The 71,211-nt window shown below is 47.8% G+C and overlaps 1 protein-coding gene and 2 long non-coding RNA genes across 3 annotated transcripts; 2 read left to right on the plus strand and 1 right to left on the minus strand.

Moving 5' to 3' along the window:
* Positions 1 to 3,569: 3,569 nt before the first annotated feature.
* MSX2 (msh homeobox 2) lies at positions 3,570 to 9,719 on the minus strand. Its single transcript, XM_008526547.2, has 2 exons — positions 9,205 to 9,719; positions 3,570 to 5,291 (listed from the first exon to the last, which is right to left on the minus strand). The coding sequence occupies exons 1-2, from the start codon at positions 9,581 to 9,583 to the stop codon at positions 4,867 to 4,869; spliced, it is 804 nt and encodes a 267-aa protein (XP_008524769.2). The 5' UTR covers positions 9,584 to 9,719; the 3' UTR covers positions 3,570 to 4,866.
* An 11,601-nt stretch (positions 9,720 to 21,320) lies between these two features.
* LOC139075382 (uncharacterized) lies at positions 21,321 to 21,801 on the plus strand. Its single transcript, XR_011525757.1, has 2 exons — positions 21,321 to 21,449; positions 21,699 to 21,801. It is a non-coding gene; the product is annotated as an uncharacterized lncRNA (long non-coding RNA).
* A 23,218-nt stretch (positions 21,802 to 45,019) lies between these two features.
* On the plus strand, positions 45,020 to 58,259 carry LOC139075026 (uncharacterized). The gene is made up of 5 exons (XR_011525039.1): positions 45,020 to 45,297; positions 45,826 to 46,011; positions 47,519 to 47,736; positions 53,551 to 53,687; positions 57,990 to 58,259. It is a non-coding gene; the product is annotated as an uncharacterized lncRNA (long non-coding RNA).
* The last annotated feature ends 12,952 nt before the right edge of the window (positions 58,260 to 71,211 follow it).

Below are 71,211 nucleotides of genomic sequence, written 5' to 3' on the forward strand. Positions count from 1 at the left end.
CAGACACTGTATTAATTAGTGCAACCACCCATGAAAAGTTAGGTTTGGAGCGGCATTCTTTGCCCTGTGTGAAAAACCAAGTCTAATAAACAATTGTTAAGTTGGCCTGTTGCCGCTGGTAAATTACATAGCATTAAAAAAATAATGCTTTTCATATTAGGCACTAATTAAAGGTTGGGACAGCTTTAAAACAAGAGAGGGAGGGGGGAAATCAAAGAAAATATAAAAATGTTCTTTCAAGAGTTATGGAGGTTAATAAAGTATGTCTGCCAGAGTGAGTGTACTTTGCCCCCAGCTACAGCCAAACTGGAGCCACCACAATTGGGTCTCAATAAGATAATGATATTCCTTTCTCTGCTATTAAAAGCCTCCCAGTGCAAACTTAAAATGATTTATTTAATTTAGGAAATTATGAGGTGTAACTTCAAAGCCCGAGCCGTTAGTAATGGAAAATACCAGGTTGTTTAAAATTATAATAATAATTGTTTGGAGGACTCAGGACATCAAAGTGTTTTCATCAACAAATGCAGAGGGGTCCGGAGGAGCCTGGAAAGAGTCAGAGGAGGTGGATGGAGTTTGGATTTGATTATTACGAGCCTTATCAGGGCAGGATTCAGGATTCCCGCAGCCTGGTACTCTGTTGGGCTTTGAAGCAGGCTATTTCGGAAAGTAATTTTACTGCTTTTTATTTAGTTCCTAGCAGGGAGGAGGTGAGAGGGGTAGGGGGGGTTGGAGTGGGTGAAGGGGTCCAGAAGTTGACAGCCGACTTTCCTCCTTGCTCTCTGACCAATTGCATTAGCGAGGCCCGCAGCATCACCAATCTGGAAAAAATTGTTTGACTTATGTTGAAGGGGAAAACGGGCACAATCAATTCCACCACCCGGGCCTGCGATTTCAGAGAGGGGGGGGTGTGTGTGTGACGTGGGTTCTTTTATAAATGAGGTTTATGTTTATTCCAAACCCAGCAGTGGAGAGGGAGTGGGGGTGGGGGAATGGCCTCTCCAACCCGTGGCAAATGAGCAGCTTTTATAGCAAAGAATGGCCGTGGGAGTTTTCCTTCGGTCAGACAAGGTTCCGCTCAAAGGCAGGATACTCTTTTCAGTGGGGTCAGGCAGACGTCTTGCCAGTGCCCGCTCTCAGCCAGGCCTTCTCTGCCTACCTCCTGCCGGCCCTGCCCAAGCCTCGCCTCCCCAGGGCCACAGAGGGGAGAGCCGCCAGGCTGAGCCCCATGCCCGGGTGAAGGAGAAACTGGGCCCTCAGGTGGGAAGCCCCTGAGAGCAATGAGGGGTGGTGACAGGGCTGCAGAGAGGCCCCAGAGCTGGGCTCTCAGGGTTGGGGGTCTGGAGAGCTCGACAGGCCCCGGGTCGTGTCTGAGGCAGGTCCTGCACAGCCTGCCTTTGCCAGCATCTCATGCCCACCGCCAGGCTCACACCTAGGCCCGAATTCTGCTGCTGCCACTTACTGGCTCTGTGACTAGTAGGTAGTCAGCCACCTCTCTGAGCCTCAGTTTCCTCAACTCTAAGATGGCATCAATAATACCTCCCCAGGGGTGTGCAACGACTAAATGAGACGTGAGAAAATGCCTCATTCGGCACTTAGCAGGATCTCAATTAGTGTCATTTCCTCTCCTTTCTTCCCCTCCTTCTGAAAGCAGAGCTGTCTTTCTGGAAAGTTTGGGATGAAGGCCTTGACAAGTGTGGGAGGCGGCGAACCTGTGCGCCAGGCTCCGTGCGCCCCGGCGAGCATGTCTAAAGCCGGCACACTGGCGTCTTGGGCTTTAATTCCAAGGCGAGGCCGCGCGGGTTCTTGGTGACTCAGGGTCCTTCTGCCGCCGCAGGTCGTTAGTCTGATCTCTGAAAGGCCTGGCGTACCGAACCTGACCAAGGCGGGGACAGGGGCCGAACCGAACGCGGGGCAGCAGGTTCCGACGGAGCCCCGGAGCCGAGCGCCCGCCGGACGCGGACCTCAGGCGGTGGTCTGGGCCCCGCAACCGGCCCCGTCCTCAACTCGGCCACCCCATCCACCTAGCAGCGCTGCGGTGCGGATGTCCGAGCATAAGCAACTCTTTTTCGCTCTCCGGGCCTCAGTCTTCCTTTGGAGTTTGGGGCGATTGGGGTAACGCGCAGTCGCCCAGACGGTTTCCAATCCACCCTGCTGGCCACGCAGGACGCTGCCCTGTTCTCCGAATCGGACTCCGGTTCCCGACCCCTTCCTCCCCGGGGTGAGCTGAGTCTTCACCCGGAGCCGCGTCTCCGGATCCCCCACCGGGCTGAGATGGCCCGAGGCTGCGGGGTCCGCGCGGCGCCGGGAAGGAAGCTCAGTGGACAGGCTAATTAGGGACCCAGCTTGGCGGCTGATGACGACACGAAACCGGGAAGGGCTTTGGCCTTTGGAAAACGTCTCTCATAAAGGGAGATGGCTGGATGCCGCGCTGGGACTAGGAGTTCGGGCGCACGCTTGGGGCGCTTTGGGATGCTCCTGCGGCTCACTCCAGCTCGGGAGGGCAGCGGCCGAGCTGGGCGATATCGGTCCCCAGCTTCGGAGACCCCGTGGGTTGGGAGCACCGTCCGCACCGGAGCTGAGACCGCAGGCTGTCGCCCGACCCCTGGGAGCCTCCGCCCGCCCGCAAGACAGTTTCCGGCGCCCACTTTCAAACAGGCTGTCGGCCCAGAGGGAACGTGGGACGAAAGCACTAGTCCTGGTAGGTGCCAGGTGCCGGTCTCCCCACCACGCAGCTTTGCGTCAGAGTTCTCCATCCCCTTCGGCCTGGTTCCCAGGGTCACCGGAGCTTCTCATCCGATAACCGACCCCGGAAAGGTGTCGTCAGTGGCTGCTTATTCGTGCGGCAGAGAGCGGAGGTTAAGCTCCTTCTCCGCCCCCCTCACCCATTACCAATTTATTTTAATGGCGATCCCTCAAACCCAAAGCCCGACCCCTGTTCTGTACCCAGTGGAAAGGGAGGCTGCAAAGCAAAAGGGACTTGAATGAACCACCTTCCGCCTTCAAACCGAAAAGAGCATTTGTTCGGGGTCCATCTCCTTGGAAGGGGATAGGAATGGGAAAGGGAATGCGATTTGACACAGTCCTCAAAGGGCAGCAGACACGCATCCCCCACCCCAGCGAATGCATCTCGTTACCATCTCTACTTGCAAAGAGCTATGGGTCGCTCTCCCTCCGCTTTAAGTTTGTTGTTGTTTTGGTAGCTGGGAGATTTCAAGTTCAAGATTTTTCCCTTGATCATCTACAAACCACTCGGATTCTGGCCCATCCCCCGGCTCCACCACTTCTTCTAAGCTCATCTTTCACTGGAGTTTGAAAATCTAAAAGCAATTCTGCTTCTTTTCCATGAGTAACACAAGCTGCCAGAGGAAACATTTCAAAGGATTTCCCTATTTTCAATCGACTCCCTCACCCCACGCTGAATCTGGCCACAACTCTTGATTGCTTCACATTAAAATCATAATACAATTCACCATCCCCCCTCCCCAAATCTGAGTGGCATTTTCGAGCTAAACTCAGCTAAGAACGGAGAGCAGCACCTCTTAAAATAATTTTGAGTTTGGACAAACTTTACTGCAATAAAACAAACGTTTAATTTAATTCAGAATAAGAGATAAGAAATAACTCTTCAATAAAATATATAAAATTATACAAGGCACCCTTTCAAAGGGATGGAAGTATACTGATGGGGGGTTGGGGGAGGGGAGAGATGGATGGGAAGATGAAATACCAAGGAGCTAAATGGGCTGTCTGACAACACCATTTTTAGCAAGTCACAACATGGCTTTACCCTCTGCCCCCAACATGTTACAAAGTATATAAATTTTTCTAATAAGTTTAACACATACAATAGGTACACACAGAGAAAGCATGATTTTTTTTTTCTTTCTGGATCTATTCATTGTTCAAGAATATTTAGCATATAGGTAATGGCTACAAGATAATTCATTTTTTTTTAAGCAGAGAACTATCCCCCCCCCCCAAAAAAAATCACCTTTGCAACGTGTGAGGATTGACGTACCTAGTATTTCACAGAAACCATCAATTCCTCCCGGCATGCTTTAACTTTGCACTCTCCAATTATCTGAAAGAGAGTTAAGCAACAGCCTCGAGAGGAATTAGGAAGAACTTCCATTTTCCACCTTACCCCAGGCACTCTCAGGATTCTTCTCATCCCCCTTTTATTGATCTTACAAAAAAAAAAGGAAAAGGTAAAACTTTAGCAATGTGTAGAGGGGAAAAAAATAGGGCCAAATATAGTAATATCTAATGAGTTTTTTAAAGCATGTAAAAATGCAAAACATGTGTCCCCGTCACTTGAAGGAATCTCTCCATAACCACCGTCTATGCATATGGTGTCTAATTCTAGTATTTGTTTTCCATAAGCAAAAGTCAATTATCCTGACAAGATCACCAAATTTCAGCAATTTTAGCAAATAATTTGTCTCCCACTATAAGAAAAGACAACAAATAGATTTAAGCAGTCTCTTTTAGGAAGATGATATATAGAAAAGAGGATATATATGTATACAAATTTTGCCTTTCAAAATAATTCAAATTTTTATGTATGCTGTATAAAAATGTTATATTTTATTATATATATATATTTATATATAAAAACCATCAGAGCCAATCTGTGTGGAAGGAGTAGGGGACATCTGGAAGATTACACCAAGAAAACAGGGGTTGGTGTCTCCAGTCTAAAGAACAAGTTCGAACTCTACCTGCGGCCCTGCCAGCCTGGTCGCTTAGGGTGGTGTAAGCAAGGTTTCCAGGACGGGAGCACTGGCCTGGGACCGCTTTCTTGGAGAGAGAGAGGGAACGCGTTTAAACAAACATCCAACATGGAGTCTATTGAGCTGGTCCTTAGGATAGATGGTACATGCCGTACCCCACTGGAGTCGCGTAGAGTCCGACGGGCGGGATGGGGAGCACAGGTCTATGAAAAGGATAGGATGCTCCGTAGATGGATGCTGCTTGCAGGGGCGAGTTGATGGGGAAAGGGAGGCTGAAGCCAGAGGGCAGCATAGGTTTTGCAGCCATTTTCAGCTTTTCCAGTTCTGCCTCCTGCAGTCTTTTCGCCTTGGCCCTGCGGTTCTGGAACCAGATTTTGACCTGGGTCTCTGTGAGGTTCAGAGAGCTGGAGAACTCTGCACGCTCTGCGATGGAGAGGTACTGTTTCTGGCGGAACTTTCGCTCCAGGGCGAGGAGCTGGGACGTGGTGAAGGGTGTGCGTGGCTTCCGATTGGTCTTGTGTTTCCGCAGGGTGCAGGTGGTGGGGCTCATATGTCCTAGAGAACAGAGAGGGGTGAATTAGCAAAAGAAAGTGGCTTTCTCTCCAGGTGTGTCTGTGCAGGCCTCTCCTCTTCATCTTTCAGAAAGGTCCTCCTCTCAAAACTCTGTGTGTGTGGTGGTATCTTTTTGAGGGGGAAGTAAAAGACCATATTTAAACGGCTAAACTGCTTTATTAAAAAATTTGAGTCTTTTTACAAAAAAAATTGGAAATTTAATGATGGAACAGAACTTTCTATATGGGAAACAAACATCATTAGAGATAATGGAAATATGTCATCAGCTGAGTGTTCTGAGAAACAAAACCCCTTCTCTTCTGAGCTTAATTTCTCATCTTTAAAATGAGGCGTTAGGTTCATGATAATCCTCATTTCCCTAAGATGATGAGATAATCACAAATGAGAAGAAAAATGAGAAGTGTCTTATAAACTGGGTTGGTCCCTTCTCTGCACCAGGAAAAGTTGGATTGCATCAGCGTTACTTATGAAGGATAACTGTGCAGATAAGGTCTGTAGTAAATTAATAGCATCTTTGGATTTGGGAGCAGCCGCATGCAATAAACAACCACACAGCTGTCATTCTATCCAGTCCACAGATTATAAAACCTGAACATCATTTGACAGATCTGGATGTGGGCTAAGTTTCTTGGCTGGGTGCTTCTGTAATATAAACTTTACTAAGAAGGAGGGAAAAATTAGCTCGCCCATAAATGTAAATGTCAGGGGAAATAATGCTGCCTCTGAATTAAGAGCATGTGATGACATCTTAGTCATCTCCTCTACCCATTCTATGGTTTAGAGCAAATGTGTAAACGATTAGTTTGTCTCGGGAATTCACAAAGAGGGAAATAACAAGCAAAATAAAGGTATGCCAACAGCATCCAGGCTCCATACTGAAAATTGATTCAACTCTAGGAAGTCACAGGACTGAGCATCCTCGTGCTTCCACAGCTAACTTGGGGCTTCTTTTCCTCAAGGGGAGGCGGGGGAGGAGTGTGGAGTTGTGGGACAGAATACTAAACAATTAATTTTCTGCATTTGGCTTTTATGAGCTATGCTAATTTTCCAAATGTAGTAACTCCAAAGCACTCACGGGGAGAATGTCGCATTTCTTGTTTAGTAACTTTGGTGGCCCAAGGAAGAGTTTACACTTCACAGTTGAGGGTGACACAGCACAAGTCCCAACCCGGCCTCCATTTCCAACAAGAAATGGATTTGTCCTAATGTGACATTATTCACCATCACTTTAGTGATGAAAAAGAAGGAGATAGTTCGTTCTGCAACCCATGAAAAAAACAGAAATCTGGGAGAAGGACGGGTAGGAAATTACCACAGAAGTCTAGACTTTTACATATGCTAATCCCTAAAGAGGCCAGGGAACTGGGGTGCCTAATTCTTACTTTACAAATAAACTAACCACACCGTCTGAGACTCAGAGACCTGTGGAATGCTCACCCTTCACAAACCCGGCCGGGTTCTCAAGAGGACCCAGCTGTTTCTGCTCAGATACCAAGCTCCTAGCGTCTACCCAATCCTCCTCTATGTTTGGAAGCAACTCCGTGCCTGGGAACGGGCATTGCAGCTGCTCCTAGAGGCTGCATTTGAATTATGAAATCCAGGCGACAGGGATCGCATATGTGTATCAAAGTCACAGAGCTACGGGGCTTCCTCCCAGCACACCACTCCTCCCCCAACCCCCACCCCATTTTAAACCAGCCAGAGGAAGGATGCGATTATACAAAGCAAAACAGCATTTATCCTACTTCCTCCAAATAACAAAACCAGGCCCGGGCGGGTGGCTCCCTCTCGCCCCAGGCTCCGTCGCTAGGCACTCCCTGGACCCACTACTCCAACCACAGGGCTCCTGCTGCCATCTCCAGGCCCCAAGAACCTAAGACCCGCTTTTTGTTTTAAAATAAAATTTTCTCAGAATCTCCGATTTTTCTCACGGGAAGGTCGTATCCAGGCCCAAGGCTGCCTGACCGAGCAGATCACTCCAGGACACTGTGGCAGGGATGTTTACAGAGCAAGTTGGGAATTGCCATCCCAGAACCTCGAGGCCTAAGGAAGTGGAGATTTCTGACCTCGGGACATCACTACCTGTAAGGTCTCCATCCTTGATATGCCCCTGGGCATTGACCCAGGCCTAGGAGTACATGGGCACTCAAAATTTGTCAAACAAATTAAGTCCCTTGAGGTTTCTGAGCCTCTATTTCACCAGCAATAAAATGGGTAAATATAGATCTGGCAGTGTGGTTCAGAGAGCTAAAGTTTAGAAAGCCCACAGCCCTATCTGCCATCAGGCAGGTGATCATCAAACGTCCCCAAGGTTTTTCTGTCAAGCCTGAACTCGGTGTGTGCTGATTCCTCTGAACTCTGCAGAAATGTCCTCATCTGTTACCAGGAGGCCGGCTGCTGCCACACACAAATCAGATAAGATAATCCGGGGGGGAAAAGTGCTGTAAAACACTGTGCAAACTTGAGTTTAAATTCCTTGAGTCCTTAATCTCCACGCCCTTTGAATCTTTTGGAGTTTCTAACAGGGTGGAGAGAGATGCCAGAGGGGATAGCCACTGACGCCGGGGTGGATGGCCTTGTTTTGTTCACAAAATACTGTGGGGCTTGAATCTTGAGGGCTTACTGGAGAAAGGTAGAAAGATATGGTTCTCCTGGGTGTGGAAAAAGTTGCCGCACAGGCCCCTCTTTCTCACCTTTCCCAGAGGTACAGTGCAGGTAGAGAAATCTTAAAGGCCAGGAAACAGAAGGAAAAGGAGCTATAGGGAATGACTTCTCCAAATTGCAAAAGGACCCACGGCCCAAAAATGGACGCTAAAGCTGGAGGCGCAAACAGCTCTTACGGGCCTCTCTGCCCTCCTGCCTCATTGGCAGGAAACAGGTACAGGTGTGAGGACTTCTGCTTGGTCTCTCGGGGGCAAGGGATCAAAGGTTGCTAGGGCACCATACAGAGGAGCAGGGCTTGGACACCAGGCCCCTTGGCCAACCCAGCCATGGTTGGTGACCTGGCTCAAGCAAGTTCAGGCCTCTTAAAGTGTGGGCATCTGAAAATCTGGAGAACCACAGGTCACGTGCCTTTGCCCACACTTTGGGGTTCCAGCGATGATCTGGATCAGGTGAACTAATGAGCATCACTCTGTAAACTGTCAAGCGCTGCTGGAATGCTGTTAATTATTATTGTGAGCCAAAAGGAGCCCGCGCGCTTCTGACCCCAGCCCGCTCCCGGCGAAGCTTAGAACCTCGCCAGCGAGGTGCTGGCAGCGGCGACGACCGGGCGACATTTCCTCGCCGCATCAGTCTCTGCCACCACCCTTCGTGGGATCCTGCTACGACACCCCAGGGACCCACGGGAGACAATGATTTCTACCCAATGTCGGGTTGGATTTCAGTTAGCTCGTCGTTAAAATGAGGGCGCACCGCGCAGAGTTGTGAACTTTGAAAGGAGGTAAGACCCCCCGCCTCTGCCTGGCACATATTCCAGCGCTCAGTAAACGTGGACCCCCTTCACTCTCCAGAGACCCCAGCGGACACAGAAGCAAAAATAAGCGAAGGGGCCGGAGCGCAGCGCTCTGGGCTAAAGAAACCGATGAGCAAGCGACCCCGCAAACCGAGCCGGGGGTCGCCCTTCAGAGATCAGGGAGCCCGCAATCGTGTCGAACACCCTGTACCGCTGCGGGATTCCGAACAGGCGCTGCGCGGGTATTAGCCAGAGGGTGTCTCGGATGCAGCCGGGGCGCTGCCTCTGGGGATAGCGAGGCGTCAAGCACTACGATGCTTGTTTCCGGGGTCACAGTGCAGAGAGGTCTGCGTACCCGCAGCCTGGAATACCGGCCCCCAGTTCCCTCCAGTACCCCCACGCACCGGTCTACCCCTCGCCCCGGCCCGGGCGCGCACTCACTTGGCGGCGGCGAGTATCTGCCTGGCTCCTGCATCCACGCCGCTCCGTCTTCTGAATTTTCCGACTTGACCGAGGCGGTCTCGAAGGGCTTGACCAGGGACCCGGGGCTGTGCGCTTCCCGGGCGCCGTGTCCCGGCAGCAGCAGTGGCCGCAGAGTGGCCCCGGCGGAGGCGCTTTCGGCCGGCAGCGGGGACGCCTCCTTGGGCGGCTTCTTGTCCGACATGAGCGCCTCCACGCTGAAGGGCAGGCTGGAGACCTTGACGCGGCGCTCCTCGGCGGCCCCCTCGGCGCCCCCAGGCCCCGGGCCGGGCCCGGCCACCATCGCCGGGCCCTCCTCATCAGAAGAAAACAGGTCATTGCCTTTGGACGGAGAAGCCATGACTTCTCTGCCCTACGTAGCTCCCGGCGCGCGACTCCGCTGGCAACCCGGCCGCGGCGACTCAAACTTTTTTGGGGGGAGACGGGAGGGGCGCGCCGGGAGCCGTGCCTTGCCTCCAAGGGGAAGTGGGAGCCTCGGCCCAGCCAATCCGCGCCGGGCCTGGCGCTGACGCCACAGACGCTCGCCTCCGATTGGCTCTCCTGGAAGAGGCTGGGACCTTTTTTTTTTTTTCCTGTTTGAAATAAATTAGGAGTTAATTACAGGAGCAGTCAGCAGAGTGGTTATTAGGCGATCCCTCAAGGGTTATAATCACGCCAAAACTGAAAAGTCCAAGGCGTAATTAAGGCCGATTATTTAAAGAGGAAGTTCGCCTAGTTCCATTTCTTCTGTCTTTTGACCCCTCTTTTTAAAAGGTACCCCGCACCTCTACCACTCCCACCCGCCCGCCAGAACACCTTTAAAATCTGCAACTGACATTGCAGAAACATTTACGAAGCTCCTACTATGTGCCGAGACTAGGCTAACTTTACAACTTTAAGAGTCAGCCCTGAAACACACGGGCCAGTATCCCTGCTAAAGGAAGTAATCCGTGCACAGCGCTTAGAAGAGTATTTCGCTGTTAGCAAGTGCCCAACAGCGTCCGCTATTACTGTAACTCCGCCGAAAGAACAGGGGCTGGAGGGAGCCCGAGAGGTGGTCAGGGCATTGCCCACTCCCAAATAGTGCCGACTAGACAATGTAAACCAGTCGTCCCCATCTCTTCCACTCAAAAACAAAACCAGCGCCCTCCTAGAGACCTGGAATCCGCGTGTTTTCTTTTGCCTGAATCTCCTTTCTGGGCGACATCCGGATCCGACCTTTTTCTCAAGACTGCGTGCATTGTGTGTTCGTGCGTTTGTTTGAGCCCATGTTTGTCATGTGTGCATGGGTGCCAGTGTTTACCTTTAAGGAGGAGGAAGAGAGAGGAAAAGGCACCGATAAAATCTAGTGCTTCCCTCCCCCTTGCAAATCTCAGAAATACCGGGTTCCAAGTTTGCACACCCGAGGCCTGGGCACCTTTTCGGGAAGCACATTTTTATTCATTGCACCTGGTTTAAAAAAAAAAGATATCTCCACCCTATCCCAAATTATACCTTAAGTAATTACATCTCAAAGGCTTAGCGATGACTGTCTTAGTCCAGAGAAGAGGAGAGCGAGCTTCCAGCGCGCAGAGGCCTCGGATCTCTCCTTAGGCCGCGGGGCCAAGAGCGACTGCTTCAAATGACTCTCTCCAGGCTGCAACTGCTTTTTCTCTACCTGCCCGATTATCCTGTGAGTGATGAGGCAAACAGAAGTCCCCTGGTTCGGGGCCTTGCACAGAGCAGATGCTTGCTAAACAGTCCCCGGAGCCTTGGAAGGAGGGGGCATTGTTTTCATTACTGAAATGACCACGGCTTGGAGAATGCCTCCCAGCTCAAGAGGCAGAAACTGGACTCCCAGACCCACTTCCAGACCACCTTTCTGAGGCTCTGTTTCCTTCACCCCAAACCTCTGCCTGGAATGAAACTGTGCTGGCCCAGGGCAACCAGAATAGGCATTATCTGAATCTTAGAGGTTAAAAACAGTCTGCACTGGCCAGTGAATTCAGTTTGATTAGAAATGGTCCTGAAAAAGTTAAAAAGTAAAGCAGTCCTAACCACAGTCTTCTAAAACCTCTGGGTCCCTCTCCCACCACTAGGGACAAACACATTCATTTTATTTTTCCCCATAAAGTGGAAGCTCAGAGAAAGTTTAAAAGGAAGAGAAAAAAAAAAAAAACCAGCAACTATGAAAGCTATCTGGAGATGTATGCATTTTCCCCTTGAGTCATTCTTGATGATAGTCAGCTTGATATGCATCTCAAATACAGTACAGGTAAATCCAGGTTCAGTTCTGTGCCTTCTGGACCCAGCTAGGTGCAGGCTATATATTTTGGAAGCAAACCTGAAATTCGTTCAGCCTTCAGCTGCCAAAGTGTACAAAAGGGTTCGGCTTTCAGTTGGGCTGTCCCCAGCCACTGTTTTATAACTGCTCCTGAAAATTCCTTGTTAATATTGGTTAGTTTAGAGGCACACGGGCTCACTCCTGGGAAATTAAAGAAATCAATACTACTTGAGTTCTTTTATTTTGATGAAATTTCTGGGAGAGGAGAAGCCAGGTTCCCCTCACTACTCTCGGGTCCTGATGTTCAGGTAAAGAAATAAATATAATGAAGCCAGAAATAGGAAAATAGTTGAGATAAAAAATAAACGACTAGTGTTCAAAGTCAGGGTGCCAAGCTCAGCTAAGAGCACCAGAGGTGCCCAGGGGGCGACCAGCCTGCCCACCTTGTCTTCTGCTAGCTCCCTGCCGGGGAGGAGACAATTCAGGAAAGGGTCTCACTTCTGCTGGGAAAAGAGCGGGAGTTCCACACAACTCTAACCCTTTATGGAAAGTCCCATCTATGCATTTGCTCCTCCAGTTGGCTGCATTTTCAGAATATTTTCTTCACCTCTTCCTGGCCGCGTGACCTTGGGCTCCTTACTTGCCTTCCTCAGCCCACTTCTTATCTCTAAAATGAGAGATAATAAGCCCTACCTAGGATGGCTCTTGTGGTAATCAAATTCAGTAAGCTACATAAAGTAACCAGAAGGTGTAGGGGATCAATAAAAAAATATCAAAATAAAAATACTCATTTCTTAAAGCAGTAGCAAGTATCGAATGCTTTCTCTCTGCCACGTATCCCACAGGAGGCGCATTGCCCACCTTCACGGAGTTCACGGTAGGTAGGTTGTTTGCAAAATCTTGGGGGCTGAGAATTTGGCTGGGCCTGAAAAGTGTGTAGTCCTTTAGCGAGTACTGGCTTTGGCACTTAGGGTCATTCCATAAAGGTTAGTTCCCGGTGCCTATTCGCACGCAGAAAAGTGGGGTTCCAATCGGAACTCAGTCACCACTAAGCGTCAACTCTGCATGATGCTTCAGTACCTGGACCTGTCCTCCAGGATCTCATTTGTTTCTTCCAACACGCCGCTCCGGGCGGAGATTATTTTCCGTATTTTACAGATGAAAAGCCTAAGGCTAGGAAGCGCTAAGTGTGCTGCCCAAGGTCACGCAGGTAGGAAGTGGAGGACCCGGGGATCCCCCCACGCGTCGCACAGGCCCCGGCGCGCGGCCACGCAGCCGTTCAGGTTCCCGCGCTCCCCGAGGCATTTCGCACGCGCCCGGGCCCTAAGTGGAGCGGCCGCGCACGCGCACCGCAAATCCCAGGGCGAAGACACTCCTTGCAAACTGTGGAGGACTGAGCGCGGACAGCAACGATTGCAACCCCCAAGACCGATCGCTGGATCCTGGCATTTAGGAGGAGGCGGGGGAGGGGCGGGGGAGGGGGCTGTAGACGGGCCAGGGTTGCGGGCAGGCGCCAGGCGCGGGGAGATGAAAGGCGGGCTCCAGGGGAAGGGGCTGCGCCGGGTGACCGACTCCAGCCGCGCCGGGCGCTCCGCCCCCGCCCCGCCCCGCCCCCGCTGCCCGGGGCAGAGGCGGCTGCCCGCGCCGGAGCCGCGTTAATTGCTCTCGGCCCCGGCACTCAGCCTGCGCGGAGCCGGGACAACCTCGCTCCAGGAGGAATGACAATTCGCCCTAATGGGACAACCTCGCTCCCAGAGGAGTGACAATTCCTCCTAATGGGCCGCTCGTTAGCGGCCTATTTTGCCGAACCCGGGTATCAGAAGCGGGCAGACAAGCGGGCGCCAGTGTCCGCCTGGAATTCCACAACACCGCTCCCCCGTCTCCCCCAACCCCCCAAGTCTTTCGCTGTGTGACCTGGGGCAAAAGACTGCTCCTCTCTGAGCTCAGTCTTCTTACCTGTGCAGTGCGGAGTAGGAAAGAGACCGATCAGACTTCCGTGGGGCGGGCGTATTTCCAGACATTGGAGAGATCACTCCCGGGCTACCGAATGGGAAAGGGGTAGATGGGCATTCAGGGGTGCTGCTTGAGGTTCTTGGGGGCAGGGGGCACAAATCCCTTGCTTGTGAGATTCCGGACCCCCAAACCAGCTTTTTATGGCCTCCACCCACTGAGGTCAGGACCCATCCGAGCTGGGACTGGAGAGAAGGGGCCTTGGCCAAGCGCTGGGCAGACCGCGCGGCTGCCTGAGGCCCGCTCTTTCACTGGCTCCCCATTCTCACTTCATCCCCGGTTTACGGATGAGGAAGTCGAGGCACACACAGGAGGGACGCTGGCCTGAGACCTGATGTGGGCCAAGCCTAATTCGACACAGTCCCCCTGAAGAAGCCTACGACAAGGACACCCTCGGGGGAGAGAAGGAATGGGACAGACGCTGTGCCTCTCCGCGGGCCGCCGCCTGGAGAGGGATAGTTCCTCGTCACAGCAGATGTGGCGGTTGGGAAAGGGGACCAAGCCCCTCACTCCTGCAGTTCTCTATTCAAATCCAGGCCCCGCTTCTTACCATCCGCCTCCATCCGGTGCCGGGCCTCCTCACCTCTTTCAGAGCGTGGGCATGGCAGCCTGCGGGTTGCTGGCGAGGACTAGATGGGAACCCTTACGAAACAAGTAGCGCAGAGTGTGGCTGCAGCCGGCGCCCACAGCTCCTGAGTGGCTGCGCCGCCCTGCCTCCAGCCTCTCGGAGCTGCCTGGCTTCAAACAGGGCTGAGCCACTCATCTCCTGCTGCACTCTAAGTCACTTCACCTCTGCGCCTCGGTTTCCTCATCTGTAATAGGGGAGTGTCTGGCATTCAGGAAATGCTGGATATTATCATTTCTGAAATCATTATTGATACTTGTTACCTCCCCTTTCACACCTGGATGATTTGAGGCACAACACTGCAACTTTTTTGACCCCTTTCCCCCTTGTTCTCTGTAAAACGTGAGTAAGTCCCCACCTCTTGAGAAGGAGGCAGATTGGCCACTCTGTGCAGTGGGGTGGAGATTAAGGGAAGAAGATGTGGTTTAGACAGAGAGCAGGAGTAGCGCTGTTTCCCAGCCCCTGGGCACAGCTTGCTGGCCCCCTCCCAGCCCTAGCCTGCACTCCGTCAGGTTTCCAGGAGCAGGCCCAGGTCTGATCTGTCTGCACAGAAGGACCCAAAGGGCTCCCAGCAAGAGGTGGTTCCAGGAAGCTGGGTGGCCGCAGTCCTGTGGAACCAGCCAGCCGTCCAGGACAGCACCGAGGGGCTCTTGCCCTGCCATTCACAAATCTCTGCCTGCCCCTTCTCAGTTTGCCCATCTGTAAAACCAGAAAAACCACCCATTCTGGTTTGGGCTGAGATGAGTTTAAACAGGGTTCAGTAACTGTCAGCTCCCCTATTCCTCAAGCAGCCCTGTGATGCAGGGGCCATAACTCCTCCTTCAGGAGAAAATTGAAGCTTAAGGCTTGATAAGAGTTTTTCACAACTAGTAAATACCTGGCAGAGATGCAAATCAGGGTTTGGCTGATTCTAGAATTTATGTATTTTGCCAGAGGCAGAAGTTGCTGTGAAGGTGGGAGGAGAGGCATCTGGGATAGCTCACAGCAATAAAGTATGAACTATTTCCATTTTCTTCCAACTTGACAGATGGGACTGTGGAGTCTGGCGCGGGCTACATGGCTAGTGAGGGCACCGTGCAGTATGGATTTCCAAATAGTTGGGCAGGAATCTGAAATCTCTCTTACTTGGCAGCCTCCAAATTGTTGCAGTTTCAAAACACAGCCGACTGGGCATAGGGAGGAGGGAAAAAGGAAATTTGGGGAGTTACTTAATGGACATAATTATATTTTTTACTTAAGGAAAACAGAATCTCTTCCAGTTGCTCCACTCTCAGCTGCCTGGTGAGGCAAGGTTTGCTTTACCTGGTGGATGAAGACAGTTAGAAGCAATTATTCCGAGTTTTGTTAGTCGTTTCTAGGAGAGAGGCTGGGGCCTTGGAGCTGAACACCAGGCTTAGGTCAGCCTTGGGAGGCAGCTGCCCATCCCTGTGGACAGGAAGACCCCTTCCCCATCCCGTCCCTCACGGTCAGCTTGAGCTTTAGGCAGTGCAAAGTGATCTCACTCCGAGACTACACCTGGCTGCTCAGCATCGCCCAGCGGCGCGGAGATTCCCGCTCTCTCCTACTCCCTCTCAGGGCCCCCGCCCCTTCTTGTCCATCACCCTATTTCACCTAAGAAGTAACAGCAACTCAGAGAGGCATGGCCGCTTGCCCAAGGTCACAAGGGGAGTCGGGCAGGATGGCGCTTCGGCTCAGGTCCCGGAGCCGCCCTGCCCCTTCCAGTCTCAGGGACCCTCTGATGCGGAGATCTGGCATCCCCCGGGGTCTGGATCCCCGGACGTCTGATCTCCGGGTCCCTGGGATTTGTCATGAGCCCATGAGAACTGTGTCCGATGCCTGGAAGAGCCTCTGGCACAGAGAGGGGCTCAATAAATATTGGCTGAGTAAAGGACTAAATCCAGGAACGGACATAGTGGCACAGAATGAAGGGGCTGCTCGCTGGCTCTGAAGGTCACCTTCCCCAGTGGCTTGGACTGAATGTTGAGCTGTGAGGGGTGGTCTCCCTGTCTTTACAACTGGAACTGATACGGGATTCTTGGGGGAGGAGACAGATCTTTAAATTGTCCACCAGGAAAAGTTGAGCATCCCAGACCCCCAGCTCACCAGCCTTTCATTTAATCTTCACGTGGCCCCATAAATAGTTACTCTTTCACAGATGGAGAAGGAGAAAGGACTGGGGAGGTTGTCACCTGCCCAAGGTCATGCAGCAACTAAGTGACCCAGTCAAATCTGACCCCAGATGAATCTGACTCCAAACCCCAAGCCGCTTTCCGCTTGTCATCCTCTGGATCACATTTCTCTCCTCTCTGGCATGAAGCACCCAGAGAAATTCAGCATCGCACTGTTTCTCTTCCCCCGATCACTTTGGAAATATCTTGATTTTGCTGCATTTCTCAGATTTTCTAAAACAAGAGTGTGTGTTTATAGAATAGGAAAAAAAGATCTAAATGCATTTAGAAAAATCTAAACGTTCCCTAATAATAGCAGGCAATGCTTATTAACTACTTACTGTGTACCAGACCTGCCGTGTACCAACTCATTTAATCCTCCTGAAGACCCTATTTAGTAGATGCTGTTATTACATTCATTGTACTGCAGGGGACTCTGATTCTCAGACATGGAAAATCGCAACAAATAGAACCTCTTTTTAATTGTGCATTTGCAAAGACGTCATTCTCTCCCCTCCTCTACCCATCCTCCAACCCTGGAAAATAATAGTCACTACCATTTAAATAGGAAAAAAATTTTTATTCTATCCACAGACTTTAAATATAGTTAGACCTTCCTTGTAATGATAACTTTAGTAGCCCGTATGTATAGTAGCTTGATAAAATTGATATTTTTCCCTTTTCCACCTTTCCACAGCTCTGGGCTTTTTGCAAATGGATTTGCAGTCTTGTGGGGAGGGTGGTAGAATGAAGGGAAAGGACCTGGACCCCTGCCAAGAAGCAAGCGTTCTGAGCCCCATGTCGCTCCCTTGCTAGGTGACTTTGAGCAGGTCCCTCCCCTCTCAGGGTCCTTCTGTCCCCTCACTGGCAAAATGAAGGAGGATGGGGTTGCATTTCCTGTCTCTTCTGGTTCTGTGATAAAGCAGTGAGTGAGTGAGTGAGTGAGTGAAAACTTCATTCTGCTCCTGGTTCTGTCCCCCACTAGGCCGACAGAGGTCCCCTGGAAGGTGGGGGTTAGACTGGAAAGATCACAGCTAGTAGGCGGGGCTGGTGGGAACCCCAGTTTTATGCTGGATCAGCTGTGTGTCCTGGGGCAAGTTCTCCCCTTCTCTGAGCCGGGCCTCACCCCATCAGAAAATTGGAGCTAACCATCCCTATTTCTGGGTGTTAGGAGGATTAAATGGTCTTATGGATGTAAAACTCACTAGAGGAGCAGTTAGTCCCCTCCTGTCCTCTGGTGCTGGTCTCCTGTGTGAGAAAGGAGGCAAGTCTCTGACTCAGCAGACGAGAGGCCTGGGAGGGAACCTTGTGGATAATTGTTAATGCTACAATTAGAGCTAACACTGTTGGTGTGGACAATTGCAAAGAGGCTTGTGAAAATTATGTTTGCTAAAAATCCTGGGGGCCTTTGGGCAGCACAAGGAAGCTTTGCCCAAGTGGTGACACAGCCCTTCTCGGAGAAATGACTTCAGAGAGGCCCTGGGCCAGGCTCAGAGGGACATCTAGGCACATGACAAGAAAGTTATTCCATTTTCACTGATCTGTTAATCCTCCCCTTATACTCAGGAGACTGTCTGGTACAACTTTAACACCTTGACAATGACTGCTAATGTCCTGTGGAGAGAGCGCCAGCCTGCCAGTTCCAGGAGGCGACAGCCTGTAGCATGAAAATAACAACACAGCCTTGATTCCATTCTACTTATTTTCAAGAGTTAGCCCATCTATGGTTGATAAATATACTGTGACATAAGTTTCTCCTTACAAATAATTTTTTTTTGTTGTTTTAGAATGAGAGTTTATTTAAAGTTAAATATTAATGAAATAATGCCACTCCTGGTGCTGGGATAAGGCCAAATCATTACGATTGTTCTTCAAGAAGGGAACAATCATGTAGGTGGATGCCCGAAATTCAGGTTAGCACTGATTTACAGGAGAGGACACTGCCTATCCAATGGCACCAGATCTGGCTGGAATCCTGCTGGAGCCCCTCTTAGCTGAGTGGCCTTGGGCAAGTTACTTCCCCATTTTGGACCTTGGATTCCTTATCTGTCAAGCTAGATGGATAGTGATCATTCCAATCTTCTAAGTTTGCAGGAAGAATCTACTACAGAGATAATAGATAGAAGACCACACCACATTGGATGCATGGGTTGTTAGCATTATTAGTAAACAATGAGCAGAGGATTTGGTCAAAACACAAGCTTATTTACCCTGGACCTGGTTATCTACTGGCTTAGTAGTAATTGTAAAAGAGGGAAGAATTCTTTGAAAGCTGAGTTCTGCTTAAAAATCACCTACTCTTGTTTGACAAGATCATCTTCTGTGTCTGACAGGCAGACTGTCGTTTCCCAGAGGACACTTTCCGAATATTCACAGAACTCCGCTCTACTCTGTAGGCAAAGTTCAGATGCGGGTAAGTGGCAAATGAGACTCGTCCTTTCCAGAGATGATTAAATGCATTGCCTGATCTGTCCTTTTCTCCTCTCTTTCATCCTCCCTCCCTGAACCCCTCCATCCTCCCTCCATTTCTCCCTCTTTTCCTCAGGCAGCTGTGTGCTGGGTTAGTGCTACACCCACCCAGGCAAGTCCTACCCTCTGGAGGCTCCCACTCTGTCGGAAGAGCCGGGTTACCCCACACAAACTTGAGAGGGACAGCCCTGAGCCACGCTTACCTCCCAGAGTCCTTTTCTTTCACTCTCACGGTGTTGGCCTGGAGATAGTTGGTTAAACATCTGAATAAGTGGCCAACATTTAAAAATCAGGAGGCTTTCCATAGAAACCTGGCATTCTGGCTTCTCCGCATCAACCTGTAGGTCAGTGGCCCCAGGCGTGTTCTCAAGGGTGGGCTTCCTTTAGATGGGACGTGCCTTCTCCAGGCCCCACCAGTGTGATATAATGGGATGTGGTTCCCAAAGGTACAGGAAATGTGTGGGGTAGCCCAGAGGGGGACCCACCAACTCAGCCTTGGGTGGCTAGGGAAGGCCGCTGGAGGAGGGGGCCTTTGGACTGAGCCGTGAAGGATCTTGCCAGGTTAGGAAGGGGGTGAGAGTTTCTGGCAAAAGGGGCAGAATGTGCAAAGGGATAAGAATTGAAATGCCCTGGTCTGTGTGTTGGAATGTGGAGAGAGTAAGGAGGAAGCGAGGGTACAAACAGGCCATGGCGAAGGCTGGGTGGCGCCGAGAGCCAGGACTCAGAGAGCGACAGTGAGAACCAGAAGCATCTTTCTTCCTTTCCTTTCCTTCCTTTTCTTTCTGTCACCCTTTATTAAATTCTTCTTTTAGAATTTCAGAAGCAGTAGATATTCACCATAAGCAATGAAACAAATCAAAGATATGTAAGCAATTATTAATCTCGCTCAGTCTCTTTCCATTTTGCCATCCAACATAAGCAGGATTAACAATCTCTTGTAAATCCTTAAACACTCCTGATTAGAAACAAACACAAAATAGCATCTATAAATACTGAAATGTGGGAATTGATGGTGTCTGTGTTTGTGTGTGCCTCTAGCTAGCTATGTCACTATCTGTGTAACTTGCTCTCTTGTCTGATTCATATCATAGACATCTTATCGTGTCAGTAGGCATAAATCTAATCCCTTCTTTTTATATTTTGTAGTAGGATGTATTACAATTTATTTAACCATTTCCTTGTTAATGACATTATTCTTTTTTCAAATTTTTACTACTACCAACAATTCTTGAAAAAAAAATCCTTGCAAACCTTTATACTCAAACTTCTATTTTTAAAGGCTTAATTTCTAAAACTGAGATTGCTGGAGCCAAGTGTGTATATTTTTAATCCGAACAGATATTGCCAGGTGTACATTTCCACTGGCAGCTTCCCTTTCTCCCCAGCTCTGCCAGCACTGAATGTCATCGCTCTGGTTTCATTTCTGCCACGGACAGTTTTGAGCAGGGGAGTCATAGAGCTCCATACTCATTTGGGAGGCTCCTGGGGGGAGCACTGAGGAAAAGAGGGAGGGACAATGCTGGGAGCGATAGGTCGAGGGAGGAGGCGTCTGTAGAGAGAGGGGCAGCATTGGGAATGGAGAGGTGGGGAGGGAATTGAGTGAGGAGTTAACCAGGAAGCAGCAGAGATGCTAGTTCACAGATCCTGTGGCAGGACGGATGCCCTGCTGGCATCCCAGGCCTGACTGCACGGTCAGGAGCATGGCCAGCTTCCTGCCATCCTCCTGCTCTTTATTATGTTCCTCAGTGGCCAGCCACCCCAAGCCTCCTGTCCTCCAGGCTCTGCTTCAATAGCCTCACATGTCAGGAGCCCTGGGCCAAGGCAGCAGGCTACTTAGAACAGAGGCACTGTCTCGCTCCATCTGCTCTGGGCCTGGGTGAGTGGGCAGGGCAGGTGGACAGACATGCTTCTGTGCAGGGCCAGCCTGGGAGACAGCCTTGCCAATTAAGTCACTGGTAACGTCACAACATAGCTTGAAAATTAACAGCATTGTTTCCTCTAATCCTCACCGATTTGCTTTTTAACCTGTGCAGCACCTGGCAACAAGTGTGTTAGAAGCAGCAAAAACGACAACAAAATTCAAAGGCTTGGATGCCTAGAAAAGGGCCAGGCAGGTGCAGGCTGCTGAGATGGGGGTGGGATTCTTGCTAATGTCCCTGGGTGCCCTTGAGGGGTTTTCTCTGGTTCCCTCTGCCCCTCTCTCTTTTGCTCTGTCGCTTTGACTCTCTTTGTTTCTCTGGCTCTGTCTTTCTCCCCACTGCTGGAGTTGAACAGCAGACTTATTTTCTCACAGCCCCTATAGTGCCCGTAAGGCCCCTGGGAAGCCCTGAAGCCCAGGGATGGGGTCCTTATGTTCTAAAGGGTTTCCCCAACTGGGAGGGAAGCTGAGGCAGCGGTCAGGGCCTTAGGAGAAACAGAGATTGTCATCTGTACAGGACGGCCTGTCCAGCCTGCAAGTTTGCTCAGCCCTTCAATGGGCCAAGAGTGTGGTAAGTTTTCCTTAACAATGGGTCCCTCTGACTTCATAATTAGCCCCATTCTACACGGACAGAATGTGGGCCAGCTTGGGCCTAATCGCTGAGATTTCTGCCCTTGGCATGACCTCATAACTGATTCTTGAGCAGTCATATGGATCTCCAAGCTCACAGGCATCAAACAGAAGTCTTTAGCAAGCCTGGGTGTGGATGAAAAGGTGAGGGGTGGAATGGAAATTAATGATCCTTGCTGGCTTTGACAATGGGTCCTCAAACCACCACCCGGCTCTCCTCTTGGAAGAATCAGACCCCGTCTTCTAGTTCATCAGCTCTGACCTGGACACAGCTGCATGGTTTCAGGGGAAGAGTACAGGCTTCAGGGTCACTCAGACCAAAGTGTGGCGCTGTGTGACGTCAGGCAGGTCGCTTAACCTCTCTAAACCTCAGTTTCTTCCTCTGTCGAACAGGGTGGTAATAACACCAACATCCAAGATGAAGGAGAGCTAGCATCTGACACAGTTCCTGGCGCAGAGTAAGCTCTTAATAAAGGGAGGTGACAGTTTTTGAAAACCATTGACCGAAATGACAATGACTCTTGGAGGAGGAGGGGTAATAGGAATTGCTTTCCCCCTCCCACCCTGCTCCATTTCTGCGGCTGGCTATTGGTTACCCAGGCAATGCCTGGCCGTGATGCAGGGCAAGCTGCCAGAATGTGCCCCACCTTGAAGGTTCTGGGCAACGTGGGCGATGCAGGAAGAGCCAACTTGGCCATTTGCTGACACTGGCCATGTCAGCGCTCATGGCTGGCAGAGGTTATTGGGACAAGGGGCTTAGCCCTCACAGTGCAAGGGAGCTCAAAAACAGTTGGTGTCACATGAAAACATAAATAAATAAATACATTTTTAAAAGCTAAATTAAGTTAAAAAGCAGCATAAACGATTCGGTATCAAGGGGAGGGGAGTCCCTCAGCTTTGTTTATAAACAGAGTAAAATAAATAAATAAAGGGGGGGAAAGGGGAAGCAGCCAGAGTGTTTTGGGCTGACCTCCTCTGTTCTTCATGAGCATGTTTCCCATTACCAAGGGGAAATGCAGGCCACACATGGGCAGAAAGAAAATATGCAGACGGGAGAATAATTGGGGGTGTCGGGGTCGTGGGATAATCTGTGAGTTTGTTTTCAGAATATCCTTGAATGTTCTCTTACTTTTACACTTAAAAAAAAATTTTTTAAAATCAACTCTAAGTTAAATTCAGCTGGAACTCACTTAGTCTGTTGGCGTGATTTCCCGTGTGATGTGTCCATCCATTTACTCCAGGAAAGAACCATGGTGGTTTTTATTTTTATTCCTCTATTTTTCTAAAATCCATTTCCTATCTATCCTGCATGATCAAGTTTAGTTAGAATCTGGTACCCATTTCAGAAAGGACCCCTCTGCAGCTGGTTGCGTGTACATAGTGGTAAAGCGTGGAGGCCTCGTGCCACCATCTCACAGCCTTGACTTTATCATCCCTATTTCCAGATGGGGAAACTGAGGCTAAGAGGCAGCAAGCCATTTTTCCAAGCTTAACCAGCTGTTATGAGGATCAAGTAGGTTTCAAACTTCAGTCTCCTGAGTTCAAGTCAAGTTCTCTTGCAGCCCAAAATAATTCCCTTTCTTGGAAAATGTCTCCTTCAAGTGTGTCCCTGGGAATACGGGGATTAAGACAGCAGTATTTACGCTCTTGTTTCTAAAGTGAATTTATGGGACCCTCTAACAGCTTGCAAAGGAGGCAAACACATTAAAAAAAAAAAAAACTCAGTTTCTCTCAATCTCTCTCATACTCTTTGTCAACCAAGCATTTTCATTGTTGAGAAAACCCAAGTGTCATAAAAGTAATTTGGATAGAAAACAAATAAAGATCTGGTTTGGGAAGGAAAGCCAAAATTCCTCATTATCAACAACACTGCTTCTTTGGATAAATATTTACCTAATTCACTTCTTCTTCCTTCCCCTCTTCCTTTGACGAGAATGTTCTCCACCTCGGCAGCCGCAGTGGCCCTGTTGGAACAGACAACCTTCAGTGTTTCCGTCGTCAGGCGTGTTTGTCTGGGGTTTATTACTCAGCTGTAAAAATGTGCTCTAGGCAAAAACTTGGCATATTAAGTCTCATCTCAGAGGTAATTGGTGGGGATTTTTTTAAAAACCTTTTTTCTTTTTACAGACAATCTCGGAGAGGGAAACAAAAAGGTCAAGAATTTACTGTTGGAAACTAGGGATTTTGCCCCTGTGGGTTTTCCTCTTTGGTTTGGTTTGTTCTGCATTATTTTTGATCTCCTCTAACCAGATATTTGGAGGCAAAGTTCTAGAAGCTGTAATCCCAGACATCCACTCATTCTTCCTTCAACAAATATTGACTGAGTGCCTACTATGTGCCAGACACCGCTCCAGGCTCTGGAGATCCAATGGCGGGAAAAAACACCCATGTGGTCTGGGTTCTCATGGCGCTGATGCGCACACACACGCACACACAGGCACACGTGCACGCATGCATGCACACACACACACTCACACACAAACCCCACATGTCACGAGACAGAAAGGATGTCAATTTGCAGGAGTAGAGGAAAAACAGTGACGGGGTCAGACATTGGCAGGGCCCTCCAAGGAGCCAACATTTACTCCAAGACTTTGAGGCTAACAGGAGCCTCATGCAGGTCTGGGGAGAAGAGAAGTCAGGAAGAGAGAAAAGCATGCATGAAGCCTGGAAAGAGCTCAGTGTGTTTGAAGAGCATGAAGAAGGCCTCATTTCTGGACTACGGGGGACGGGAGTGTGGGAGGAGATGGCGTCTGACATCTGTGGGGCAGATCGCGCGGAGGGCTTTCAGCTTTTATCCTAAGTGCAAGGGGAAGCTGTGGCAAGATGCTCAGTACACACGATATGGGGTAACTCTACTTCTGGAAGCTCTTTCTGGCCTCCGTGTGGAGGAGAGAGTGGACAGGGCACCGAGGAAGCAGGAGGTGGCTGCAGTGCCCAGATGTGAGCTGATCGGGGAAAGCGGCAGTGGAGATGGAGGGAAGGGTGTGGACTCGAGGGTAGTTTGAGGGAGAATGGGACACGACCTGCTGCTGGCAAGGGGAAGGAGGGCCTGGGGTGACCGCAGGTGGAGGTGTGCCGCTGGAGCCGGGGTTGAATGTGGTGCCATGATCCGAGGGAGGGAAAGAGCAGGAAGGGGGCGGGATCCGAGGAAGGCTCCTTGGCTTCTGGGCTGGCCCACTGGGTGGTTGCGATGTTGAACCACATGAAGAAGGGCAGTTTGAGCAGCTGTGCAGTCATGTGGTTCAGACTCTGCAATCACCCAGCCTGGGTCCAGTCCACGCTCTACCACTTTCCAGCTGGGAAACCCTGGGTAAGTTACCCTCCCTCTGTATGCCTCAGTTTCCTGCCCTACAAAATGGGAATAATCCTGGAATCTGCCTCATGGGGCCATTGTTTGGGTCAGAAGCATCCATCAGTGCGCTCAGAATAGCCCCTGTGCCTGTACTCCGTGGACAGAATGCCATGAGGGCCATGTGCAGATGGAATCATGCCTGCCCTCCTGGGGTGTGCTCTCTGCCAGAGGACGCAGACATTAGATAACCAGATATATGATAACACGCTGAAATAAGGCTTCTGAGGAAAGGAGCAGGGATCTACCAGAGAAAAACGATGGAGGGAACAGAAATTAGATTGTGGTGGATGGTCAGGAGGGCACCTCTGGGGAAGCCACCTATCAGCCAAGTAGGCTTAAGAAGGAGAATAGTTGGGGGGTCATTCCAGATGTAGGGAACAGCGGAATAGGACTGTTGTGTTGGAGGTTGTGATGTTAGAATGGGACGTGATGTGTTCAAGAAACTGAGGGTAGGAGAGTGGTTTGCAGCAGACCAAGCAAGGGAGAGCATGGCTGGAGAGGCGGCAGGCCCAGATGGCCCGGGGGCCACTCGCCATGGTCAGGAGTTGAGGTTTTATTCTAAATGGAATAGAGACATGATTGACATGTTTCAGGCAGGAAGAGAGAAAATCTGACTTACATTTTTAAGAGATCACTTTGGCTGCCAGATGAATTGGGTGAATGTTGGGAGGCAGGGAGGCTAACACCAACAGATTTAGAGAGATGATGTAGAAAGTGGCTGAGGCTGTGACTCTCCAAGATATGACGGTGGCTTGGACCAGGGTAGCAATTACACAGATGGAGAGAAGTGGACATGCCCAAGAAAAATCTCAAAGGTGAACCAATTCTTTCTCTCCAAGGTGGCGGTAGGAATTCATTAAAAATGCAAATTTGTGGGGCTGGCCCAGTGGCATAGTGGTTAAGTTTGCACACTCTGTTTTTGTGGCCTGGGGTTTGCAGATTCAGAACCCAGGCACAGACCTAGCACTGCTTATCAAGCCATGCTGTGGTAGCATCCCACATATAAAATAGAGGAAGATGGGCACAGATGTTAGCTCAGGGCCAGTCTTCCTCCAAAAAAAGAAAAATGCAAATTCAATCTAGTCACTCCTCTCCTTAAATACCTTCAATGGCTCCCCAGTGTTCTTAGGATGATGCTCAAATCTGTTGCAGTGGCTGCCTAGTCAACCCTGGCTCTCCCTATGTATAGCTGGCACTCTTCTGCCCCTTGTCTCTGTGCTGGGGAATCTTGGCCTTCTCTTAGCTCTCAGATTGCACTTTATTCCTTCCCTCAATAGGGCTTTGCAGCTGCTGTTCACCCTTCTGGAAATTTGTCATCCCTCTCCAGGCCCCAACCCCACCCTCCGTGCCTCCCTCTTTCTGACATCAATCTTAGTCCCCTCCCTACTGGCTGGAGATCTCCATGTGCCACTGCAGTTAATGAAATGAGAAGTTGGATAAGCCCTACTTGTGCCCAACTAAATGGATCAATGTAGTTTTCTAATAGATGCAGTATAGTTGTGCACCACGTAACGACATTTCAGTCAACGACGGACCACATACACAACAGTGGTCGCATAAGATTAGTAGCATATAGCCTAGGTGTGCAGCAGGCTCCACCACGTAGGTTTGTGTAAGTGCACTCTGTGATGTTCACATGACGACATCGCCTAACGACGTATTTCTCAGCACGCGTCCCATCTTTAAGCGACGCACGAGTAATCTGAAAGCCCTCTGTAGTCAATTTCTGTTTTCCCAACTCATGCTGGCTGCCCTTAGCTAGCTGGGCTGGGAGAGAGGAGAGCTAATGTCTGATTGAGGACATCCTCAGGGACGGTGCTTCACTCACCTTATCTCGTCAAATTGTCACAAGCCTGTGAGGGAGACATGGCACGTGAGGACACTGAGGCTCCAAGAGGTGACATGACTTGCTCAAGGTCACTCAGTAATTGGTGGGGTTCAGTCCCGGGTCTGATGGAAGGCCAAGCCCACCCTCTGTCCACCAGGCCTGAGTGCCCCCTCCCCGTGCGCTCAGGCTGGTTACACTGAAGGCGGGACATTCCTAGCCAAGGGAAGAATCGGGGTGCCTGCCTGCTGCAGACTGAACTGTGTCCCCTTAAATTCATACATTGAAGCCATAACCCACAAGGTGATAGTATTTGGAGATGTGGCCTTTGGGAGGTGATTAGGGTTAGATGAGGTCATAAGGGTGGGACCCACATGATGAGATTAGTGGCTTTAAAAGAAGAGGAGGAGACGTGACTCTCGGAAGGCAGCCACCTGCAAGCCAAGAAGAGGGTCCTTACCACGCACTGAGTCAGCGGCCCCTTGATCTGGGACTTCGCAGACTCTGTAATCGAGAAAATAAATTTCTGCTATTTAAGCCACCCATCTATGTATTTTGCTATAGCGGCCTGAGAAGATTAATGCACTGTCCTGGTAACAGTCCGTTGTCCTCTGGTAGGCCTGGGTCCCTCCTTCCCCAGCCCGTCAGTCTCACCTTCTCTTGAACTGGTAGGGAGGTGGTGCTTCACCAGTTGGAGGCTTGGCCGCTCTTCAGAACCCAACCTATAATCCCACAAACCCATAGGCAAGACAAGAAGAACCAGAATTGTATTTGTCCCTATGCTTCTCATTTCTCAAATGGCAATGTGAAGGCAGAGTAAGATCAGGATCAGTTCCAGCCCAGCTCAACCTCTCTCAGCCACGGCCCTGGAAGCCTTTAAATGTAGCCCAGCCAGACCCTGTGCAGCCCGTCCTTGGTCGGTGCTTGTCAGAGCAGGCTGGGCTGTCAGTGGGCTCCAGCTCATTGGCACGAGTGTACCAGGGAGACTCGGCCCTGCAGAGTAAGTGCCCCTGGATCTCAGCCCCAAGACCGGGCTCCACTTTGTCACCTCTGTCTGGCCCTCGGGATGCCCAGCTTGAAGGCAACCCTTCCTGAGGCCCTGCTGGCCTCCCTACAGCTCACGCTCGTCTGAGAGTCTTGGTCTCCAGCCTACCACGCTGCGTGGGGAACTGGGATGCAGCCGTGTGTCTGCTGGGAGCACTGCTTACTGTGGTGTGGGTGTGACTGGCTCTGACACACCTGCAGGGACAGTCCTGCTCCCACCCCAACCGGAGATGAATCCGAGTCACGGGGGTAGAGTTCACCAATCTGCGCTTTTAAAAGCTTCCTGAGAAGGGCCTTTTAAAAACAAGACACAAAACCCGAGGCCATAATGGAAAAGGTTAAGAACCTAGTTACATTAAATGAAAAACTCCTTGGGAAAAAAATACTCAAAACGCCAACCACAGAACTGCAAAGACAATTTGCCACGTAAATGCCAAAGGGACACTTTCTTTATTTTGCTTTACAAGAGACTGAAATAACAGAACAGCCTGATAGAAAAATAGGAAAAGAGGGGCTGGCCCGGTGGCATAGTGGTTAAGTTTGCACACTCCACTTCCGCGGTCCGGGGTTCACTGGTTCGGATCCTGGGCACAGACCTACACACTGCTCGTCAGGCCATGCTGTGGCAGCCTTCCACATAGAAGAACTGGAATGACCTACAACTAGCATATACAACTATGTACTGGGGCTTTGGGGAGGAAAAAAAAGAGGAAGATTGGCAACAGATGTTAGCTCAGGGCCAATCTTCCTCAACAAACAAGTATACTTAAAAAAAAAATAGGATAAGAATGTAATCTGGCAGTTTGCAGAAATAGAAAGATAAAGAGCTAAAGCACATGAAAGGATGTTCCTTCTCTTTTATGATTAAATGTAAAGGGAAACAAAACTATGATAGTATTATTCCCCTAACATACCATCAATGATCGTAAAGCATCGAGGAACAGCTGCTTTCTTAATCTCCTGGTGGGAGTCCACACGGATGCAACTAGAGGGCAGTCAGGCCGTATCCACCAGGATGTGAACGGCACCTGCTCTTCGATCCAGCAGCTTTCCTGTTAGGCATCTCTTACCTGAAGGGTCTACTCACAGAAGAATGTGAAGATGTATGCCCAAGGATATTCCTAGCAGCATGTTGGTGACAACAAAAGTATAAACAATTTAGCTGTCCATTAGTAGGAACGTGTTAAGTAAATGATGACCCAGCTGTACAACGGAATCCCAGGATTAAATGAAAAATAAGTCAACAAAGAGCAGGAAGTGATCTCTGTTACAAATAAAATAGCTGTTATTGACTGCCTCTTAGGTACTTGGTACCCGTCTAGGTGCTAAGAAACAAGAAGATCATCACATAGATCAAGTCCTTGGGAACCAACAGTCTAGTGGAGGAAGCCCACTAACAAACAATACACTTACAATATTACGTTAAGCAGTGGGAAGTGCTATGAAGGCACTTGGAGCAGAATGAGGGAATAGGAGGTGAAGGAGGGGTGGGGGGGGTCTCTAAAAAATGTGGTTCAAGAAGGCCCTTCTGAGGAGGTGACATGTGAAAGAAGTGGGGAAGTGAGCCCTATGTTGTATCTGTGGAAAGAGTGTTTCAGGCAGGTGGAACAGTATGTGCAAAGGCCCTGCAGCAGAACTGGCTTGGCTTGTTGAAGAAATAGCAAGAAGGGCAGATAGTTGGAAAGCTGAAAGTGACAGAGCTGGGGAAGGAGATAAGAGCAGATGGCCTGAGTCAGATCGGGGCAAAGAGATGCTGGAGAATGAATCAAATTTATTTTCCAAAGGATATATGGGAAACTTCATAATTTACGTTGGTGAGACAGAGCCTAGCATAGTGGGAAGAGAGGCGTAATTTTTGCTTTATACTTTGCTGCAACACTGCATTTCCTTGCTTCATGAATGTATTATTATTACTTATATTTATACTAATGTCAAAGGTGTGACCTGACTGGAAGGATTGTGGCTAATTTTGTTCACCTGTTGAGAAACTCCTAATTCATTAAACGAACAAACAAAGCTGTCTCCTTGTGTGAGTCCCATGCACAGCTGGTGCGGGGAGCCGCTGACTCGGAGGCAGCCTTACCAGAGACTCCCCAGCTCACGGCGAAGATGAGCTCAGCCATGCCCTGCGGTGAAGGACTTCGTCTTCTCTCTCAGCCAAGAAACCCTATGGCAACGTAAACGAGTGGAAGGAGGATTTCCAGCTAACCTTGTGTCCATCCAGTGACTTTGGTAATGCAGCAGTAGTCTCAGTAACAAATTACGCGCTTGAGCCTCCTGTGCCTGGCGCAGCCCGGGGTTCAGAGAAGCCCTGGAGTGGACGGCGTGGCATTGGCCTTCCCACTCGCCCCTCACGCCCTCCCTGCCTGAGCAATGGGCAGGCTCCGTCCTGAAGCAGCAGCCCCCTGGCCTGGCCTGGCCCGCCCCGTCAGCCCGTCTCGGAGGCCTCAACCCGCCTCCCAGGTGCAGCCCCGAGTTAGGACACGTGAAGGCAAATCTGGAGCCACACTGGCTGCTTTATCTCCTACACCTGACTTCTTCCACAACACAACCAGGGGCCCTGGGACCGGGCCTGTAGCGTGTCTCAGACCAACTCAGAGCTGAGCGATCAGGCGCATCTGCTGGGGAAGTGGAGCTTAGCTTTTCTAGAAAAATGGCATCTTTCTGACCACCAAACATGAGGCCCAGATTTAGACCCTGGGACCCACCCGGAGAAGCCACCAGTAGGGTCCTGAGACAGCTGGACTCACTCTGGAGTCAGCGTGTATTACCCACCCCTTTCAAGTGAGCATCTCCAGCTGCCTTATAAATATTAATTAAAAGACGCAGCATCGCAGAGGGGCTGGTGTAATCATCACCATTCAACTGAAGAGGAGACGGAAGCCTCGCTGGCCTGGTGAGGAGATGGCCCTCCGGGAGCTGTCCAGACCACCGGACGACGGTCCGAAGCTCTCAATCCAGGCTGGACAGGCGCCGAGCCTATAACGTGCATCGTGAGGCGTGTGCAGTTATTACCCACGTTTACAGATGGCAAGACCGAGATCCAGAGTTTCTTTCCGGGTCAGAAAGTGTCAGAGGAGGGACTCAAAGGTTTTAGGATTCCAAGGCCGCAGTGTCTTCACTGCTCCCGTGCCCGCTCCAGACAATTCTTTACATCTGCATCCAGCTTCATGGTTTACAAAGCACTTGATATTACAAAGCATTGAAACACGCGTTACTTTATTCACTCCGTACAAGAACTCGGCGAGGCAGGAAGTCCGGAGCTAACAAGCAAGCTCCACTTTACAGATGAGGAAATGGAGGCTCAGAGAGGAGGGAGTCACTTGCCTGTGTTCTTAGAGCGGCAACAGTTACTCACGTCTGCATCAATATTTGTAGCTTGCAAAACGCTTTCTGGTTTTGGACGTTGCAGTAGCTCCATGAGGTCAGGAGCCCTGGTGTTATTATTGTTGTTGTTATTATTACTAGTAGTGGTGTTCTCAGTATTCCCATGCTACACATGAGTAAACTAAGATTCGGAGAAATTGAGAAAGAAGATGAGAAATGAGCATTTGTTTGTCAGACAGAAAGCTGGGTCCTGTAGCTACGTTCTCTTACCGAACCCTAACAGCCCTCAGGAAAATGTTTCCAAAGGGTTTTCATTCATTCATTCATTCATTCATTCATTTGGCAAATGTTTACAGAGCACCTGCTATGGAATCTGATACTGTTCTAGGCACAGGGAACGCAGCAGTGGATGACAGGAAATCCTTGCCCTCACTGAGCCTATATTCTTTTGGGTGTGGGTGGAACAGACCACAAATAAAGAAGCAGAGATACACCATACCAAATGGCACTCAACGCGCAGAAGAAAAATAAAGCCGGGTGAGGCCACACACAGGTGGGTGGTGTCAGTTTAGACAAGGTGCTCAGGCCTGGTAGGGTGGGCCGATATGGTGACCGTGAGTAGCCATCTGAATAAGGTGAGTGGAGAGGGCCCTTGGGTGGGTCTTGAAGGACGAGTAAGAGCGGAGATGCTGCAGTGGGAAGCAGAGGGGAAACCCTAGGGTAATGAAAGCCCCAGTGAGAGCAGCTTCTGTATCTTGAGGCTTTAAAATGTGCCCAGAAGTTTAGAATGTTGCTTCATGGAATCCTCACAACCATGGGAAGTCTCCCAGTGGGGGGGAAATTGAAGCTGGAGGGTTAAGTGGCCAGTTCACCGTCTCACAGCTAACAGGTTGCAGCTTTAAGACCAGAACCTGCCCCTGCCTGGCACCAACCTGCACTCCTGCCCGTCCCACGTGCTCTGTGTGTAGACTCCGCAGAGGTGCCTGGAGACTGTGTTGTGCAGCCGGACTGGAGGGAGGGAGGGGAGTGCGGCCGGCCCAGTGGGAAGACCAGACCCTTCAAGGACTTGAAGGCCATGCTGAGAGTTAGGGCTTCGTCCTGGAGGCGGTAGGAAACCACAGAGCGTTTTAAGTGGAGGCGAGACAGCAAGAGGTTCGTTCCACTGAGGGGCGCTCTGCCTGGACAGGGAGGGGAGGATCTAGGGGGCTCCGGGGCAGCTGGAGGCATGAGGGGGATGCCAGTTACTGAGGTGGTGGGTGAGGGTGGGGAAGCTTCCTCGCTGCCAATCTGCCTGTTAAAGAAATCCCATCTAGGGTCAAAATTCTTAAACTGGGGTCCGTGGACTACTGCAGGGGTGAGGAGAGGGGAGTGTCTGTGAAGCTGGCTGGGAAAACATCGCATCTTTATTTTTGCTTTCCTCTAACTGAAATGTATCATTTCCTTTCCTTATAAACTAGGCAACAACCAAGAGCAGCCCTACCAGTAACTGTGACTTTGTCACCACTAGACAGCTGTGTTTTCAGATCACATTACAGTTGTAGATATCTTGAAACCTTGTTTCTACCATCACTACTTCGGAATTATGGAAGTCATCGGCTCAGCACCAGATCTTGTTATTGATACAGTAACACTTGTATTAGCACACTGCAGCATTTTGATAACCGTATTTAAATTTAATTGGGTGCCTTGGTTATTTGGTTTCCTGCATTTAAAAACATTATTCTGAGAAGAGGCCCATAGACTTGCACAGCTGCCAGAGGGGTCCCCTGCACCAGAAGGGTTTAGACCTCCGGGATGGCAGCCAGCTGTTTGTTGTGCATCTTTCACCTTTACTTAGCTTTGGTTTGCTAAGAGGCAGTAGTGACTCTAATCTGGAGGCTCCTGGAGGCTGAGGTCTGATCTTGTGTAACTCTTTAGCCTCGGGGTTATGGATAGAGCTTAGGAAATGTTATTTTAATTGGGATTTGATGTTGACATTTAAAAACCGAGAGTTTTCTCACACATCTGGATTTCTGGCTTCTCTTACAGAATCAGAAGGTCTAGCAACTCTGGGAGTCTCCACCTCGCATGGTGCGATGGCCAGAGTTAAGTAGCGGCCACCTCTACGGACAGAACGCCACTCTCCAGCTTGCCACATCACCCAGGAACCCCGCTGCAGGTGTACATTCCCAGGAACTCCCAAGGCACTTGAGATTTTGATCCACAGGTAGGGGAACAGTGTGGGGGGCACAAACTTAACAACAAGTGGCGATTCCCTGAGCTGATCCCAGCTGCCCCCCTTAAGGAGGCAACATCTGAACATGGAAGCTTTGACCAAGCCCCCCTCACCAGTCAGAACGGAGGTAAAGCCAGAGCCACGGGCAGCTCCCGGTCTCCCAATTCTGATCTTGCTTCTTGCTTCACTGCACTCGCTTGCTGAAAACCTTCCGATTGCTTCTCATTGCCCCAAGACTAAAGTCCAGGGTCTGGAGAAGGTGCTGAGCCCCAGGCCCTCCCTCCCCCGCCAGCTCCTCCATGCTCCCTGACTCCTCAGCCTTCCGGCGAGGCTTCCCTGAGCACCTTCCGAAGCTGTCCCCCTTCCCCTATCCAGACACTTTCTATCTTGCTGTCTTGCTTTCTTCTCATCCAAAAATTATGTGCCTAACTTACTCGTTTACTATGGGTCTCCCCACAGCATGCAGACTTCACCATGGCAAAGTCCGGCATACCTAGACACTGCCGGTCCATCTGAGCTTTCAACAGATGCTGTTGAGTAAACAGGTGGCAGGTGGGGGCCTTGTGCCATCTTTCCTGCGTCTTGCCTCCCTCCCCCAGGGCTCAGAGTCAGGCTCAGGGACCCGGTGAAGATGACCATTTGGTAACTTACTTGGTGATTTTAAAAAGCTGACTTAAAACTTTGTCAATATACACTTGCCGCAAAATGTTGTGCCCGCCACTGCCTTCCGTGGCTCACGGGGACAATCATTTCACTTTTCCGACCCTGTCTCCTCATGCATGTCACAGGGATAAATAACATCCGCCTCGTGGGGCTGCTTGTGAGAATGAAATGCGACGGGCACTTGCAGTTCCCACCGGCACCTTCGCCATAGTAGGTGCTTGACTAAGTACGCCGGGCCCTTCACCGTTCCCGCCCCACCCCCCCAACTTTCCCCTTTCAGTCGGAGCTGGAAGAAAGCGCGTCAATCACGGGATAATTTATGCAGCGTGATATGCCTTTATTATTCCACGCTGAGTCGGGGCTTCTACTGTCCAATGAAGGTCAAAAGGAGGTATGGCTTTTATCTCTCCAGCAACTCTGGAAGCATGGGGGAAGGGGGCGGACTCTCAGAGGCTTCCTCCTGAAAACAAACAGATCCTCGCGGCGGCCCTGAATAGCTTTCCTCAATCAAAGCTGTAAAAGTCCGCGAGCAGCGGGGCCTCGCCCTGGGACTGGAGCGAACTAATAAAGCGTTGAATGGAGAGAGTGACCCCGAACTGGCAGAGGGGTCCCCGCTGGGCCTGGGCCCGCGCCTGCTGCCTCGCGGAGAATCCAGAGGTCACGTGTCATTAGTCAGTGTCTTACCGCGACCCTTTCAAAATTATCGATAAAGGGGAAGGAGATCCTTTCTGTTTCGAATCCCCGAACGATTTTCTTCTCTCTTTTCTTTCTTTTTTCACTGGTGGAAAGGCTACATGGCAACATCTTTTTCCTGTTTTCTTTCAGACGCGAGAAGAACTGGTTTGAAATCAGGAGTTTCATGCTTGGGGAGAAATAAAGGTTGGGACCAGATTCTTTTCTTTTTGATGCAGTTTCTCAGTGAAGCCCCTGCTCTGAGAAGTCACTAGATTTGGGTTCCCATGAAAACTTGTCTTGTTTCATCCTCGTCCTAAAGCCTGTCTCAACAGTTCTAAAAACTCCCGAGGCGTCTCTCTTCTCTCTGTCCTCAGTTTGGGTGAAGGCCGCCTGGGACCTCTGTAAAGACAGGAGGGGGCGCTGGATCTCAAACAGCTGGGAGCCTCCACAATCGCCTGTTCTCCCCATGACTCAGTTTCCTCATCCGTACACAACGGGCAGCGTCCTGGGCCCAGTGGGAAGTGACCTGGATGACCTCATTAGGGTCTGAGGAGCACTTTAAAGAGATAATCGGCCATTACTCTAATGGGAACAATGATGATGATATTATTTCCTTTATTGTTTACTCAGCCCCAGCAGTTTACAGCTGAGGCCAACAGGTGGTTGTGGTCGCGTTAATCTTTAATCCATTAGCCACGATCGATTCCATGACATTCCTGGGTTTATAGGTAGTCGTTATATTGCTTTTTATTTGTTGTATATTTTGTGAATTAATTAAGGGCCGCATCATACCTCATCTGAAAATGCCTGTTGCAAAGGCAGTCTTGATGCATGTGCATGCGCTCTTAGTCAAAATGACCCTTCGGAGTTCCTTAAATCATTCGTAAAGCACTGTATATGGGATTATGTGTGTATAACACTGTATAGTAATAAACATAGAGAGACATAACAAAAACAGTAAGGGGCAGATTGGAATAAATCCTATTGCTTTGGACATCAGATGAAGCACCTGGCTGGTGTTGAGAAGGACATGTTTTATGAATATTTTGTACCTTTAAACCCTAGAATCCTGCTCCTCAAGGCAAGATGCTCAGAGGTGCCCCCACCCTATTTAAATCTCTCATGTTAAAATAGAATTTGAATAAGTTAAATGCTCTTGTAATGTGACCTCCAGGGTAACTATTTTTTCCCACGGGCTCATCTGTGAGTATTGGGTTATTTTAACTCCGAATAAATGAATAGACCCACATCTCATTTGTCTCAAATGAGCAGCCAGTCAGTCCCTCAGTGTTTGGTGGACACTCTCCACGTCTCACTGGGCTGTAATTGGCCTTTCTGTCCTCGAGAATTTAGGAACCCAGCAGAGGCTCCGGCTGGCTTGACGTCAGGCCCCCCTTGAGCTTCCAGTCATCCTCAGAGGATCCCTAAACGAAGGTCCCCAGCCAAGCTGCAGGGACTCAGTCCTTGTCCTGCCCTTCCTGGGCTTCTCCTGGCCTGAGAAATGGGGCCCAATTGGGTTTGTCCTGCCCAGAAACAAGACCCTGGTTTATCACGTTGGTTTAGCGCATGGAAATTTCAGGTGTACCTCGTTAGATTTCGTCTTCTCTATAGACTGCATGGAGTTCGCCATCAAAAGTCTAGTTTCCATCCACCACCATACACATGTGCCCCTTTTTTCATTTCTTATAACGATTGGTTTATTTTTTGTTATTGTTTTTGATTCTATGGATTCTTTTTATCATTGATAATTAGCTTTCATGATGATGATTCTTTCCATTTTTACCAGCCTGGATTATTTACTGTCATACAGGAGTGTGACATAAAGGAATGATTATTAATTGTCCCTGACAATGTAAGCATCAACTCAAATGATGGCAATGATCACATCACCAGTCTTATCTTTCCTGTTCATGTGCAGCGGGGAAGTTACACATTTATTCATTCCTTTATCTGAATTTGTTTTCCTCAAATCGCAAAACAAGGGGCATCAAGTTGTGACGTGTCTCATTTGGCTCTGCTCAGACTTTTTAAGAGGACACAGTTGCCAAGAGTAGGGGCTGGTGTCACCCGCTCTGTGCCCTGGCTTTCTCCCCGTGTAGCATGTGGGTGATTACCGTCTGTATTTCACGGGCCTGTTAGGAGGCTTAAATGGGACCCTGTAAAGCTCTTAGTACAAAATGGTTCACAAGTGATGCCCATGGTTAGACAAGAGGTGATACTTGGGCCTCAGTTTCTTCATTAATAAAATGGATGTGTTAGGGCCTGCCCTGTGGCTGAGTGGTCAATTCGAAGGGCTGGGCTTCGGCAGCCTGGGTTTTCGCTGGTTTGGATCCCGGGCACGGACATGGCACTGCTCATCAGGCCATGCTGAAGCAGCGTCCCACATAGCACAGCCAGGAGGACCTGCAGCTTGAATATACAACTATGTCCTGGAGGGCTTTGAGGAGAAGAAGAAAAAAAAAAAGCACAAAAAAAGATTGGCAACAGATGTTAGTTCAGGTGCCAAAAAGAAATAAAATGGAAGTGCTGACCCTCCCTGCCTGAATCCTGTGGGGATTTGGGGCTACCGAGTGGCAGGTAAAGTGTCCAGCGTTTGGTCAGTGCTGCCTCACTGCTGACTCCCGTCTCCTTCCCACTTGTTCACCTTGAACCCCAGGGAGCTTCTGTGAGAGGGAAAACATAGCTTAGCCTGGCCCAGGGCGGAGGCCCCGCCCCACGAGGAGCCCTGAAACCTCAACCTGGCCAACAGAGCCAGGAATGGAGCCATGAACACACGGGGCCCATCCCCTTAGGAGCAGAGAAAGCAGCCGGGTTCTTTCTAAGCTTTCTGCTGGGGACTCACATTTTGTTAGCATGGAGATAAATAACGCCAGATAAGAGGCCTCTGGTTTTACATCTGGGGCTGTAGGAACGTCCTCTGGGAGAGGAGGCAGGACGTTTCTTGCCAGGGCGAATCCCAGCCCGGGAGGAGGCAGGCGGCGCCGCCTGCGGCTTCCTAGCTCAGTGGGGAGCAAGTTTTGACAACAGCAATGCTAATTGATTAAATGTTCTCATCAGAGATTACAGTGCAGAGAGTGATCACATTTTTATTTCTGCAGAGTGGGGAGGGGCTTCCCTTCCTTTAATAGCTCCGTTTATCCGTGTATATTGTAACCCAATGTACAAGGGGCCCTGATTCGTTATTCCTGGACCCTCAGGCTCAGTCACTCTCATCTTAGATAACATGTTTACTATAAACTACTTGGTGCAATTGCCTTTGGTTTTCTGGGTTTGGTCGGAATTTGATCCTGCAGTGGACAGAGCACCGGACTTCAGAGTTGTAGGATCGAACCCTGGTCCTGCCACGTAGCCGGTGTGTGGGTTTGGGAAGGCACTTGCATTCTCTGCGTGGGTCTCGCTTTTCTTATCCGTAAAATGGGGACTCGATATACCTATTTCTTAAAAAACTACAGTGCAGGGGCCGGCCCCATGGCCTAGTGGTTAAGTTCGTACACTCTGCTTCGGTGGCCCAGGGTTTTGCTGGTTGGGATCCTGGGTGGGGACCTAGCACCGCTCATCAAGCCATGCTGAGGCAGCGTCCCACATGCCACAACTAGAATGACTCACGACTAAAATATACAACTATGTACTGGGGGGCTTTGGGGAGAAGAAGGAAAAAATGTATACAGAGAGCAGGTTAAAAAAAAAGCCATAAGCTTTCCTTAAAAAACAAACAAACAGGGGCCCGCCCAGTGGCACAGCGGTTAAATTTGCATGTTCTGCTTCAGCTTCTCTGGTTCAGATCCTGTGTGCGGACCTATGCACTGCTTATCAAGCCATGCTGTGGTAGGTGTCCCACATAGAAAGTGGAGGAAGATGGGCACAGATGTTAGCTCAGGGACAGTCTTCCTCAGCAAAAAGAGGAGGATTGGCAGCGGATGTTAGCTCATGGCTCATCTGCCTCAAAAAAACCTCCAAACAAACAAATAAAAGCCTTTGACAAAAGACACTGTGAAGGTGCTGGCCCCATGGCTGAGTGGTTGAAGTTCTGTGTGCTCCGTTTGGCGGCCAGGGTTTGCAGGTTTGGATCCCGAGTGCAGATCTGCTCCACTCATCAGCCATGCTGTGGAGGCATCCCACATACAAAGTAGAGGAAGATTGGCACAGATGTTAGCTCAGGGCTAATCTTCCTCAAGCAAAAAAAAAAAAAAAAAAAGAGAGAGAATTGGCAATGGATGTTAGCTCAGGGTGAAACTTCCTCTCCCAAAAAAGAGACCAATACACTGTGAAGACAATGAAAAGGCAGCCAGAGGCTAGGAGAAAATAGTTGCAATACATATATTTGACATAGTATTTGTAATCAGAATATATAAAGAATTTTTTCAACTCAATAATAAGACATCAAATAGCCCAGTTAAAAAATGAGCAAGAGTTGGACACTTCACCAAAGAACTTATGCAAATGGTCAGTAAGCACAATACAAGATGCTCAACACGATTAATCATCAGAGAATTGCAAATTAAAACCATAGTGAGATACCACTCCACACCCATTAGAAGGGCTAAAATCAAAAACACCAACAACGCTTCTGCTGGCTAGGGCAGGAATCAGTGGGAACCCACACGTGGCACTCGGAAATGTATGGGGGCCGGCCCAGTGGCACAGCGGTTAAGTGCACATGTTCCGCTTTGGCAGCCCCGGGTTCATTGGTTTGGATCCCGGGAGCACTCATGGCACCGTTTGTCAAGCCATGCTGTGGCAGGCGTCCCACATATAAAGTAAATGAAGATGGGCACGGATGTTAGCTGAGGGCCAGTCTTCCTCAGCAAAAAGAGGAGGATTGGCAGCAGATGTTAGCTCAGGGCTAATCTTCCTAAAAAAAAAAAAAAAAGGAAATGTATAATGGTACAAACCTGAGAAAAGCAGTTTGGCAGTTTTTTAAAAATAAAATTAAACATGTATCTATTATATGACACAGCAATTCTACTCTCTACTCCTAAGTATTTATTCGGGAAAAAAAATGAAAATGTGCACATGAATCTTGACAGCAGCTTTATTCCTAATAGCCAAAGACTGGAAACAACCCGAATGGCCATCAGAAGGTGAGTGGATAAGTTGTGGTACACCCATACAGTGGGATACGTCTCAGCCAGAAAGAGGAATGAACGAGTGATACAGGCGACAACATGGATGAATCTCAAAAACACTACGGCGAGCAAAAGAAGCCACATACAAAAGAGTACAGACCATACAGTTTCATTTATATGAAGTTCTAGAAGAGGCAAAGTGAATGTATGGTGAAAGAAACAACATCAGTGGTTCTCTCTTGGGAGGTGGCAGGGAGAGTCTGGAAAGGAGCTGAAGGAACTTTCTGGGAAGATGTTCTCTATACTGTCGTGGTGGTGGTCTCAGGATGGTGTACAAATTAAATGAAAAACCCATTGAGCTATATCCTGAAGATCTATGCATTTTATGTACATGAATTGTACCTCAATAAAGTAATGTCAAAACATCATCAGACATATTATCTCCTTGTTGAAAAGAGGGAAGCAGATCAATTACAATTCAACTCAAGCTGGCTGCCCAGGAAATTCTTTCTCCTAAACTGAGCCCTGGGCAGAGTCAGTATTCAAAAATATGCGTCTCTTCAGCCAGAGTGGCTACAGTGAAAAAGACGGACAATGAGGAGCAGTGGAACTCTCACACACTGCTGGTGGGGGTGTAGATGGTAAAACCCCTCCGGAAAATTGTTTGACAATATCTGCTAAAGTTAAACACTTGCGCACCTTGTGCCCTAGTAATTCCATCCTGGATATACACCCAAGAGAAATGAGTCCACATGTCCTTTAAAAGACAGAGGCAAGAACACATACAGCGGCACTCTTTGTAATAGCTCCGGCCTCGAAACTATCCAAATGGAAGTTGCAGTGGAAGGCCTAAGTGGATTGTGGTATAGTCATACATTGGAATACTACACAGCAATGAGAATGAACAAAATGCAACTACACACAACATAACATTGAGCAGAAGAAGCCAGACTCAAAAGAGTACACACTGCAGGACTCCGTTTACATAAAGCTCAAAAACAGGCAAAACCAGCCTATGGCAAAAGAAATCAGAGCAGTGGTTGCTTTTGGTGTGCAAGGGCCTGGAATTGACTGAGAAGGAGTACAAAGGATTATTCTGGGGTAATGGAACATTCTAGATCTTGATTGTATTGGTGAGTCCCACTGGGGTATGCGTTTATCAAACTCCTCAAACTGTATGCTTAAAATGAGTGTGTTTTATTGTATGTAATGTTAACTCCTATAAAGTTTACTTTAAAAAGTACCCATTTTGCAGGTTGATTGGAAACTAACTAGCACGTGCCTCTTAAATATTATTTCTATCATTAGAGAAAAACACATAGAAAGTCACTGAAAAGATGTTAGTTGATGAACTGGTAAATGTTCCTCTTCCCTAAATTGGTGACGTAGGGACAAATTTGATGCTGTTTCTGAGAACTTGACAAAAGGAGTCATGGAGGCTGGGGTGGGGAGAAGTTTGAGACGGGTGCCACAGGGAGGGGACCGGTCACCCCCCCCCCCAAATCAGGCTCCCCTTTCTTCCTGGGGGCTCACAGCAAGGTATTTTGAGGTTGGATTTCAAATAACTATCATGTTGTGGGATCTGGTCATGTTTTCCATCCTCTTAAAAACATATTTGGTTGTATGTTTTTGTCCGTTTGATAGTTTTTCATTATAAAAATGGTATATGCTCTTTCGCAAGCATTTGGAAAACAGAGAAGTAGAAAGAAAAAAGTCACCTCGATTCCTGCTTTTCAAAAACAACCACAGTTAGAGTTGAATGATTGCTTTCTAATCTTATCTGAGTGTAGATATATTCTTGCTATGGTAGGGCTCACACTATGACATACACACTTTTCACACCTTTATAAACTCTCTGCCAGTGCCGATTTAAGGTTTTATACATACAGAGCATGCCCGGTCTCATTAACCATTCCTTCCTCTTGTCCATTTTTCATCATTATGAGTAACTTTGTAGTGGTTATTATCATTCAGAAAGATTTTTTCCCAGAGATTAGTACAATTTCCTCAGGATAGAGTCCTAAAAAGGGAATTACTACACTATAGGAATGCTTTTAAGGCCCTTGATACATAATGCCAACTTGTTCACCAAAAAGTGGGCACTACAGTATGTCACCAGCAGCAGCACGTGAGTTCCAGTTTCATCACACTGCCAGGACTAAGTTTTAGTTTTTAAAAATATTTGGTACTTGGATAGGCAGATATGACCTTTCCTTTCTGGTTATATTCTGTGATTCTTTGAGACAGTGACTATTTTCCCGTATGTTAGTCCATCAGTTGTATTCTCCTTTTGGTAATTGCAGTCATTGACCTTCCCCATTTATCATCTGGCATCTCAGATTCTCCTTTTGTAGGAAAGTTACTGAGCCCAAGGTGGGTGAATGACTGTACCGCATTCTTGACCTCTCTGTGCTTACTGAGATGAATCAGGTGTTCCGCCCCAGGCCCCAAGGTTCTGATTCCCAAACTTCATTGTGCATGAGATTCACTCGAGAGCTTGTTTAACTGGAAGATGGCCGGCCCTACCTCCTGAGATTCTGAGTTAGCAGGACTGTGGGGGGCTCTAGGAGTCTGCATTTTTAAGAATGCCAGATGATTTTGATGCTGGTGGTTCACAGAACCAGCTCCAAAGTGAAAAACCCTGCCCCAGAGAGAGGGCTGGTTATCACTGACATTATTTTCATGTGGGCATGATCAGGGTGGGCTGTGAGGAATGAAAGGACTCAGTTTCATCAGAGATTGCCCGGCGTACTGTAGACACTCAATTCAGGCTTATTTCCTTGGTTGATGCTTCTTAATTCTAGGCATTCAGTAGGTGCTCATTAACTATTATTTCTGCTTGGTAATTAGGGTCTAGGCATACAGGAGACACACAGTAAAGACTTGCCACTTTGGAGAAGGACAGGTGCCAGCCATACAACAGGTATTCAGTAAATGTGTGTGACAAGGAGTCACTGTGGCCAGGAGGTAGCAGCGACTGGTTTTTATGCAGTCCAAACACTATTTGAGGGAGAATGGGGTCACTGGAAGGTTTTTGGGTGCCTGGTCTGGAAGGCCGAAGGAAGAGGTTAAAGGATCAACATACTTACGTTCCAGACTCCACCTGAAGAACTGGCGGATCCTGTGAACAGGGCTGTCTCCCCAGACCCTCAGGCTTGTGTCTGTCATGTGACTCACCCTTTTCTGTGGGCTTGATATCAAGACTTGGGCCGTTTTAGAAGCTCATGTGCCTCTGGCAGCAGACCTGGAAGGGTCCGATACCTGGCTAATCCTAGCCGACCACCCCCTGCCCGTGGGTTCCCCCCTTTCTTTCTTCTGACTCCATCCTTCTATAGCTTCTGAAGCTGTGGTTTTCCCGAAGATCCATAGAGAGAAACGCTAACTCTCTTCTCCTGCTGAGGCTTCCCAAGCCTTTTAGAAGCCTGCAGAGGTGGAGGTCTTCCTCTCAACTATGAGAACCCTTCTTCTGAGGTGCTAATTTTTGAACAGAAGAGCAGGAGTGACCCCCTGATTTTCATGGATTGAACGTCATTTGGTATTTTCAGGATACTCCTTATGTTTGCATGGTGAACACTGTTCACAAACCTCCTGGTCCAGCCAGGCTGCAAAATTCCACGGTCAGCCCTGTAAGCCCCCTGAAACCCAGTACTCCACGAGTGCTCATGGCAATGCTTCCTTATGAAACGGGGGTGGTTACTGAGCCCTTCGTTCAGGGAGGGGTTTGGGAGCTTGTGTGCGTGCGAGCACATAAGGTACACTCTTCTGATTACAAGTAGCATCCTTGTGTGTCAGCTGACTGTACCGCCTGCAGCTAGACTCAGAGATTGTCACAGATATGGGAAAGAATAAAGGCTGAAAGCTTTGGAGGGAGGGGGGCAGGAACGAGGGAGGGAGGGAGGAAAGAAACTATGGAATCCTTAGCAGCCAATAAAAACGATGCCGTGGAAGAACACAGAGTGACATAGGAAGATATCCACATGCCATTTGTAATTGAAAAATGCAAGTTACGGCAGGGCAAGCTCATTATTTCAGTAAAATATATAAACCCAGGAAAAAGTCTGGAAAGATATTTGTCAAAATATTAACGGTGGCAATCAATAGTGGAATTACCGAAGATTTTTATTACCTTCTTTTTATTTTTCTATGCTTTCAAAAGTTAGTACAATAGGGGGCCGGGCCGGTGGCACAGCGGTTAAGTGCGCACGTTCCGCTTTGGCGGCCCTGGGTTCATAGTTCGGATCCCGGGTGCGGACATGGCAACGCTTGGCAAGCCATGCTGTGGCAGGCGTCCTACATATAAAGTAGAGGAAGATGGGCATGGATGTTAGCTCAGGGTCAGCCTTCCTCAGCAAAAAGAGGAGGACTGGCAGCAATTAGCTCAGGGCTAATATTCCTTTAAAAAAAAAAAGTGCAATAAATATATTGTACTTTTCCCCATACAGCCAAAGTGTATACCCAAAGAGTGTTAAATGAAAGATAGTTTTCCTCCCTTCACAACCACCATTCCTATTCTCCAGAGCTAAATATGCTTGACAGTGTTTTCTGTGTTATCTTCAAAAAATTCAAAGCATAATAAAAATGGATACCTTATGTGTGTGTGTGTTAACACAATAGTATCATACTACACACACTTATTTGGAGCTTCATGCTGCCTGATTCTTTTTAATGGCTACACTGAACTCCGTGGCATGGATATGTCTTTATTTAAGTAGTCACCTCTGAGTGGTCTCTTAGGCAATTGATAGTGTTCTTTTCCTGTTAACAAGTGTCATACTGTGATTTAAAGAATAACGAAAAAGAAGGAATGCAGGAAAGCAGAATGGTAGGTAGTCAGGGACTGGATTACTAGGGAGAGATATTGAGATACAGAGCAGAGAATGGCGAAAGGCGCAAACAGCCAACTGAGTAACAAAACTCAACCAACCAACACTCCTCGATGAGCTCCTGCCTGGCCCTGCGTCCTAGCCCTCTGGGCGCCCATCCTGAGGGAATGAGGATGTTCTTAATAACTGCCAACCCATACACCCCTCGAAGAAACAGTTCAATGACATTTCCACAATTTCCTCTTTGAATCCAGGATACACAACTCTTCATCTTTTGGCTTGCAGATATACGCCACCTTCTTACAGAAGTGTTGGGTGTATGGATCTGCTGTTTAGGAGAGAGATAAATGCTCTAGTGGATATCACAGACCTGCAAACCTAGGAGCTAATGTAGAGTCATCTCTTGAACATAGAGTGACACACAGAGGGGAGCGGGCCTGACTCTGCCTGGAAGTTCAGAACAGGTTTCACAGAGGAAGGCACAGTGGAGTTGAGTCTTGAAGGGTGAATAGGAGTTTTCCAGGCAAAGACTAGGGGAAGGGCATTTTAAGTAGATGGAACAGCCTGGGCAAAGGCACAAACATTTTAAAGTAAGGTTTGTTTATTTAAGCAATGGTGAGTCAACTGGTATGGCTGAAATATAGGGAAGTGGCTAGAATAGTCTAGAAAGACAGGTTGGACCAGGTTGTGAACGTCCTTGAATGCCAGGTTAAGGAGATTTGGTTTTTTAATCTGAGGGAAATGAGGAGCCATGGAAGGTGTAAAGCAGGGAGGTGACAGAATCAGATTTGTACTGTAGAGACGATCACATTGACAGACAGATTGACTGGACATGGAGAGAGTTTGGAAGCAGGAAGACGGATTAAGCCAAGGCAAAGAGTGCTGGGAGTTTTATTTTGTTTGTTCCTTGGTGATCCTTGTCCTCAGGAGAAGAGCTAGTATCCTGGCAAGGATATTCTATTTTCAGGCATTTTTCTTATAACCAAACTGCTATATGGGGTATGTACATGAGTACTCTTTGGAACCTTGCCTATATTGGATGGAACCATATGAAATTGATATTTTTATGGGTCAAAAATGGTCAAACACTGATAATTTCAAATGCTTCAATTTAATAGTAGCAAAAATTGGCCATGACCTACGGGGATCAACAGCGAGCTGATCGCTGTGGGCTCCATATGGATGAGCAGCTTCACGGGAGGTGCACGGGCTCTACCGTTATCGCCAAGACATATTAAGGACTTGCTGTGTTTTAAAGGCATGATAATAGTATTACGTGTACACTTTAAAAAGAATCTTTATTTTTAAGATGTGCAACCTGAACTATTTGGAGTTCAAATAGTTGCCTCAAAATAGTCTGGGGCAGGGGGTGGGTGGAGGTATAAACAAGATGGGCCAGGAATAGGTGTTTGTTGAAGCTCGCCCATGGACACATGGGAATTCGCATTGTTATCCTGTCTACTTTTGCACAGGTTTGACAAATACTAACACTTTTTTTTTCTGCTTTATCTCCCCAAATTCCCCCAGTACATAGTTGTATATCTTAGCTGCAGGTCCTTCCAGTTGTGACATGTGGGATGCCACCTCAACGTGGCCTGACGAGCGGTGCCGTGGATCCAAACCCGCGCAACCCTGGGACGCCGCAGTGGAGTGTGCAAACTTAACCACTCGGCCATGGGGCCGGCCCCTAACACATTTTTGAAAATGCAAGAGGTGAGCAGTTTTTAAAGAATGCTGCCATTTGTGTAAAAAAAGGGGATATATGTATGTATAGATGCTGGTATAGACACAGCATATTTTTGGAAGGAAGGTCGGGAGAGAGGGGGAGCCGTACTTTTATACTTAAAAAAAAAAAAGCCTTAGGACATACAACTAGAATACATAACTATGTACTGGGGCTTTGGGGAGGAGGAAAAAAAGCCTATGCGTGCGTGATTTTTAAAAAGCAAAATAAAAGCGCAGTGTAAGCGCAACCCCAAACAAAGACCTGCACTCTGTGACGTGCTCGCAGTGCGGGTTGGCCTCAGTTTCCTGATCCAGAGACTGCGGGAGCCGGTTCCTCCCTGCCCAGTGTGCTTGGAATAGGACTGGAAATCCTGTAATGAATGCAAATTGCCTAGCCCGGGGCCTGGGGCATGGGGGGTTCTCGGTCGTAGTGATAATGATGGTGAAGCTGCCAAGTGTGCACCACGAAATTGTGTACAGGAAAGACAGTCCCACGGGGCCATGGGAAAGAACACACTCTGAGGTGTCCAGGTGTGACGTCCATTTCATCCTCACCATGTCCTCACTCCAGCACGTTAGGCAGAGAGCCAGGATTTCTGCCCCAGCTGTCCACATTAATCAGATTCACCAGATAATTGCTCCCCTCCACCATCACTTCGAATGCGTGGACGACCCTCGAATCCCAGGCCCCTTCCTCCCGGGAGGAAGCTGAGAGCTGACTCAGGCATTTTCTCGTGAGCTAATTTCTAGGGTGAGCTGAGGCGGGCCTTTGCGAGGGCAACAGAGGACTCTGTCAGCTCACATTTCATAAAACCCTTCCACGGTGAAGTTCGGGACGAGCACAAACAGTCAACTCATGCATGAATTCCAGCACGAGGGAGGTTGGATTTGCCTTCGGCAGACTGCTTAGGATGCCTGGGGGCCTCTGGGGTTGTTTGTCTGGTACCCTGACATACACAAAGCCTGACCTTTGGCCCGCTTTCTCACCAATAAACTCCAGCCCCATTAGGGTGCCCGCCTTGCCTCAGTCCCGCCATGAGCTTCCTCCAGGCCTCAGGAGGTTAAGGGGGATCAAGCTAGGAACAGGGTTCTGAGTCTGACAAAGTCGACGCCTCTGGCAGCTAACAGTGAGCCTCAGATGCCTTAGGCAGCTGCAGGTGAGAGATTATTTCCTCCATTTTATTTGTTTTTTTCTTAGAAAGGGGAATTGAAAATCAGAGTCACTCACCAGGTGACTGCCACAGTCAGCAGCTCAGTGGCAGGAATGGAGATTGAGCAAGCTGTTCGGCTTCCGGAACAGACACTGAGAAGGTGGGAGATGGGCTCACTCGGCCCGGATTGGCCCAACGTGAGCCCTTGTGCCGGGCTAGGAAGGAGCCCAAGCTTCCAGGGGAAGGGCTAGAATTCTCGCCCCTGGTAATTATATATATAATATTACATATTGCATTATAGATTCTCTATATATGTAATTATAATATGTTCTCTGATTGGACAGGCCTGAGTCACTCTTGCAACCCAAAGCGGTGGACTGCAGGTGGACAAGAGTGTTCAAAAGGAACATCAAGGTGCTGTGACCAGAAAGGAGAACAAGGCTGGGTGTGCCCACCTGAGTGATGCCCACAGTTGTCTGTCCCCGGGGAGGACGTGGAGAGGCACAGACAAGAAGAGATTGGTCCAGACTCTTTTGACTACACCAGTCGGTCTCTAGTCACGGTAATAGTAATAATAACAACCATGATAATAATAATATTGTCCTCAGGTTGTTATGAGGGATGCGTCTCAGCATGTGGCACATGGTAGATGCGCATGAAAAGTTGCTGCATTGGATCGAGTAACAATTCTCATTAACCGAAGGAGTCATGGCAACAGTACCAAATTCTGCTCTGGCAAATCTAATATAAAGGGATATTTTTTTCTCTTTTGGCATTAGAGTGGAAAATCAATCTCTCTCAAGATTCAGGGCAACATAGGAGGCCAGGAGGTGGGGGAGACGGGAGGAGATTTACTTTCACACGTTCCCTAGGTTTTTTATGCCAGAAGTCCCATCTCCAGCAAAGACTCCCACGGGTGCCCCGTGGAGGCTGCCCGCTCGTTCCTGGATGGCAGCAACAGCAGCACAAACAAATTTCTTAAAAATGATTTCTTTGCTTGCTGCAAGTTGAGCTCAAAAACTTTGCCTGGATTAAACTAATCTTTGATCCAGATTTAATGAAGGCACAAATACAGACATATGCCATTTGGATTTGAGATACACTCAGAAAGTGTCAGCAAAGCAATTTGCTAAGACTAATGAATGGCTTTTCGCAAACGGGTTGGAAGCCAGTGTCAGAAAGAGCTCAGTTAGAGGCAGGGTAGAGGCCTGGCTGGGAGAGGCTCCGGCTTCCTACGCTGCGTTCAGCTGTCGGCCGGTCTCCATTGCCAGACAGCGGTGTGGGTGATGGGGGCTGGGCGGAAGTCTGCACAGGGTCCAGGGTGCTGTGTGGACACTCAGGAGGGGCTGAGAGTCAGCTGGGTAATGAGGGAAATATCACAGGGGGCTGGACAGATGAGGCGGCTCTAAAGGAGGCTGAGGAGTCCAGGCAAAAAGGAAGTGGCAGGTAGATGGTCTCAGGGCGCTGGCTGCCTGGGGACAGAGTGGGAGGAAGACTTCCTCACCTCTCTCTATCATTTTGTGTCTTAAACTTTGGATGATATGCATGCAAATGACTTCATAAATACACATTACAAATACACAAAATACACCACTTGTATATATGTGTATGTGGCAATGGATTCTATTTATATACACATGTATGTGATTATTTAAAAAGTGAACTGGAAGGCTCATTTTTGCTTCTTGGGGGGAAAGAAGAGATTGAAATGGGTGGTAGATGGTTAAGGGGAATTTAGTTTTATCTGGAATGATTTATTTCTTTTAAGAAAAAGACTGAAAGCAAATACAAAAGGTTATGGAGTATGGGATGTTTCCATATTATTCTTCATGGTTTTACTGTACTTTTTTTTTCTTTTTTCTGCTTTATCTCCCCAAACCCCCCCTGTACACAGTTGTATATCTTAGTTGCAGGTCCTTCTAGTTGTAGGATGTGGGACGCCGCCTCAACGTGGCCTGATGAGTGGTGCCATGTCCACACCCAGGATCCGAACCCTGGGCTACTGCAGCGGAGCGTGTGAACTTAACCACTCGGCCACGGAGGCGGCCCCAGTTTTACTGTACTTTTAAACATCTTCCAAGACAAAGCTGGGACTGCCTGAGCACAGGGCTGGCACATCTGGGAACCGCAAGAGACCATTCAGTGTGGAGTTCAGGTTCTGATGGGGAGATGGGCGGGGTTGGAGAACCGTGGGACCCAGGCTAGACACACAGGCAGGAGTCTCAATGCATCTTCAACGCCCACGGGCTCCCAACCCCCAGGTCTTAACGATGCTCCTGGGCTTGAGTACACAGATCCACGAGGAAGGAGCTTGGCCTTTAGCAGAGGGAAGATGATTTCTCTGGGGAGGGGTGGATTGGAAGGGAGAGGCATGTGGGGCTGTGATGAGGAAGTCATGACAGTGGTCCAAGCTGGAGATGTGGAGCCGAGAGCTGTGGCAGCTGCACCAGGAGCAGAAAAGAAGAATCTTCCCACTTTTTTTTTTTTCAAAGATTGGCTCCTGAGCTAACGTCTGTTGCCAACCAACCTTTTTTTTTCTTCTTCTTCTTCTTCTTCTCCCCAAAGCCCCCCCAGTACATAGTTGTAAATTCTAGTTGTGAGTGCCTCTGGTTGTGCTACGTGGGATGCCGCCTCAGCATGGCCTGATGAGAGGTGCCATGTCTGTGCCCAGGATCCAAACTGGGGAAACCCCGCTCCACCAAAGTGGAGCACAAGAACTTAACCATAAAGGCGTGGGGGCCATCCCCAGAAGAATCCCTCTTGAATCTTCCTGAGGCCCCATGCACTCAGTGACCCTGGAGGCAGGGAAGGGGGAGATGAGAAGAGATTTGAGAGGTCAGTGGGGATGCAGTCACTGTGAGCAAAAAAGCCAGAAAATACCTACCAAGTAGGGAGCACATCCATTGCCCAGATCTTGGAGGCGGCTCCACCAGGTTCCAGGCCTCTGCATCCAAATCAGATTCAGAGCAGGTGAGGGAAGAGTGTGGTGGGGGCTTGTCACTTCTGCCCACTCCACATTTTCCTTTGCAGTTTCTTCTCAGCAAGGAGCCTTTGTCCCCCACCCTGGGCTGGCATTCCAAGCTCAAGTAAATGGAACACTTCACACCCACTCGGCCAGGTCCATTTATTTCGATTACTCTCATACCTTTGTCAAAAATGGTGCCAAGGTGTATAAACAGACCAATTTCTGGGATTGTTTCAATCTAATCATATTAAATTATTTGCTCTCTTGGCCTTGAGGTGGTTCCAAGGGAAAGTGATTGAAGTTGGGTCCAAAAATAGCTACCTTTGATTTCCATTCCTGGTGCTAACGTGGGTGAACTTCTTAGAGCTTCTGGTGTTGACGTCAGTGATTCGGGGATGGTCTGAGTCAGGGGCTGGGAGGCGGATGAGGTGGGCACCACCTCTGCTATTTTCCTCCCGAAGCCCCATGACGGGAAGAGACATTTAAAGAAGGCTTTTAGCAGTGATGGCTTCATGCGCCAGCTACTCCTACAAAGTGAGCATAAATCAATGTCGGGATCATGAGTTTATTGGGAAGAAAAGGATTGTGATCAAGTCTAATAGGGGAGAAAGAGGCCAGAGAGGAGAAATAATGCCTAAAAACTGACACGCTTTGATCACAGACCCCAGAGGACAGTACACCTAAGTTAGAAGATGCCATGGATGGGAAGAAGCAGAGTGTAGCAGGACGCCAAGGATTTGGAGTAAAGCAGATGTAGGTTCAAATCTCGGCAGCTACCTATTTAAGTGACCTTCAGTAAGTTTCTGAATCTCCCCAAAGCTCAGTTCTCTTTCCTGGAAAACACGGATGATAGGAATTATGCAGGGTTGTTGTCCTTTACGGATGTGCGTAGAGTGCCTAGCTCTGGGTCCAGTTTGCAGAAGGCAGGCATTTAAATGAATGTGTTCCCCTTCCTGGCCATGACAACACAGCTGCCTTGCAGCACTTTGGGTCCTGGGGCCTTTCACAGTGTTTTGCCCATTATAGGTGTTTATTAAATGTTTGCAGGTTGATTAGAGGGCAATTCTCAATTCACCTTACGTTTACATAGTTCTGGTCTTTGGGAAATATCAGTCAGGGCAAGACAGTCCCTCCAGCACTGGTTCTAAGTAAGAGTTGTAAGACTTGCATTGAGTCAAGTGCAGTGGAGTAGAGAATATGTTAGTTGGTGGGGTCTGATGGAAACATTGCTGGTGCCCTTAGCCGGGGAGCTCCATCCTGATGCTGTTGACAGTGCTCAGCCCGTCACTATGTCTCCACCAGCTCTGGGAGAAGAATGAGCTTTGGTCGTATTCCTGCCTGGCAGCCCCCAAGTTCCAGAAAGACTAGAAAGGAAGACGATATCACCCACAACCATGGGATTCAAAGGCAAATGTCTAGTCAGATCTGATCTCTCTTCTGATTTATCCAGAGGTCTCCTGGGCATCTCTGGCTGGTGAGCTCATCATCTTCTCTCCCCAGCATTTTCGTCTCACTAATTGGCCCCAACATCCATCTGATCACCTGGAGCAGAAGCATCCACGAGACCGACAAGTGCTTGTGGAGCACCCATTTCTAGGTATCAGGGATCCAGTAGAGAACAAGGCAGAACAAGAGCTTGTCCTCGTGGGACTCACATTCCAGGAGGAGAAACACAACTTCTGCTTATTCTGCCTCCTAGATGTGCTTCATAGTAATTCTCTTCTTTCCATTTCTAATGCCATTATCAGAGTTCTGCTTTCCTGATCTGGACTATTGTAATCCTTCCTAGCTGGTCTTTGGGCTCCTCTTCCAATCTATCCTCCATACAGCTCTAAAATGATCTTCCTGGTATTCAAATCTGATGATATCACAGCCCAGTTTAAGATGGCCAATGCCTCGCTATTTACCGACAGAACCAAGTGTAAATTCTCAATCCTTTACAATGATCAGAGATGGTGAAAACAGGTGGCCCAGGCCTGCATCTTCCAACAGACAGTTTTTGTTTGGTGTGCATAATGTTGGCCTAGAAGATATTTAAGATATGAATCAGTTCCCAATATTTACATATTGGAAGACGTTACCCAAAAGTTTGGATTTCCAGCTTCGTTTGAAAAAATTCTAAGATCTAGCAAAATTGGGCCAGCATTCCTGCATGGTAACAATTCGCTGGAGCTGATTAGCCTTGTCCACTGACACTGTGCTGGATATAGATGTTATTTACCACTTTACACCTGGTGCCCTTTGTTCATTTATGCTGCCCGTCTGGATCCTTGTAGGTATTGGAGTTGGTGACCCTAACCTAACCTAACCTAATTTCAACTTACTTTTTCAGCATCATCTCACCCAGTTCACTGTCTAGGTCCTGTTCTCCGTGAACCACTGTGTTCTTCTGCGCCTGAATGCCTTTACTTATGCTGTTCCCTCGGCCCCTTCTTCCTCAGCACTCGTGAATAACTCAGCTTCAAGGCTCACCTCTCCCCTGGAAGACTATCGTCCCCCGTCTTCTGTACATCTCCCTCCCAGGGCCCTGTGTTAATTTCTCCGACTGTAGTACAAGGATTTGTTTGACTTCCCTCCTAGACTGTGAGTCCTTTGAGGGTAGGAACATTGCTTTTCATTCATTCCACAAATGTGTCGAGTTCCTACAATGTGTAGGTCCCAGATGTTGGCACTGATGGTGAACAAGACAGGGTCCTTGTTGTCTTAGAGCTTATATTCTGGTGGGGGAATGTCACCAAATAAACGGATAGATTTATTTCAGAGAGAGTTAAGGTCTGTAAATAACGTAAAACAGGAAGTTATGATAAATGATGACACAGGAATGGAGGAGGGGACTAATTTAGCAAGGGTGGTGAGGAAGACCGGCTGGAGGAAGGAACGTGTAACCAGAAGGAACCAGTCTGCTGGAAGGTCTGGATTTTGTAGTCCTGGTGCAAACCAGGCATTAAGAAATATTTGTAGAATAAAGAAATGGATGTATGAACCATTTACCATACACACACACACACGAACATGCATGCACACACAGAAAGATAATAATTATGTCATGTAATCACATAGTATAATGGGCTTGGCTAAATAAAATGAGATATCCCAGCTTCATGAACTGGGCTGTTATGAGTTCCAGATCCACACCCAGAAAACCAGATGGAGGGTCTATACTGACCTGTGAGTCAGGAAACCTGTAGCTGTGTACATTTAGGATTGCCTTTGGCTGCAAGTAACAGAAAAATTGACTACAAGTGGCTTAAATCATAAAGATATTTATTGTACACTTCACACTGGCATTCTTGACCTTTTTTACACTGTGGCAATCTGATATAATATATTGGTGACTCTATTTCAATATAATTAATATTCTTTGTATTTATATGCATTTCATTTTAGCTTTTAATTTTTTTTTTTTTTCAGTAAGAAGTTCTTAGGATCACAGGCCGAGGAATGTAGCAGCCTCTGGAAGCTGGACAAAGCAAGGAGCTATATTCTCTTCTAGAACCTTCAATAGTACAGTTCTGCTGACCCATTTTGGATTTCTGACCTCCAGAACTGTAAGATTTGTGTTATTTTAATCCATTAAGTTTGTGATAATTTGTTACAGTATCAGTAGAAAACGGATACAAATTTTAGTCCTGGAAGTGGGGTTCTGCTGTAAAAATGTCTAAAAAAGTGGCTTTGGGACTGGGCAGTGGCAGAGGCTAAGAGAAGTTTTAGAAAAAGCCTAGATTGCCTTGGAAAGGCTGTAAGTAGAAATATGGACATTAAGAGGGACTCAGAAGGAAGTGAAGAGCATGGTAGAGAAAAACTAGATTGTCTTAGGAATATTTAGATCATCATAAACAGATAGTTGGTAGAAATGTAGATGATAAAGGCACTTTGGGTGAGGTCTCGGGGAGAAATGAGAAACATATTACTGGAAACTAGAGGAAAGGGGAGTCTTGTCAATTAGTGGCAGAAAGCTTAGAATTGCATCCTACATTTCTGTGGAAAGCCGAACGAGTAAGTGATGAATTTCAATATTTAGCTGAGGAGATTTCCTTGTAAATTGTTGAAGGCGTGTCTTGGTTTCTCCTTGCTGCTTATAGTAAAATGTGGGAGGAAACAGATAGATTAAGGGAAGAACTGTTAAGCAAAAAAGAAACCAAGACTTGATGATTTGGGAAATTCTCAGCTTTTCTAGATGCCAAAAGACACTGCCAAAGATGCTAAAATTAGATTTGCTGTCAGGAAAACATGCTCTGAAGAGAAAGTCAAGGATATGTCCAGCCTTTTGCTAGTGCCTCTGAAGTATCAAACTATCAGCATATACAGTCGTACAGAGTGGTCTTTGAAAAGAATAAGTGTGTGACTCATGGACCCCCTGAACTATCACAGCAGAAGCCAGGAATAAAGATCAAATTATCCAAGAAGGATCTTTGAAGGAGCCTCTTGTCTAATGGAGTAAGTCCCTGTGAAATACACAGGAGACCCACAGGGGTCTTGAAAATTTTGTATCAGCAGAAACACTGCCATCTCGGACTGGCAGTGCAAGGATGAAATGAAAGAAGGCTGTCAGACTCCCAAAATTCTAGAGGCAGGATATAGTCTGATAAAACTGCTCAGTTGTAAATACTTGTCACTCTTCAAGAAAAAGGAAAAGTAATTCTGAAAGCAGAATCACAAAGTTCAGAGGGCAGAGCCATGAACTATAGGGGATTCTTTGCAGACCTTGAAACCTAATGTATTCCTAGCTAGATTTCAAAATTGCCTGGGACTGGTGACTCCTTTTTCTCTTCCATTTTCTCCCATTTGGAGTAGAAAAGTCTATAATGGTCTATGCCTGTCCCATCATTGCATTTTGGGAACAGATAACTTGTTTTCTAGTTTCACAGTTCCAGAAGTGGAGAAGAATCTTGTCCCAGGATAGATCATACCAGTAGTCTACCTTTACCTGATTTAGATGAGACTTCTGAGCTGATAATATTGAGATGAGATTTTGAACTTTGAGTCGATTCTGTAATGGGTTGAGCCATTTGGAGATGTTGGGATGGGTTGAATGAATGCATGTGGGATGGAGGTGAATCTTTGGGGGTCAGAGAATGGACAATACAGTGAGAAAGTTCCAGGTACTGCTAATGCTACTGTAGATTGTTGCGTATGTTCCTCATTAAAGAAAATACCAAATTTCAGTTAGAAGTTTACGAAAATGATGTAACTTTTTTTCTCAGCCAACTTCACAAACTCTCAGGTTAAAAATCTCTGACTAGGGGGCCAGCCCCACTGCGGCGGCCCAGGGTTTCACCGGTTTGGATCCTGGGTGCGGACATGGCACCGCTCATCAGGCCACATTGAGGTGGCATCCCACATGTCACAACTGGAAGGAACTGCAACTAAGATATACAACTATGTACCGGGGGGACTGGGGGAGATAAAGCAGAAAAAAAAAAAAAGATTGGCCACAGTTGTTAGCTCAGGTGCCAATGAAAAAAAAAAAAAATCTCTGACTAGGAGGAGGCTGTCCCTGGGAGGCACCAGGTTCCATCTGCTACCCCATCCTTGGTGGGTGGACAGAGTTTTCCTCACGCCACAAGATGGTTACTCCAACCCCAAGCATCACATTCTTATATGCCAGCCTCCCAAGCTGGAAAGAAAGAAGGAGAACAATATGTAAAGAAGTTTTTTTGTGAACTGCTTTTACCTGTTGTCAGGGCTGAAATCTTTCCTGGAAGTACCCAGCGGATCTTTTCTTTTCTCTCATTGGTCACATGGTCACCTTGGTATGTAACTACCGGCAAAAGGGAATTAAGTTACCATGATTGGCTTAGACCAGGGGTCAGCAAAGCTTTTCTGTAAAGGGCCAGATAGTAAATATTTTGGACTATGTGGGCCACATAATTTTTGTTGCAGCTACTCACTCTGCTGCTGTAGCAAGAAAGCAGCCATAGAAAATATGTAAATAAATAGGTGTGGCCAGGGCTATCAGATTTATCCAACAAAAATATAGGATGGTGCATCAAATTTAAAGTTCATGTAAGCAACAAATGCTTTTTTGAGTATAACTATGTTCCATACAATATCTGGGGCACACTTACACTAAAAAAATATTCATTTTTTTATCTGAACTTCAAATTTAGCTGGACATCCTGTATTGTATCTGGGAACCATAGAGGTCACGACGACCAGCTCATGTTGATTTGCTGGAAGCCTTCCTGCTTTTAGCACCAATAGTCCAGAGTTCAGGAAACCCTCTTGTTCCCTGGCAAACCAGGACAGTTGGTCACCCTATCCAATAAAACATTGGGGATATTGCAATTTGAATTTCATGTAGTTTTCACATTAATTTCACAATTATTCTTCTTTTGATTTTTTCCAACCTTTTCAAAATATGAAAAACATTTTTAGCTCACAGGCTGTACAAAAACAGGCAGTGGGCCAAATTTGACCTGTCAAGTCTGGTCAATAGTTTGCTGACTCTTGACCTAGACCATTTGTGATTCATCCCCTGGGGATGGACATATTGCTACTCAAACAAAATTAAGGTTCTGTTAATAAAGAAGACAAGGCATGGCTGTTGGGAGGTAACTAACAGTGTCTGCCCAGATTGGACAACTCCTTTTCTGAAGCTCTGTGTATTTAGCTCTCTGAACTGCCGCGGGCGATGGATTACTCAACATTCCCCTCTCAGGCATCTCTGCGGCCTCTCAAGCTTGTGTGTTTCCCTTAGAGACTCTTAAAACAAACCAGGGATGTTCTAGACCTGGAGAAAAAAATTCTCTCCGTTTTCTTCTAATGTGTAAATGATGACCTTGAGCAAGTCTGTTCCTCTCTCTGGACCATGGTTCTCCCAGCAGCCCTAGCTCGACCTGATTGCGCGGGGCAAGAAGACCTCTCTGATATTTAAGGGTGTTGAGTTTTCATGGTTCCAATTGTGCACCTTTAGATGATCTCATTGAATCGCAGAAGGACCCCTTAGCGTAGAATTAATGTCCAATTTCTAGAGGAGGACTTTGAAACTCAGCAGCCTCCCTATTTTTTCCCGCATCTTGCCTGCAGGCTCTCCACCCTGGAGGACCAAGAGAGAAGAAAGTCATACATTCCAAAATAGTGGAGATCCTACTGTCCCTGCTCGTAATCTCTCAAAAGAACAGCACTCCAGATGGTGCCTGTTTATCTGTGGTTCTAACCCAATTAGGACAAATTATCATTTCTTTGGTTTGATGTGTCTCCTGGGCATCCTTACACAGTCAACAAAAACCACACGGAGTTCATATTGTTTCAGCTTTTCCATCAGCAACTTTTATGATCAGATTTAGAAACTGGTTGTAAAAAACTGGCTTCAGACCCCCAACTTGGCAATACCAGACCATTTAGTTCTTTCCTGTCCAAAAGTTAGAAGAATTCCCCCCTAGGCAGTCTAAAGAGAGAAAGAAAATGAGTGAGAGGCTAAATTTCTTGGCCTTTAAAAGGTTTTTCTCTTCTAAATGAGTATGTGGTCATTCCACTGGTACTGAGAGGAGACCAATAAGTGAATAGAAGGAAACAATAAAGCAGCCCTCACCAACTTATCTTCCTGGCTTTTTGAGTTTTAGGATGAATGATCCCATGTCTGTGGAGTCAAAATCCTAAGAAGAAAGGTCTTGTGCACCCAGTGAATAAGGAGAATGGCATAGTGAAACAAATGGTCACATTGAGTAAACCGAGCATTTATTAACCTTTGTGGAGCAGCCAGTCCCCACCAACTGCGGACGGGCTTTGAGGAAATCCCATAGCATTGAGACATTGGGGCATGTCCCCGCCTGCCCACAGACGGCTGCCTAAATCTTGCCTGCTCATTAATTTCCAAAGATATTGTTGGCTTTTTATTTCTTTCACAGGGTCATAGTAGAGGGAGCAGTCTGAGTGACCACATGGGGACATGTCAACATCCACGCTTCCTTAGTTTCTGAGCTTTCAGAAGTGACCAGGTTTGTTTGCTGACCCATCACTCCTTCCCAGGATGCACTGCAAGAGAAACAAAAGAAAGGTCCTGTGAAGTGTCAAGTTGCGACTTGCTCTTCGCCCAGAGAGAACCTTCTTCACCAACAATTACCACATCATCGTAAACACTCGGGAGAGACATGATGTAAAAATGAAATTACTGAAAACATTTTTGGACCAACACTTGGCTTTATATAAACTCACAGACAATCCTATAAGGCACTCAAGCAGATTATGGGTTTGAGCAAAGCTGGAAAATTGCTGCCATTATATTGTTATTATTAACACCTTGTAATTAGCCCTAAGGAATCCCAAAGTTCTCTTTCTTGATTTGGCTTTAATGAAGGAAAATTGCTACCTTTGCAAGTTGGATGGCGCCCGTTCTGATTAACCTTAAGTATATAGGACTATTATTTTGAAAATGTTTGCTGTCATGTGAATATTAGCATTACATACAACTGGGAAGGGGCTGGGGCTGGGAAGGTAGAGAGGAGGAGATCCTCTTTTCCCTTCTCCTTCTTTCCGCCCCCCCACCCCCCCACCCCCAAAGGAAGGTGAATCATGGCCTTACTTCAGCTGTGGTCCTTGCTTGGAAAATCAAGAATGAAAGCCCTGTGAAGGCCATGACCGCAATTGCTTGGTCTTTGCCAAGCTCCACTGGCAAGGCTGTGGGCTGCCAGCTTCTCAACCTGTTGATTGCACAGGCTGGCGGGGTAATTGTACACGGTGGTTTTACCATTACCTGGAGAGGGACCCTATGGGGATGAGATCATACGGGAGTTAGCACCTAGTGCCATAAAGCAGGTTTTATTTGCATGTCCCAGAACTCTCCAGAGGCCCCTTCTGCAGCCTTCACAGGCACCGTGTCTCCAATGAAACGCCGCCAACGTTAATAAAAGATCCCTCTATATATCCCTCAACTCCCCTCCCACAGGCAAGTAAGTGCACTGTTTTCATTACCTTCTCTGGGAAAACCATACATTAAAGAGAAGTCGTTTGATCTTATCTATAATTAATTTGTATTTTGATAATATAGAGGAGGGATTTTTACATGTGATGACTTACCTGTTCATTATTTTTCTCTTTTGAACTCCTGTAACCGCTTAATAACTCAAGCTGCAGCATGGCGGGTTATGACGGTCTCCCCGCCCACCTTTCCGGAAGGGGAAGGTGTTGCCTCTCACACAGAGACAAATTGCTTTAAATAATAACTTTGTGCAAAATTAGTCATACATAATTGAAAAATTCTATAGATGAATACCAAGGTAACTTGAGATGATCAGTTTACATAGGTACTTGGAGCATGTCTTCCTGCTGGAAGCTGCTCTAACTACCCCAGGAGCCTGGCAATTGGTAAGTGGGTTTCTTTTCCTCCTGTTTCCCCATGAGAATGTGAAAAAGCTTATTTACAGGGAGGGATCATGCAACGACATTCATGTAAAAGCCTAAAATAATAATAATAACAGTAATCATAAGAATAATTCCACTAAAGGGGTTGACATTTCCCCAAGGCGAAAGGAAGGGCTGGTGTCTTGGAGCTGGAGATTTCACGATGCTGAGCCTCCTTGAAGCTCACTGAGAAGCAGTGACATTTCTTTGGTTACTTGGAGCCCAGTCTAGCCGCCTCCCTGCCAATTTGACATCTTCTATACTTCCCTAAGCGGCTGATCTCGACGTGAAGCGTGTGCGGTCAATGTCACCTCCTTCTTTGAATCAGAGTTGGCTCCCACATGTTCAAAACACCAGCCTTGAGGCCAAACTGTCTTCCCCATGTAGGCAGACCTGGGGTTGAATCTCACTTTTGTCTCTGACTAGATGGGTCACTTTGGGCAAATCACTTCAACTGCCCAGCTCGCAGGGTTTTTGTGAACCTGAAAAGGAATGTGAAAAAGATTAAACATTGACTAATGCAAGCCAACGCCTGGCACATAGTAGGTCCTCACATATCTCCTTCCCTTGGCGTGTTAAGTGAGCTGGACAGAAGTCAGGGCGAAGCCTTTCTTCTCGCCACACCCTCCCGCAGGCCTGGAGAGAAGCATTTCATCTCCTGGCCTCAGCTTCCCTCGTTTCCAATGGGAAAATAAGACGTGACAGCTGCCTGTCTCTCAGGGTGTGAGGAGGGTTAATGAGCTAATGTTTATAAAGGGCTTTGAGATCTCCCTCTGAAAGTCTCTTAGATGTATTTTATTGGCATATTAAGACTTCTATCATCTGTGGGAAAAAAGTCCAAATGGGAAAATCTAATCATAACTCAAAGGAGCTAATGAGGATATTATGAGTATAAATTCACCGCCTCACTTGCTCGTTTACGGAGTAGTTCCAGATGAGAGGGAGCATGACTGTCCCGGTCTTAAATCTGTGGCGGTGCCTTGGGCCCCGTTCAGATGCCCTGACGCTCTCCAGGGGAAGGGCTGGGGCTGCAGCCTCGGGGGAGACGCAGCGGCCCGACAGGCGTGCATGTGTTGAGGGAAGGAATTACACCTTTCATGTCTTCTGAGTCTTGTCTCACATAGACGAGCTTGATCCTTCATCATTAAATGAGGAGAAAACGTACACATCGCTTACCTCAGTCCAGAATTTGCCCCTTGCACACTGACATCTGGAGGCTAGAGTTCATCGGTCAGGATGAAAGAATCCATCTACTCAGGAGGAGCATCATTTTGGTCTGAGTGAACTTGAACCCCTGTAGCACCGTGCTTCTCAACCTTTTATTCATTATTGTTCCCCTAAGGAGACTTTTAGATATTTTTTTCCTGATCTCCACTCCTCCCCGCAACTCTCATGCAATTTTAATATCACAGATATCCTGTCCATCTATTTTATGTAGTCTATATATATTTGTGCTTTACACACTAAAACAGTAAGATTTTCTTCACTCTCTGGCTCCAAGAACCAGTATTCACCCCCTTGGAGGTGATATCAGGGTCGTCGTTGAGAAGGCATGCTTGAGCATGAAATGAGATGACAACATTTCATTTGCTAACAAGAGCCAGGGTCCTAACTTTGCAAAAAAAGGGCAGAGGATCTGAATAGACTTTGCCTCCACTTTATGCCCATGGCGCCTCCCCAGATAGGCATTATTTATTATAGGGAGAACCTGGGAAGAAACTAACAATTCAAAGTCAAGGATTGGTTAAGCAAATTATAGTATAGTCATAAAATGGAACACTTTATGGCCAATGCATACAATTTTTACATACATATTGGTTTACATAATGACCTGTTCAGAGGACAATTGTTAAGGGAAACAGCAGGCTACCCAGTGTACAATATGCAGATGCATTCAGGAGAGGCCTGGAGCTGTACCTGCCTCTGTTATTGCTGGGTTGGGGAATTTGAAGGGTTTCTTCCTCCCTCCCTTCCTCCATCTTTTCTTCCTTCCATCCTTCCTTCTTTCCTCCTTCCCTCCCTCTCTCTCTCACTCTCTCTCTTTCTTTCTCTTTTAGTTTAATCTGTACTTTCCAGTTTTTCTATAAGGAACATATATAATTTCATATTTAAAATAGGGAAATTAAAAAATTTGGAAAGAACCCTCCCACCAAAGATTTCTAAGAGACAGCCAGTCTCCTGGTGGTGTGAGGGCTGCTCATGGCGGTCCAGGCCCTCCCTCTGGTGAGGGTCTAAGCGGCCTCCCGGGTCCTCACCGAGGAGACAGCTCTCTGCCCGTTCTCTCGGTGCTGACATCATTTGGATTCCCCTTAAGGCAGCAGCTCAGGACTCCCCAGCTGCAGCCCTTGGTCCAAGAAAGCAGTGTGAGACAGAAAGGTCTGCCCTAGGCAAAACAATGAATGGGGACAAACGTCAGTCAGATTCTAGATCCTCCATCTGGACCTTCTGGGGTCTCTCCGTGGACCCAGTGAGGTCACTGGAAGGCTAAGAACTGGACACAGCTCAGCTTAGCTCCCTGGAGAGCTACTGAAGTACCGTTTACATCTCTTCCTGGCCCTGAGTCTGGACATTACACAATTTGATATCAAATTGCTGTCGGCTGGTTCTTCATCACATCTGTTTAGCACCCAGGGCAGTGTCGGACAGTGTAGTAAGCACAGATGCTTTCTAAATGGAGAAATGAAGATATTGGACCTTGGGTTGATCGATATCTTTGTAGAAGGTTCAACAGGGCCCATCCTAGTGCCTGCCACAGCGGTCATTTCCCTTCTCGGCTTTGATTTCTTCCACCTTAGAGCTTCCCTACTTGCCGTAGATTCTACCTGGACCCCAGGTCCCCCAGACCATTTGACGCTCTATCTATCTCCTCACCTCCGATGTGATTTTCCGGGGAACTCCTCTTGATGCTCTCCATTAGGCCAAGTCTCCTGTTAGCTCTTCTCAGAACTCCCTAGACACCCTCATCCTCTCCTGGCACTTATCACAGCCGTAATTATACAGTTATATGTGCAATTATCTAATGATATTAATAATCTGCATTTCATAAGTACCTATTAGGCACCCAGTATGGTGCTAGATGCTTTAATCCTGAGTTCACCATCATTTAATCCTCATGACAATACCATGAAGTACTATTGTATTATTATTATTGTCATTTCACAGAAGAGGAAACTGAGTCTCAGAGGGGTTAACCAACTGGCTCAAAGTTGCACAACCAGTTAGTAGCAGAGTCAGGATTAGTAGGCGAGCTGCCTGCCCTGCAAAGCCTAGCAAAGTGCTCCAGGACGTGTCCCGGAGGTGCCAATCCAGACATCAAGAAATTGAGTTTCCAAGTGAAAATACAGATGTCTGGTTTCTCTGGGAAAACTGAAAGATGCAGCAGTTCTGGGCCACACCCCTTCATGACAACAATCAGCTCAAACTGAGAGGCTGCTGTCCTCCTCGGGGGACGTTTTCCCTCCTGCTCGCCAGGGCTTCCTCAGCAGTCTTTCTGCTGCAGGTGCCGCGCTGCTTCCGTTGTGTGTCTAATATTTAGTCTTCCTGAGCTAGGTTCCAGGCCACGCTCAAGAATTTCACGGTTTAGCTGGGGAGACAGACCCATGAAGTCAGTTACAAGGCAGGAGATAAGTTCAGCAATGTCAACAGTATGGCCGGGGCTGTGAAAGTCCATAACTCAACCCAGGTGCATGCAGGGTTTGGGAGCGGTGTCAGGCTTCCCAAATAAGGACCTTCTTGAGTGGAGTCTTGAGAGATGTAAGGGGTTTTCCTGGAGAATTGGGGGACAACTCCCCCAAGCAGACAGACTAGCGTGTGAAAGACATGGAAGTAACATACGTGAGAAGCTCCTAGAACGTCAACTAGTTTAGTATGGCCGAAGCCAGGGCAAGGGTGAGAAGACCAACAGTGAGGCTGGAGAAAGGGGCAGAGACAATGGCAAATGGCCCTGTGTGCCGGGGTTGTCATGAGGGATGTTCACAAGTACCGGGGCTCTCCTCCTTCCAGGTAAGATTGTTCCTCTCTGCCCTCTCTGACACAGGAGCAGTCATGGGGCTCTCTTTGGCCGGTGAAATGTGAGTAGAAGTGACACATGTCACCCCTGAGTGAAAGTTTTGAGTCAGTACTCGAATCACTACGTTTCGTTTTCCTGCCTCGGTGTTACGTGGCGCCTGTGGAGATGGAGCTGTGTCAGCCTGGGTCCCTGAAGGACTCTTGTGAGAAGACACCCTCGTCAACCTACAATGGACCAGTAGTATGTGTAAGAATGAGCCTGTTGGCTTCACGGAGATTTGGGGCTTGTTTGTTGTCACAGCATGATGGGCCCATCCTGACATACATCTGCCGATCTCGGGAATTTAGAATTGACTTTGTGGCCCAAGGGGTCAAAATGTCAAGTTCCCTATAGGGACCACGCAGGCAACATAAATGAGTGACGAGTCAGGATGGGAAATTATGAGCAAGAGGACAACGTCCCACCCATTCAGTGACACCCCACTGACTCTAGGTAAGCAGGGTTAGTGGTTTCCTTCTATTCCCAGAAAATGTCATTTCCTTTCACATCTCTATGCCTTTGCTCATGTTGCTGCCTCTCCCTTTGACTCCACCTGGAAAATTCCATGCCTCCTTTAGATGCAACTTAAATGCCATCTTTGAATATAATGGATCCCCAAACTTGCACCCGCTGCCACCACCACCACCACCGTAATGATCGTCACTATTGCCGGGAGAGATGGCACACTAAAGTGCCTGCCAGGGCTTAGCAGGCAGTGGGACGTGTGAGGCAAGCCATGGAGTGTGCTGCAGGTGGAGAGCTCGGGTCCAGCTCCAGCAGCAAGCACGTGGCCCAGTTCCAGCTGATCACGACCAAGTGGAAGTACAGGTCTTAACTTACGCCATCTTCTGATTTTCAAGGGAATTGAGACATCTGTAATCACATGGGAAATCTCTGCATATGCAAATATTGGAAACTATTTTAAATTTCAAAGAGTTATGAAAGCTAAAACTTTTCTTTTTCCAACTGGCCCTCAGGCAGCCAGTGTGTGCACTGGGCTGTGGATGGATTCCCAAGGAGGGAAGGGACTGGTCCAGACCTGAGAGGTGACGAGACCCCTCGGAGATCTCTTTAGGGAGAGATGGAGGCGGGGAGTGAGTGAGGAATGAAAGGAGGAGGTAGGCACTAGGATATTTGGGTGGTAGAATCACCAGGACTTGGTACCTTGGTGAGGATGGGGAAGCCACTCACCAGCTCAGGGTCCACAGGGTGGGCCGCACATTCTAAGGGGGAGATGACAGAGCAGCTTTAGGCCGCGGCAGTAGATTGTCTAGGTGCTTCCTGTGAGGCCCCTTCCGACTCTGCATCTCCATCACTGTTTGCGCCTCGATTGCAGGGCAGGCACTGGGCTGGAATCTGGGAGCACAAGGTATTAAATACCAGGACCCTGCCCTCCAGGAGCTCTTGACACGAGATCATTTATCAGTTTATCATTTATCGGCTACAGATGGCAGAAAACCCTAACACAGTAGCTTAAACAAGATAGAGGTTTCTTTCTCTCTCACAAGGGAAGTCTGGAGTCAGGCAGACAGTTCAGAATCATCGGACAACTCCATGGTTCTTAGTGCCCTCAGCCCCTGCTCTCTTGCTTCTTTGCCATTCTCACCACGTGGCTTCCATCTCATGGTCCAAGACGGCTTCTAGAGCTATTGCCATCACGTCCGCATTCCAGCCAGAAGCAAGGAGAAGAAGAGAAAGGGAAAACACTTCTCTTTTTGTGCCATTAGCTGTAAGTTAGTAACATGGTCACACTCCACTGCCAGGGAAGCTGAGAACTGTCTTTATTCCACGCGCCCAGCTGCAATCAGAAGTTCTGACACCGCAGGAGAAGGGAAGAATGAATACTGCAGGGCAACTGCAGCTTTGGCCACAGATTGGGCAGCAGATAGTCCTGCTGGAGGGGGGCATTTGGAGGACTGAATGTCCTTCATAGCCCCAGGCCTCTTAGTCAAAATCTCAGAATGAGAGGACCAAGTACAGGTCTGTATTCCAGCAAATTTAGCCAACAGAGACTTCATCACTGTGAACCCACGGGGTGGTGGCGGGCAGTGTGTGCTGATGTCCAGGCAGCTCTGGCTGGAGGAGCCAGCCACCGTGGGCCAATGGGAGACAGCATGCTCAAGAAGTCTGTGTAAGCACGCATGCACTCGCACGCACGCACACACACACACACCCCCCTTCTCCCTGCCACCCCACAAGTCCGTGGGTGGAAGTGGGGAGTCAGATGGACTGGCCTGCAACTTTACTGCCACCAACTTTCCATGTGACTTAGTCACTTCACCCTCTCAGAGGCTCAGTTTCCCCATCCATCAAATGGAGCCAGAAGTACCCCCATCACAAGCCTGTGGTGTTAATTAAATGAGAAAACATGTAAAAAGCAGCTAGCACAACTCAGCAGGGCTGGAGGTTGCAGAATTATTGGTTTCCTTCTTTCTTTCACATCAGCTTAACAAAAACTTCATAGCCTGTGGGTTTTCAGAGAAGATAAAGCTTTGGTTGCCTAGATATTAGAGTTGATCAATGATGTGACTGGGAACTCAAAAGACACAGGGCAGGTTAGTCTCAACATTAACATGCACTTGACAACTTCGGCAATAAGGGTTATTCACTTCAACTGATATCTGTTGTCCTGGGCTGGGCTGTATCTGAGAAGCTCTCCCACAGAGACACCAGGGAATGGCTGGCTATATCTGGAATTTGAAAACTGATCACAAAGCTATCGCTATTTCTGGAAAGAAAGACATGTATGTCATTTGTTACTAAAGGGGGAACCCTATAAACATTAGTAAGAAAAGCAAAGCCACTAGCCACTCTGTGTTCTACATTGTCCCTTCCATGGAGGTGACCATGCAGCCTCCCGCATAAGGCGCCAGCTAAAGAGCTGAGTGGTGCACTGTCACTCTTAGGTCACACCTAAGAAAGTTTGTCCATAAAGTTAGAGGTCAAGTGACCCAGGCAGGGAGCTAAGTTGTGGACATGCCAACAACTGGGAGGAGTGGCCTTGGGGTGCAGGCACCACCTTGCATTGGGTGTCATAGAGCTGGGAAGTAACCAGAGGTCAATTACAGGGAGGCGGCCTGGGTGCCTCCCAGGGGAACAGGCCGGGTGACTGTCACCTGTTGGCAGCTCGTAGAACTACTCGGAGAGGACAACTCTTGGGTAAGAGACACTGTTGAGATTCCTAGGCCAGAGGGTCTGCCCTGGCACCCCAGAGACCCCCTGTCTCCTTGGAGCCCTTCCCTTTGGACCATGAGAACCAGCTGTCCTACAGGTGGCCCCTTTTTTGCATAGAAGAAAGAGAGACCATTAGGTCAGAAAGACGGCCAACAGGAAGAAGGCAACACATTCCAAGGTCTGCAGAAAGCAGAGGCTGTTGACTCTTCTCCCTCAGAGCATCACTCTCAGTGAACGCCCCCAGCCCATTCCCTCTACCGCCTTAGATTTAGAAACCCGGGAGTCAGCCTCCACAAGGTAGCCTGCTGCTCCCTTTCTTCCACTTAACATGCGCTACCCGTTGATTCGCTTCTGTCTGGAAACTCTTGTCCTCTGTTCTCTGGAGTTGCAGTGCTGTAACCCGCGCCTCTGCCCTCCCCTGGGCTAGTGGGGACCCTAACCGGCCTCCCTGCCTCCAGCCTCAGCCATGTCAGACAATCTACCTTCCACACATGCCGAGTGGGCACGTCTCTAAAGAGCTTCTGAAAACTGGCCTGACGTATTGCCCTTTGTTTTTATTCAATTTAATTTTTGAGCCATTTGCTTCTCTCTTTTGGCTTTCATGAATTATGTACATAAGACATGGTGGATAAATGCTTCTTACATAAAAACATCAAAAAATACAATTGTAAATAGGGTCAAAACTTATAATACCTTTCAACTCCCTCATCTGAGATTCACTATCATTCATTTTTGTGTATTCTGACTGACTTTTTCCTCTCTGCTTATATTTGCGTACAAATCCATATAGTTTGGGGGTTCTAGTAATATAAGTGGATCACACCTTGCATTTGTTCCATAGCTCGCTGTTTTCCCTGAACAGCTCTTCATGTCCATACACAGCTCTCCTCTTCATTCTTTCTATAAGCTGTCTAATTTCCCATAGTAGGGCAAACCATGATTTACTGAACCAGAACCAGCTGAGGGACATTCAAGTGGTTTGTAAATTTTTTTTTGCTATTTTTTAATTTTTTAATTGAGACATAATTGATATATCATAGTAAACTAGTTTCAGATGTACAGCATAATGATTCAATATTTGTATATATTGTGAAACGCTTACCGCAATGTCTAGTTAACACCCATCACTGTAGAGGGTTACAGATTTTTTCTTGTGATGAGAACTTTTAAGATCTACTCTCTCAGCAGCTTTCAAATATACAGTACAGAATTATTAGCTGTAGTCACCGTGCTGTACATTACGTCTCCAGGACTTATCTTCTAACTGGAAGTTTGTACTACTTGACCCCCTTTACCCATTTCACCCCCCCCCCACCCCCCCCGCCTCTGGGAATGACCAAGCTGTTCTCTGTTTCTATGAGTTCAATTTTTTTATTTTCAGATTCCACATATAAGTGAGAGCATACAGTATTTATCTTTCTCTGTCTGTTTTATTTCAGTTAGCATAACACCCTCAAGCTCCATCCATGTTGTCACAAATGGCAAGATTTCCTTCCTTTTTCAAGGCTGAACAATATCCTAATATATATGCGTATACGTCACATTTTCTTTATCCATTCATCCTCTGATGGATGCTTGGGTTGCTCCCGCGTCTGGACTGTTGTAAATGACGCTGCAGTGAACATGTGGGAGCAGATAGCTTTCTAAGTTAGTGTTTTAGTTGCTGGATAATATGGTAGTTACATTTTTAATTTTGGGGCAAACTTCCACACTGTTTTCCATAGTCGTTGCACCAATTTACGTTCCCACCAATGGTGCACAAGGATTCCCTTTTCTCCATATCCTTGCCAGCACTTGTTATCTCTTGTCTTTTTGAGAACAACCATTCTAACAGGTGCGAGGCCATAGCTCGTTGTGGTTTTGGTTTGCATTTCCCTGAAGATTAGTGATGCTGAGCACCTTTTCATGTACCTGTTGGCCATCTGTAGGTCTTCTTTGGAAAAAATGTCTATTCAGATCCTCTGCCCTTTTTTAAATTGGACGGTTTATCTTTTTGCTATTGAGCTGTATGTGTTTATAAATTTTATCTGTTTAAACAACACTCCAGCAAGCATCCTTAAGCACATGTCTCTGTGTGTATTTTTGTTGGGGTGATTCCTGTGAATGAGACGCTGGGTCAGAGGGTGCCTTACTCTTTAAGGTGAAACTGTGGTGACACTGCTTGCTTAGAACACTCTATGGCTGTGACAGCTCTCACGATGGAATCCAGTCTCGTTCCCCAGGTCTGGTCTGGCCAGTACTCCCACATGCATCCCCTAGGCCTCAACTGAGCCAGACTTGACACCTTCATCTCAGTTCCTTGAGCTCTTCCAGGCCACATTGAAATGTCCTCCTGCCCCTCCTCTGCCTGCCTAGCTCCCACTTATAAACTAAGACCAGAGTTACATTTCCTTGTCTCTGAACTGTCTTAAGGGAACCCAGTCTGAATGCTCACAGTGCCTTGCTCACAGCCTTTACTTTGGCACAAGCCACTTTGCATTACAAGTTCTTTACTCCAGTATTGCCCCCAACTCGTCCCTGAGCAACTCAAGGGCAAGGCCTAGGTCTTATTCATGTCTACACTCCTGGTGCCCAACACTGAGCCTGGTCAAGGAAAGGCCGAGATGATTGCTGAGAGAGGGGATGGATGAGCAAGTGAGCTTGTGTTCCTAGAAGGCTCCTGGGCACAAGAAAGGTCCTCCTCCTGACCCAGTTTCTAAGAGAAAAGTGGGCAACTTGGTGCTCTATTTCCATGGAATGTAGTGTGGTGGACTGAACAATGGCCCCCCCAAAAGGACATCCCCATCCTAATTCCAGAACCTGTGAATGTTACAGGTTACAGGGTTTTTTCGTTTGCAGTTTAACTTTTTACTTTAGTAAAATCAGAATATGCACAGCAGATGCAGCGCTAGCTTCTAAACTAATACAGCAAGCAAGAGCTAGAGCTACAGGGACCTGAAGTTCACTCTCTCCATTCGGTGGGGTTAAATCCATTCTTACACGATTTTTGAAACCTTGTTTATTAACCGTAAATGTTGCTTGCTGATAAAACTTGTTCAAATGCTATCCCTGCATGTACAAGCGACTGAGCATGCCAACACAACAAAGGTGACCACGTGTTCAAGGACGGCCACGTGCCACACACTCACTGAAAAAAGTACATGCCACTAAACAAAACTCACACAACAAAATCTGAGAATCTGGACACTTCAGATCAGTGTTTTGAAGTGTTTCATTAGTATCCTAAGATAAGCGTATCAAAACTTTGGCATGATTTAATTTCAAGCCACCAATTTTGTTTTTACTAAATCAGAAAATTATGGCTACACTGCCAATGCTGGGTCTGGCTGGCTGTGTCAAAGCAACTTTGCAGGTATGATTATATTACGGATCTTAAGGTGGGGAGGTTAAGATGTTGGATTATCTAGGTGGGCCCTCAACGCCATCACAAATGTCCTCATAAGAGGGAGGCAGAGGGAGACTTGACAACAAGAGGAGAAGGCAATGGGACAACACAGGTGGAGACAGGAGTGATGTACCCACAAGCCGAGGCTTGCCAGCAGCCCGTGGAAGCTGGAAGAGGCCCAGGACGAAGCGAGGCCTTGATTTCAGCTTCATGAACTGACCTCTGACTCCCGGCCTCCAGAACTGTGAGAGAGGACATCCCTGTTGCTTTAAGCCACCGATTCTGGGGTGAATTGTTACAGTGGCCGCAGGAAACTGACTCATGTGGTAAGCATTTCTAATGGCTGAGATGATGCCAGATTCTGTGGGGACTCGTCACAGAATAGGGACACAGCTCTTTCCTCAGTGTCCCCCCAAAGGGACAAGATCAAATGAACTGAAATATTCTGAGAACAGTGTAGTGAAATGGCGTCTCAACTAGGATTTTGGGGGTTAGCTTAGAAACTTCAGCTGTAAAAGTTAGAAGGTGGGGGTGCCCTCACGCAGGGAGTGAGTTTAACTGTGGGAAATACTGTGAGAATCACGAATGCACGAATGCCGACCTGTGAGGGTGTGCTGCGGTTGTCCATACTCGGCTGGAGACATCGCGTGAGCCTCCAACTCTTCTATATTTGGGCTTGTTGGCCGACATTGTCTTAATGCCTAAGATATGTCTTGGCAGTTAACGTGGTAAATTTGGAAGCAGCATTGACTTACTGGCCTCTTTTTTTACTACTATTATTATTATTTTTAACATTCAAGGGTCCCACAGTGGTAATTTAAAGAGTTAATGTGGCTTTCCAGAAGTTCTTAACATATTTTTAGCACTGGAAGAATTTGGCCCAATACAATCACAGAGCTATCATTTTTATGAGTGTGATTTTTCTCTCTTGCACAAACACTGCATCAACAGTAACATAAAAAATTAGCCACAATCCCGCCACCCAAACAATTTGTGCCCATGTTCTTTTCCTGTCTCTGTCCATTTGCAGATAAATTTTTTATTATCTCAATCATAGCTTAGATGCCATTTTGTAAGCTTCTCTTTTCTCTCTTCTAGCAAAAGCGTTTTCCATGATGCTACT

This window comes from Equus przewalskii, chromosome 13, assembly GCF_037783145.1.
Source record: "Equus przewalskii isolate Varuska chromosome 13, EquPr2, whole genome shotgun sequence".
NCBI lineage: Eukaryota > Metazoa > Chordata > Mammalia > Perissodactyla > Equidae > Equus > Equus przewalskii.

Excerpts from the sequence above, each read along its gene's own strand:
- MSX2 (XM_008526547.2), bottom strand. The coding sequence starts at position 9,583 with ATGGCTTCTCCGTCCAAAGGCAATGACCTGTTTTCTTCTGATGAGGAG. Across the intron at positions 5,292-9,204 it reads CAGATACTCGCCGCCGCCAA|GACATATGAGCCCCACCACC; the intron begins GTGAGTGCGCGC and ends TCTGTTCTCTAG.